Source organism: Gnatocerus cornutus, chromosome 4, assembly GCF_029298725.1.
Source record: "Gnatocerus cornutus isolate USDA-ARS CGAHR chromosome 4, icGnaCorn1.1, whole genome shotgun sequence".
Classification (NCBI taxonomy): domain Eukaryota; kingdom Metazoa; phylum Arthropoda; class Insecta; order Coleoptera; family Tenebrionidae; genus Gnatocerus; species Gnatocerus cornutus.
In genome coordinates, this window is record NC_142236.1 from 6,842,745 (window position 1) to 6,906,555 (window position 63,811).

The window sequence follows — 63,811 nt, forward strand, 5'->3', positions numbered from 1 at the left end:
GTCGGGATTGTGACAAATACTTCTGAATTTTCTAGGAATCTGTAGAGTTCTCGTCATAGCCCACAATTTTTTAATTTAATTTTTCCATCCCATAACTTTCTCAGTTCTTAGAAAACTCCCCAATTGCAATAACTTTCATTGATGTTTTAGAATCTTTGAAATGGCAGGCATTAAAATTTCTATTAATTCTTTATAATTTTTTAGAATTTACTGTAATTCCCAAAATTTTATTTGAATTAACCAACATTCTGTAAAATTCTCTAAAATTGTGATATTTTTTTGATTCTCTAGACTTGTTGGCATCAGTCAAAAAATCTTTAGATTTTCTATTATTCTGAAGAACTCTAAGATATCTCGCATTTTTTAAGACTTGATGTGATCCTGTAGGAATTTGGCTTATCCCATGAAATCCCTTATAATTCTATAGGATTATTTAACCACTTCTAGAGTCTCAGTTCCACTAAAGTTTCTCAAATTCTATAAATTTTTAAGTTTTCTAGAACCATTTGAAAACCACCCGCACTGATTCCCCAGATCACATCGTTTAGATTGTCTTTGTATTCCACCTGAAATTTTCTACCAATTTTCCAAATTAATTCGCACCCCCAAACTGCAAACTCCCCCACCTCCCACCCACCCTTCTTCGACCCGCAAAATAATATACACAATTTATCCGCCTGAATCGATTTCATCCCCGCCGAAAATCGTTTAGGATAGTTGCGCCACTCATCTGCACGTGTACCCTCGCCGCCCCCGCTGATGTAGGTCACTCGTGACGACCCGATTTTCTTTGCATTCGGCCAATGAGGGAGTTTTGCTGAGAACAAAGACACTTGACAAGAACGGACGTGTTTTGATTTTGGGTGGATGCGCCGGGTAAAAACTGATGGATTTTCGAGAATTATGATGATGTTTCGTGAGATATTAGCTAATAAAGAAGATATGATTCGTGATGTTGTTCGAAAGTCTTAAATGAGCAAGAAGTTAGATCCGAATCGGGGCAAAACGACATTTCGAGGATAATAAAGATGGGACGTTAAAGCGGAGTTACATGAAAGGTGATTTGTCGCGGTTTGCGGATATACAGGGTGGTGCAACAAAACAACAACTTATTTTATAAAACTTCTGTTTAAGTTTATTTATATCAAATTTTATAAAAAGTTTATGAATACCAATTTTTTTAATCACCGAGTTTTATTAAGAAACCCGAAAATATTTGCAGAACAGAAAGAGAAAAAAAAATCAAAATTTATAGCTAGAATATTCAAAATTTTTTAAATTCGCAATTTTAAACTTCGAAGAGAATTGTTTGAATGTTTTCGGATTTTTAGAGATCCTCCTATAGATTCTTTCAGAATTCTATAGTTTTTTAGAAAAAAGTCTTTGAAATTTTCTAAGAATTTTTTGGGATGCTTTTAGTCCCTTTTTTTAAAACTCGTTTAGACTCGTAGAAACTTGATGTAGTTAAATTCTTTAAGTTTCTTTTCTTTGGCTTCATGATGCATAAAATGCATAAAATTCTTAGGAAAATTGAACAAGCTTCTCTAAAATGTATTAAAATATAGATCAAATTCAAAAACAACATTTAGTTGAATTCGATTTGAAATAAAATAGTGTTAATAATTAATTTTTAAGTAACTGAAAATTAACTGACTACAATTCACACCCTGTATATTATTTTCCAATTAATATGACGGTTTTGAATAGATCATTGTTGATTTGATCTTGGATACAAAATTTGAGATTTTTGCTTATATGCTTATAAAAATTTTAAATTGTTTTTCTACGTTTTGAAAATTTTATTTTTATTAGAAAAATCAAGATATCTCTGAAATGGTACAATAATTTTAGTATAGCACATTATTTACAATGTGATGCTAAATTTGGATGTAAAATTAAAAAATGCAATACTTTTAAATTTCAATTGTTTGTATTTTTTGACCACTCTGTGTCGTAAAAATATGGAAACTCATTTATTAATTTTACGAGTTTGATTAAACTTTTAAATATCAAAGCCCAGTAGGTAAATAAAATTTTTAGCCGACGTTAAAACCCACGTTAAAAATTTAAGGCCGTGCTAAAGTGACATGTGACCATGTGACACCAATCAAATGCCAGTAATCGTCAAATCAGACGCAAAATTAACTTCATTTCAATAAAATTATTGTGTAAACCGGTCTTCTAATGTTATAATTGTTCATTTTTATCTAAACTAAAATGTAATCTTAAAAAATTTAAGTTCTTTTTCATATTCTTCTGAAATTATCTAGGATTTTTGTTAATTTTTCAGTTTCTCTGTGATTTTCAAAATTTTCGACGTTTACGTTTTTAGAGATTTTCCATCGATTTCTTTAGATTGTTAGTTTCTTTGTTATTTTTTTTGTTTAAATCTGTGAACCTGTTTATATTGTCCAATTAGTCTAAAGAATCTAAAGGATCGATTTAAAGTATTTACAGGATTTAAAGGATCTAAAAGAATCTAAAGGATCTAAAGGATCTAAAGGATCTAAAGGATCTGATGTGGTTAAATTCTTTAAGTTTTTTTTCTTTGGCTTCATGATGCATAAAGTCCATAAAATTCTTTGGAAAATTGAACAAGCTTTTCTAGAATGTCTTAAAATATAGATCAAATTCATTAATTTTTGGAATTTCTAGAAGTTTATAGAATTATTATTAATTGTCGCTTAGATCCTTTAAAACTCTTTAGATAATTTTAGATTTTTTTTTAATTTTTTGTGATTTTCTAAAAGTTCATTGAACTGCTTTTTCGATAACTTGAGGTTCTGTGGACAGAAGTTTTCTAAACTTTCGTATAATATTTTAGTTCTTTTAAATTATTTAAACTGTCTAGATTTCTGGAGGATCTTAAATATTTTTGAAATTTTCCAGAATTCCATTGAATTATCTGTTAGATACTTGAGGTTCTTTGAACAAGATTATCTACAGTTTCTTATAATATTGTTCAAATTATTTTAGTTCCTTCAAGCTATTTAGATTGTTTAGAATCGTTAGGATATTTTGGTGTTTTATAGAAGTCTATAGAATTGTCTTATACTCCTAGAAAGTTTCGATTTCTTTAAACAAAATTCTTAAAAATTAGTAGCATAATGTCCATATTTTTTTAGTTTCTTTAAGTTGTTCAGATTGTCTAAATTCTTTCAGCAACTTTAAGATCTTTGGGAATATGTATTCTTAAAGTTCACAAAATTACTTTTTAGAAACTTTGATATTCTTTTGATAGGATTCCCTAGAATTTTCTAAAAAATTGTTCAGATTCTTCTACTTTCTTTAATTTATTTAGATTGTGTAGATTTCTTAAGGATCTTTAAGGCAAGATTCTTTAGTAATTCGTAAAAAATCGGGCATATTTTTTTAATTCCTCTCAGTTATTTAAATTGTCTAGAACCTTTAAAATATTTTGGAAAATTTAAGTTTACAGAATTCTTTTCTAGAAACTTCGGGGTTTTTTGGATAGAATTTCCAAAAATAACTTGAAATATTGTTTAGATTCTTTTGTTCCTTTAAGCTATTTTAGTCGTCTAAATTCTTTCAGGATTTTTTAAGATCTTTTGGGACTTTCTAGAAATCCATAAAATTGTCTTTGACATACTTTAAAGTTTTTTTCCACAGGATTCATTAAAATTGAATAGAACAATGTTCTTTTAGTTTCTTTAAGAAGTTTAGATTACCAAGATTTCTTGAAGATCTATAAAATCTTTTTTGCTAGAAGTCCATAAAGTTGTCTCTTAGATAGATTTTAGATCATTCAAGTTACTTGGATTGTCTAGATTTCTTTGGAATTTTCAAGATCTTTAAGAATTGGAATCTAGAAGTCCATTCATATTCTTTTCATTCCTGTCAGTTATTTAGATTGTCTAGAACTTTTAGGATATTTTGAAACATTTTAGAATTCTATAAAGTTTTCTTTTAGAAACCTTGAGGATGTTTGAACAGAATTCTCTAAAATTTTGTGAAATATTCTTCAGGTTCTTTTAGTTTTTTAAGCTATTTGAATTGTCTAAATTCCTCGAAAATTTTTAAGATCTCTTAGAACTTTCTAGAAATGCACAGAAATGTCTTTGAGATAGTTTGAGGTTCTTTGGAGAAGGACTCTTCGTATTCATCTAGTTTCTTTAAGTTATTTAGAATCTTTAAGATATTTTAAGGCATTCCAGAAATTCATAGAATTGTCATATAGAAACGTTTTTGATTCTTTGGGCTGGATTCCCTAGAATTACATAAAATATGTTTAGATTCTTTTATTCCCTTTAAGTTATTTATTTAAATTGTCTCAAATCCTTAAAAATCTTTAAGGTCTTTGAGATTTTCTAGAAATCTATAGAAATATCTTTTAGATATTTGAGATTCCAAAGACACGATTCTGTTAGAATTTCGGATATTATTCTTCTGATTATTTTAGCACCTTTAAGTTATTTAGATTAATTAAATTCCTGAATTTTTTTAAGATTTTTTAGAATTTTCTAAAATGTCTATAGAATTGTCTTTGAGATGCTTTAAAGATAAATTCTCTACAATTTCATAAAATATTATTTCAATTCTTTAATACCATTTTACAATCTTTACGATCTTTTACATACTTTAAAGTTTATTAGACAGAATTCTTTAGAATTTCAGAAAAAAATTGAGTTACATATTTACATTGTCTAGAGTTTTTAAAATATTTTTAAGAATTCTAAAAGTCTTTAAGAAACTTCCTAAAATTCGTAGAAGATTGTTCAAATTCTTCTAGTTCCTTTAAGTTATTTATATTGTTAGATGCCTTGAAGATTTTCTAGGTTTTATGAAAATTTCTAAAAGTTTTTTTTGTCGGCTTAAGTTATTACGTTGCCTAGATTCCTTGAAGATCGTTTAGATCTTTGGGAATTTCCTAGAAATCCATAAAACTGACTTTTACAAACTCTGAGATTCTTTAGACAAGACTTTTTAAAATTTCGTCAAAAAATTTCAGATACTTTTTCAATTTATTTCAATTGTCTAAAATCTTCAAGAACTTTTAGAAATTTCTAGAAATCCATAGAATTGACTTTAAGGTTCTTTTTCTTTTTTTCTTTGCACAGAATTCTTAAAAATTTTCTAGAATATTGTTCAGATTATTTTCGTTTCTTTCACTTATTTAAATTGTCCAGAATTTTTAAGATTCTATATCTATCTATCTATCTATCTATATTTAAAATAAAATATTGTTTACTTTCATTTAGCTTCTTTAAGTTATTAAGATCGTATAGATGCCTTGAGGATTATTTAGGTCTTTTGGCATTTTCTAGAAATCAATAAAATCATTTTAAATTTTCTTTTTGATATAATTTGAGATTCATTGGACAGAATTCTTTATAATTTCGTAAAATATTGTTCAAATTCTTTAAGTTCCTTTAAATTATTTAATTTGCCTAGATTCCTTTTAGATCTATTTGAATTTTCTAGAATTGAATTCCATAGAATTGATTTTTTTAAATTGTGGGGTTTTTGGGCAAGATTCTTTAAAATTTTGTACGATATTGTTCAAATTATTTTAGTCCCCTTAAGTTGTTAAAATTATCTAAATTTCTTGAGGTTTTTAAGAATTTTCCGGAATGTCTTTTAGAAAATTTGAGGTTCTTTAGACAGGAGTCTTTCAAATTTGGTAAAAAGTTATTTAAATTATTTTACTTTGATTAAATTAGATATTTAGATTGACCAGTTTCATTGTGACTCTCTAAGATTCTGTAGAAATCTTTGATATCTCAGGAAATTATTTAATATTCTTTAGAATCATTTTAGATTTCTTCGGAATTCTGTTTGAATTCGTATCGCTGTAAAAAAACTCCATTATGTTGAAACTCTATAGAAATCAGCAGATATGTTTTAGCCAAAACATTTCAAGATCCTTTGTCTTTGATATTTAGGCTATTTTGAAAATTTAATATTAATAGAACTCTTCGTTTGAGATTCAAATCAATTTGAACAAACTTTTAACACTTCAAGATCTAAAAACAATACAGCCTCCTTCCCTCCATACGTCGGCGCGCAGTATACTCTCCGCGTGCATTTCCTAAACACATCGAGCGAGCGTCTTCGACGTCCCGACGCGTCGTCGTTGCAGTCAGACGATGTCGTAGACGTCGTCTGGTGCGCTCGACGTAGCAGCATCGGTGGCGGCGGCGGCGGCGGCGGCGGTGAGATGCTCCTTGCTCCTGCTGCTGTTCCGGTTGTGCGTACTGTGTGGCTAATACTTCAATCGATCCGAGGGCAGTGCAGTGGGGCAGAGTGGAGTAGGTCCGGACTCCCGGATCGATACACCCGTCTGCTAGCTTCCCTTCTTCCTCTTCCTATAGCTTCTTTCTTCGCAACACGGCTCAGACACACGACACTCATTCATTATTCACGAAATATAAGTTTTTGCGGCTGGGAAAAAGCGGATCCATGTTGTTTGATTAGTTGGGAGATTCTCTGTTTATTTAGCTATATCTATTTTCTTAGCTTGATTAAATTATAACTACTATTAATCGACCAAGTTAAAATGTGGAACTTGAATTGTGGTGGTTTCAGGTCAAAATTCATAGATAATATTGTTAGCATCTATAGATTCCAGGCAATCTGAATAATTCGAAGAGACTGGAGGATGCCGAGAATGCAAGGAATTTGACCGATCAAACGAACAAAGAGTCGAAAGATGCCAATAGATACAAATATTTTAACTGCAAATTGAAAACTGTTAAGAATCTGATTATTTAGATAATTTCAAAAATTCAAAAAGGTGAGAAATGAAACACATCACTGGATACAATAAATACCCAAAATTTTACGCAATACAAAACATTTAATAACTACTTACAATTTTTTTTAAATAGGTATAAAAAATCTAGAAAATATAAGTAGATAATTTTAAACCTAAAAAATCTAAGTAACTCTATAAAATATAGATAATTCAAAAAATACAAAGTTACATTCAATAAATATATGAAATATAGACAGAAATAAATTTATTCAAAACAATATGATAAACTAAAAAAAATTATAGTATATTTATATTTTTGTTTGATTTTCTCAATAATTTCAATATTTTTTTAATTATAAGTGAGTTTCCAAACATCTAATTATCTATTATAGATTTAATTAATTTGAGAAATTCTCTAAATTTTATTTATAGATACTAAAGTGTCGAAATTATCAAAATTTTGCATAATTATTTTATAAATTCACTAAACTCCAATTATTCTGTGGATTCTCTAAATAAAATTGCCAAATTTTCTAATTTTCTAGAAACTGTTAGAATTCGTAGATCCTGTACATTTGTAGATTCTATTCCTGATTCTCTTTAAATTTCTTTATAAATCAGATTAAATTGCACATTCTAGAGTCTTCAAAGTTTTTATATTCTAGTTGATTATTCAGATCTACTAAATTCATTAGAATTTGTTGAAAATATAAATAGTTTAAACAGAACCTTTAAATTCTCTAAATTCTCTATATTTTGGGCAAACGTTGTCTAGATTTCATAAACTCTTTAAATTGAAAAATTATTCTACATTATATAGTCTATACATCATAGATTGTCCATTTTCTCTACTTTATCAAAAGTCGTTACATTTTCTATACATTTTAAATTCCTTAGATTTATGTAAAATGTCTATATTTTCGGATTCTACAAAAATGAGATAATTTATGACTTTTAGAAAATCTAGAGAATTTGGCAAATTTACAGTATTTAAATAGTATAAAAATTATTGAAAATATATCAATAATTGTTCAAAATCTTAGAATTTGTATCCGTTAAAATCTTTCGATTAATTATCTACATTCTTATCTTGATACACTGCATCTCTTCTTTATTCGAAATTCGAATTGCTTAAGCTTCTTATTAATATCTAGATTATCTACAAATTACAAAAAAATTTATGTTTGCATTAAGAATTTTTGTGTCCGTTTTTATGTTGCGATCCTTTCAATCGTGTTTTTTCAAATTGCTTCAATTATTCTCTTTCACCTTTTTTAAAATTATCTATATTTTCTAGATCCTCTAGATTTTCGCCCAGTCCCTATGAAATTCTTTGTATATTTTTTGCTTATCTTAAGTCCAGTGAACTCTTTTAATTTAGTTTATCATATTTTCAAATTCATAAAATTGTCTACTTATTAATGTGTAGATCTAAAAATTTTTAATCTAAATTTAGTATGTTTCTATCGGTTCTTTCAATTCATTAAATTGCATTGAGTTTTTGCATTCTTCAATTCTAAATTATTAAAAAATATTTTCTAGGTTTTTGATTTTGATTCAGCAATTTTTAATACAGCATTTTTATCCCTATACTTGACAATTTTTTTTCTTATTCTTAAAATTTTCTTATCTTTTTGGACTTTTAAAATACATATTTTATTTAGATTCTTACGATTTTTAAACTTTTTTAGTTTCATTTAGAATCAAATTTTGTTTTTATTCTGCAATTTTTTGTTTGACTTTTCATTTTTCACTTTCATCATTTTCAAAATTATCTATATTTTCTAAACATGATTTTATTTAGACTTTAAGCCATAACTATATTTTTGATTCTTTGAATATTTTTAGATTGCCTCGATTTTTTTTTTAAATACAAATTATCTATACAGGGTGTTTTTAAAATGCATGTACAAAACAGTTCTGCGCTACTCCAGAAGGAGTTAATTTTTAAATCAAAAACCGACAAGATAAAATTAACCACACTTCACGTACTTTTTACACTACTGGCAAAAAGTACACCTAGAATGACCTGTTTCCTAAAAAAACAGAAACTCAATTTTTTGTTCACTTTTAAATCAACAAATTTATTAAAATTTTTGTGAACTTTTATTTTATTAAAAACAAATAGACTTGTACTAGCACTTTTTCTCTTAATAGGCTCTATTTGTGACAAGGAATTACCACACTCTTTTTGAACATGCCTTTTAAAAACACCCTGTATTTCAAAGAGTCACAAGATTATATTGCAAACCCTAAAACTTCTTAATCTAAATTTAGAATCTGGGTTCTTTCGTTTCTTTAAATTGCTTGGAATTTTCCGGATTGTTTAAATTATCTATATTTTCTAGATTTTCTTCATTTGATCGTTTCTGTAACTTTTAGTTTCTTATATTTTATGGTTTGTCTTATTATAGGACTTTATTGACTTTTAAGTTTCTTGAACATATTTATTTTTGCTTATTTTCAAACTCTTAAGATTATATAGATTCTAGAGTTTCTTAAGCTTAACAGTTTACATTTAGAATCTTACTGCCCATTGTTATCTTGCTAGCCATTTTTTGTTTGATTTTTAATTTTTCACATTCTTCATTTTCAAAATTATCTGTATTTTCTAGATATCTTAAATTTTATTCCTAAAACTATTTTTTTTAATAAATATTTTTGATTTGTTAGACTATTTGTTCCAACGACCTTTTAATCCAGAGAAATTTATTGGATCAATTCTTTATTCCCAAACACCAAATTTCTTCAAAAAATGCTGACTTGCGTTTCGATAGCAATACTAGATAAATTGTATTTTGATATGATTTGAAAATTAATTTTCTGTCATACTTTTAGACTGTTAATAAGATTATCTAGATTTAGAATTTTTGTGTCCGTTGTTATATTTCGATTCTTTCGATCATTTTATCTTTCAAATTGCATTGGATCTTTTGCATTTCGATTTTTAAATTTATGTATCTATATTTTCTAGATACACTCAATTTTCTCCATTTCCAGAATGTTTATGATTCTTTGAATAATTTTGGATGGTCTTAGACTGACTAGACTTTTCGGTTTTTGATATTTATTTTCATATTCACCAAATTATCAAGGTTCTGTAAATCCCAAACGTTTTAATCTAAATTTATAGAATCTTTTTTTAATTGCTTGGAATTTTTTCATTCTTCAGATGTTCCACATTACTGAAATTATCTCTATTTTCTAGTTTTTTTATGAATATTGACATTGCTTCTGTAACTTTCTGTTTATTAATTTGTTTTTTCATATTTTTTTAATATCTTAAGATTATCTAGATTCTACAGATTCTTAAAAAAATATATTTTGTGTTTAAAATTATTGTGTATTTTTTCTTATTTCCAGATTTTGTTGATTCTTTGAATATTTTTGGATTAAACTTTTCGGTTTTATAAATCCAAGTTTTTTTTCGATTGTTTGATGTTTCAGAGTCCTTCAATTTTTTTAGATTATCTATATTTTCTCGATTCTTCAGGTTCTTTAAATTGTAGGCATTCAAAAAATGATCCAAATATTTTAAACGTCTCAAATTTTCGAAATTTCGTTAATCCTATAGTGCCTAAATGCTTCAAAATTTTTAGGCTTTAGAAAATCTAGATAGTATAATAGATAAATCCAAGGATTTATTTACAAGTTAAAAACTGTCCAAATCTGGAGAATCTATAAAATTAAAAAATTGAAAGCTTAAGAAAACAGAAGAACTTAGGAATTAGAGGCGAATCTAGATAGTCTAAAGACAAGAAATCAAAGATAATCCAGAAGGTTTGAGTTAAATACAGATTGAAATGACCCCGAGAAGCACCTGCCGTGTACCCAAAGCCTCGGCCAATTTACTTAATTAAGCATCGAAATTCCCAAGTAATATTTGCAAATCATCCTGTCTTCTCTCCACCAGGAAGTTGGCGTGTGAATTCCTCAAATAAATCAATCAATAGTTAACATGGCCACGCACGACAAGTGCATAAATCAACTTAGATTCGATCATTACCGCTGCGAAAACAATTTTTCCGTCTCTCCATTCCTTCAAATTCCAATTCCAAAGCCCCAACATTAAAGACAATCGTTTTCCCGCGACTGAGACGTTTTCTATTATTCATCCCTCAACTCGGAACTGTCTAGCACTTACTTAGCCTCAAAGACTTTGAGAATTATGCATGCACCGAAATGGCTTTGAAGTAATTGGACCACGCTGTATATGACACATCGGAATTGATTAAAAAATTTCTTCATCGTTCAATGATCATGATAAGAGACAATTGCGAGTCGTGGAGAGGTCACGAAGTTGGGGGTGGCGAGAGGGGGCGTCTGACCGAATGTGGCCCGACTAACATCGATAATTGCGTCTCACGAACTAGACGGTTGCACCAGGAACATTAACGTTATCTAGAGAGCCGGGACGGAACAAAAGCTCGATTGCGAGCTTTAAGCTCCAACTAGCTGTCCTTGTCTGACGAACTAGTTTAGAGAGGAAGTGGTTTTTGCGTCGATGAAGCGGGGATGCGATGAAATGCGTAGTTAATGAAAAAACTTCAAGCTTTTGGTGTGTACATAAATAACTACGGAAGGCTGGCAGCTCTATGAGGGCGATATCTGATCGTTCACGCTTATTTTACCTGAATTATTAGCTATTTAACTAGAAATTTATTACAACTACTGTATATCGAAATAAATTCAATTAAGCTAAAGATAAATTGGAATAAGTTAAGTTTGAACTAAATGACAATGCTTTAACTATGACTAAATTTAACTAATTTTTCTATCAATGTAGTTAAAACCAAATAAAATAATTGAGTTAAATTGAACTAAATAAACTAAATTAGGCTTTACTCACTCCGATTTTGCCAAATTGTATGTTTTGAGCTGAGACTAAAGTAAATTAAATGAAACAAATTAAAATCACAATAAATACTAAAATCGAAACTTAATTAAAGTAGAGACAAAATTATAAATTAAAATAGACTATTAATAAAAACAGCTAAAACTAGAATAAATAAAATTTTGAAGAAAGCGCTTTCAATTGACAAATTTGAAATGATTATTCAATGTGAGGAAATAAAAAAAATTAAACTAAATTATCTCAGAAAAAACTGGCAAAGGATAAAATTGAAAACACAAAAAATGGAATAAATTAAATTAAAAAAAAAGACCAAATGTGAAGTTCCAAAATTTTAACCAGGTTCACTTCAAATCAAATAAATTAAAAAAAATATTAATAAATTAGACTTAACAAAAATTAAAATAAATAAAATAAATTAGAATAAATCCTGAAAATTGAAACTAAATTTAATTGAATTGACTGAATTCCAATTCAAGAAATTTGAATATTTAAACTACAACACTAAAAAACTAAATTAAATTAAGATTAATTAAACTTAATTATAGATTGAGTAAATAAAATAAAATAAATTAAATTAAAAAATTCACAAAATGCAGAACTAGTTTATCGAAATGTATACTAAATTAAAATCAGTTGAAATAGAATTGAATAAAGAAAATCAGATTGGATTCAAAGTAAAATAAACTTAATTATAAATGAATTATAAATTGAATTGACTTAAATAAGTAAATCACGTTAAACTAAATGAAAGTAAGAGACTAAATTATAATTATTAATTAATATTTGGATTAAATTAATTTAAAATAAATTTAATCAAATTTTAAAATAAGTTCGATTAAAATCGGATCTCAAATTGACCAAATTAAATTAAATTAATAAATTTGAATTCTACAAACAAAAATTAAAATAAATAAAATAAATTAGAATAAATCCTGAGAATTGAAACTAAATTTAATTGAATTGACTGAATTTCAATACATGAAATTTGAAAATTAAACTACAACACTAAAAATCTAAATTAAATTAAGATTAATTAAACTTAATTATAGATTGAGTAAATTAAATAAAATAAATTAGAATTAATACTAATTTAAATTTGAAACTATACTAAAGTTAAGACGAAATTATAAATTAAATTATCAGTAAAATAGGCTAAATTAAAATAAATACTTGAATTTCAATACATTAAATTTGAATATTTGAACTAAAAGACTACAAGACTAATTAAATTAAGCTAAATCAAACTAAATTATAGATTAAATAAGTAAATAAAATAAAATAAATCAGAATGTATTCTAAATTCGAAACAATACTAAAGTTAAAATGAAATTATAAATTAAATTAAATCATTAGTAAAAGACCCTTAATTAGAATAAATAGTTTAGAAGTAAACATGATTTTGATTGACATATTTAATCAAAATAATTGTTCAGGTAAGAGCAATCAATAAACTGACTTTACCTAATTAGACTAAATAGATAAAATTTAGCTAAATTAAGATTTCCCAAAACCGATTTGTAAATTGAACTAAATTAAAATAAATAGTTTAGAAGTAAGCGATTTTGATTGTTATATTTGAGAAATTTATTCAGGAGAACTGAGAAAATACAATAAAATTAAACTAAATAAACTAAAAAAAAACTGAAACAAAGTAAAAAGAACTAAATGGAGACCACATAGAAAAATTTGGATAAAATTAAATTAAATTAAATTAAATAAGTAATTAATTTAATTTAACTTTGCCACGTCCAATTGTACCAAAATTTTGAGCTAGTTCACTTCAAATTACACAAAAATTAAATAAATTGGACTAAGTGAAGATTAGAGTAAATATAAGAATAAATCCTGAATATCAAATTAATTATACTAAAATTGAGACTAAATTTTATTAAATTGACTAATTTCTAGTACAATAAATTTGAAAATTTAAACTAAAAGACTAAATTAAATTAAGCTAAATTAGACTAAATAAGTAAACTAGAATAAAAGTGGATAGAGAAAAATTCGCATAAATTATACAAAATTTGGCCAATTTGAGCTAATTAGAGCTAAATTAACTAATTTCATTGAATTAGAGAATTCACAAAATGCAGGACTAGTTTATCGAAATGTAGACTAAATTAGAATCAGTTGAAATAGAATTGAATAAAGAAAATCACATTGTAATTAAAAATGAATTATGAATTGAATTGACTTAAATAAGTAAATCACGTAAACTAAATGAAAGTAAGAGACTAAATTATAATTATTAATTATAATATGTATAAATATTTGGGATAAATTAAATTAGAATAAATTGAATCAAATATTTAAATAAATTCGATTAAAATCGGACCTCAAATTTACCAAATTAAATTGAATTAAATTATTAAATTTGAATTCTAATTTAATAAATTAAAAAATATTTTTTAACTAAATTAAACATAACTTGGAAATTAGTATTTTGGAAAGCTAAACTGCAAAAACTAGTCGTCGCTAGTGATTACTAAATGATACTACAAAAAGAAGAATACCCACATTTATTTGACTACTTTTAAACTCAAATACCTAAATTAGATTAAATTTAGACCACAATTTAGCTAAATTAAACGGAAAACAGAGCTAATTTGATTATTTCCAGTTTATATTTTTCACTAAATACTGAACCAGACCACAAACTAACCAAGTCCTAAAGGATAATTAGAAAGTCGACTAATTGAGAGCAAATTAGCCTAAATTAGACTAAGTTAAACTGCAAGTGAGGCCTGATTGAAGTTCCCGAAGTAAATTTAGTTATGTTGGACTAAATTGGATATATTTATTTATTTATTATTTATTTTATAAGACAAAAAAATTAAAGTATGTAAAAAGTTTGCCCAAATTAACTAAATTAGATTGAATTAGACTAATTCGAGTAAATTTTGACTAAATAAAATAGTCAGACCTAGACCGAACTAAGTTGATGTGTATAAAGTCCAAATGGGTCAAATAAAATTGAACTAAAGAAAACGAAGCATAACTAAACCTAAATTAAAATAAATTAGCCTAAATTTGATGTTATGACTGTAAACTAATTTTTAGTCATAAAATGTAATAGCTATAATTAGCTATCATCGTTGCTGTACCACATGTTTAACTATCCCCATTTACCTTCCTTCCCAAATTAACCGGAAGCAAAATTATGTCAAATCACCCCAATTTCCTCCTTTGTCACTGCGATCTCCATCCCCCACCCCCAAAATCTCTTAATTCATTCCCTCTTGGTCTGCTTAGACATGACAAAGGGGTGAACGTACTGCAGGATTTGAACTGTGAGCTGTCGAGCCGCCGTCTACCAGGTTACGAGTTTAAGGACCCGACCGACGTCGGCGTCGGGACGCTCGTTGCACTGCGGGGTGATGCGTCTTACCTCGGAGGTCACCTGAGGTCAGTCGTCAGACGCACGCCATGGCCTAAGAGCTGGGGGTGAATGTCTGGATCTATTCGGAATTCTATCCACGAAAAAAAAACTTTAGGGATATTCGCAGACCACCCGTTGGCAGCGCTCACGCAGTAATGTATGTAATGCAGTGCTGCCATTTTTCATGGCCGACTACCGTTTCACGTGATCACGAATTATTTAAACAAGTGAACAATGAAAGGATTCAGAGATAGGAATCGCGGAATTATCGGTTCCATCTCATCTAGCACGGACATTGCTATAAATAATAAAAGAGATGGATTTAACATCAAGAGGCTAGACTTGTGTCATTTACTACCAACCACGAGAAAAATCCCTAGACGCGAGGGTCGTAAATAACATATGGTAAGTTAACATGTGGTTGGAATTAATTCAGTGTAAGACAAGCAGTGCGTGCTCTCATTAAGTCAAGACGAAACCGCAACAAACCTGTAGAACGTCTTCATTTGGGTTTTTGCCGTTGGCAATGTTTTGGGGAATTCAATTTTCGCGCTTTCGGATCGGGCGGCAGTTGACCCCAGTTTAACCAGTAGCAAAAAACCGATTCAAAAAAATTGACAAGAGCTATAAATTCATAAACAAGTGTCAAATCGAAGTGACAGATCTGTCAATTTTGTTTTCAGGAAACTGTAAAGTTTTGTTCACTCTGAGTGAGGATTTTATGGAGCTCCGATTTTGTGTCGCTGCTAGTTATTAAATTCACGGTGTTTATAAATGATTCTAGCATCAAGGATGTCTATGAAATGTCAAATAAATTTGCCGCTTATTACAAATGTGAGTTTAGGATTTTCAACTGACATTTGTAGTTAACCTCAATCATAGAACAAAGTTAATTTAACAAAACATTTAAGTTGTGCTTTGAGACAAAATCGTAACTGAAAAGTCGTTGACGTAAGTGACATTTTAAATAATATTGAACATAGTTATATTCACTATTAAAACAAAGCGGCAAAATAGTGTCTAGCAGAAATTCCACACCTCCCTTGATGCTAGAAACATTTATAAACACCTTGTACTATACTGTGAAGTGACGTTTAATAAAACGCAGGGTGTCACTTTACCAGTAACGACACAAAATCGATGCTACATAAGAAAAGCATGGAGGGACTAACCGTTGAAAAGGTGCAACATTGGTGTAAGAAAATCCCTAGAATTTAGTTACTTTATTTTTTCAGGTTTCGCTCCGATTTGACATTTGTTTGGTTAGAATGGATCAAACCGGATTTTTTTGACCAAAATTTCCGTAATTTACAGAAGTATCTAGAACGGATTAAAAAAAATTAACAAAATAGAATAGATAGAATATAAATAAAATCTAAAAGTGTTTTTTTACTGATCTGATGAATAAAGAGACATTTTTAGAAAATTTGAAGAAAATATAGATTCAAAAATTAATGTATACCGACAGAGTATGAATAATTTGCAGAAATATTCAATGAGACTATGTAGAAAGATTATAGTCAGAATCTAGATGAAATGAACGTAAATATCCTTAAGATAAAATTTTTAAAAATCTAAAAAAAGATAAAATATCAAGATAAACTTAAAAAAAATCTAAGAACGTCTAGACAGACTGTAAACCGCATCTGATAAATAATAATAATAATAATAATAATAATAAACTATACCTATAGATGTAGTCTATAAAATCTACAAGGTGTTTATAAATGTTTCTAGCATCAAGCGTGGCTTTGGAATTCCTGCCGTACATTATTTTGCCGCTTTGTTTTCATAGTGAATATTACTATCATGAAAATTATTTATATTGTTACTTACTTCAATGACGTTTTAGTTACGGTTTTGTGTCCAAGTTTTCGATTTTTAGGTTTTCAGCCACAACTGAAACAGTTTATTTCTCAAAACTTACTTTGCTTCATGTTTGAGGTTAGCTGCAAATGTCAGTTGACAAATCGAAACCCACATTTGTAATGAGCGGCAAATTTCTTTGACATTTCATAGCCACTCTTGATGCTAGAAACATTTATAAACACCTTGTATATCCAACAAATTTAATTTTACCGATATGACGAATCAAAGCAAACATTGAATGAAAATCTGAACAAAATTTAGATTCAAAAAATCTAGAGACAGGGTATAGATAATTTCAGAAGTATCTAAAACGAGTATTAAAAACAATAGATAATGTACAAAGAATGAAAAGAAATACATATCTCGATAGATATTATAAAATGTTATTTTGAAAATGTAGAAAGAATCTAGAGAGAATCTAGATAAAATAAATAGAAATATTTAGGTAAATAAAATATCTAAAAAAGTATCTAAATCATAAAGTTTCGAGACAATCCAAAAAAAATCTAGAGTACCTATAGAATATTTAGAAAAAATATAAAAGCTAAAAAGCATGTAGAATAGAACATAGTTTTAATAAACTGATAAATCTAAAAAGCATCTATAAGAAATCTGAAGAAAATATAGATTAAAACAATCTATAGAGAGTATTCAGAAAGAACCGAGAGAGAATGTACCAAAAATGAAAAGAAATATGTATCTAGGTACATTCTACAAAATGTTTTTCACAAGTTTTCAAAGAATATAAAAAGCAGTGAAACAGATGTAGGTGTTTACAAAGAATATAGAAAAAATAAACATAATTCTGTGGACAAAATTTAAAACAATATTTAAAAAATCAAAAGAAAATCTAGAGTATATCTATGGCGTATCTAGAAAAAATACAGTTAGAATTAATAAACGGATGTATCTAGATAGAAGTACGTATCTAAAAAAGGATCTAGCCAAAATTTAGACAGAATAAACAAAACCTGTAATATCAAATTTTTAAAGTATCTACAGAATCTAAAGAGAGTATCTAAAAAGATGAAGAAGAAAATGTAGAAATAATATACAAAAATATCTGGTTAGAGTCTAAAAAAACGTTATTTTGAGAGTATATAGTAAACATCTAGAAAAAAGGAACATGGTGGGAATCTAGAGATAGAATGACTAGAATATCTAGATATAAACTAAATAATATATAAAGAATCTAAAGAATCACAAGAAAATCTAGAAAGAATGTAGAGCGCTTCTATGGAGTATCTAGACAAATTATAAGAGAACGAACAAAAAGTTTCTAGATACGTATTCTTAAAAAATCTTGAAAAAATCTAGAAAGAATACAGAAAGAATAAGCAGACAAAATCTAGAAAAAAATTAGAATTTAGAATTTAGAACACTACTACAACTACATATGGCGTAACGATACAGATAATATAAAGAAAATCTAGATAGAATCTGAGCAATATTATTTTAATGTTTTGAACAATATACATATAAGATAATTATACTGTTAAAATCTAAAGAAAATAAAAATTAATTCGATTAATTTACAAAAAGAAGTATCCAAAAAAGTATCTAGAAAAAATAAAAAATGAAAAATGTCTACAACCAATCTTGAAAATATTGTTTCAAAATTCTGTACAAAGTAGTAACTAAAACAGATATCTATAGAGAATCTAGATTAAATTACACAAATATATGTAATTAAAAAAATGTAAGCATCTCGAGAAAATGTAGAAAGATTGTACAACATATCTATGGTGTATCTAGAGAATGAAAAGAAGTATCTGTGTAAAATCATAAAATAGTTATTTTAATTCAGCAAAAAGTCTAAATAGAAGAAACAGAAAAATAAAAATTTGTAGAAAATCAAGAAAGAAAACGCGACTATCTACCTAGTGAGAAAATATTGGGAGAATGAATATGAACGTGTCTAGATAAAATGTTAAAGATTTTACATATTTTAATGGGTTTAAGAATCTATAAGGCAAATATACATGATTAAAAAGATCTAGATATAGAGAATAAAAAAATTACACAAAGAACTATCCAAAAAGAACATCTGGAAATCAAGAATAATAGAAAGATCTAGAACCAATCAATGTACAAAATAATATCTTAAAAACTTAAAAAAAAGTAGAAAAAAGAAACTGATGTATGTAAAAAATCTATAGAGAATATAGTAGAATAAACAGAAATATCTTGATAGAATAAAAAATATGTAAACATCTCGAAAAAATGTAGAAAGAATGTCGAATGCAACTATGCCGTATCTATAGAGGAATTATACAGTATGTCCCCGGATTGAGTTCACAAGAGGGAAAAAAAGTTTATTTTTCATTTTACAAAAAAATGACAAAGGAATAACATTTTTTGCTTATTTCAAAACAGATAAATCTGCAATTAAAATTTCAAAATTATTAGTTTGTACTCTTAAAATTAATTTTTTCATTATTTTTATTTATTAAATTTTGTAATCGTTTTCAAATAATAGCAGGCTGTGGATTCACAAAATCAAATAGTGCGTTAAAGATTAAAGAAAAATTTTCCTAATAATGTATAAGTATTAAAAAATTGGAAAAAAATGCAATTGCATCCTTAACAATAATTGAGAAAAATCGAAACAGTCGAAAAAATTACGAGTTAGAATTGAACTATGTGCTAAAACAGGTAATGGGCCAATCAAATAGTAGAAATTGGTTTGAGTTAAGAAACAAATTTCATTCCTTTGACATTTTTTGCTAAATTAAAATAAAAAAGTTCTTCGTTATTTTTTGTCTTTTTCGATTTCCAGAACACAGCTTGATAATATTAAAGTTTTAATTAAAGATTTATTTATTTTAAATTAAGCAAAAAATATTATTCCTTTGTCATTTTTCTGTAAAATGAAAAATAAAGTTTTTTTCCCTCTTGTGAACTCAATCCGGGGACATACTGTAGATACAATAAACAGAAGTATGTATATGGAATCTGAATGTTTTTATTAGGGATTAGAAGAATCTATAACGCTATTATACTTTAAAAATATAAAAAAACTATAGATTCAAAAATATTCTAGATAATAATTACAAAAAAGTATATCTAGCAAAGGATAAAAATAAAAATCTAAAAGCAATCTACTAAATGTTGTCTCAAAAATCGAGAGAGAATATAGAAAGAAGAATAAGTATCTGTCGATAATGGAAACGTCTGAAGAAAATTTTGAAAGAATAGCGTATCTGGAGAAAAAAAATAAAAAAAATAAACAGAAATGTTTAGATAAGAATATAATCTTCAAAATTTTAATCAGCTAAAGAATCTCGAAAATATTTATAAAGAATCTGAGAAGAAAATATACATCCAAAAATAGAATTTATAGTTGTTGTCATCAACAGTCAGTTGGCAGTAAAGTAGGCCATGGTCACAATGAAAGCCAACCCCCATGCTAGGCAAGTTGTCGCAACTGCTTATAATACTGTGGTCACTTGTTAAACCGACTTTCTCTTATAAAAATTCGCAAGAAACAAATCACTTTTTGAAAGGTTTCCATGCGGAACTAGCATTTAAAAAATGGCGCGAAATAAATCATGGTTTCAATTAAAACACTGCGTGTACGCTTCCCTCCCACTGGTAGTAGATGGGATGGTTTTTCTCCAATAAATCACCCAATGGGACGGAGATGATGGTTTATAGCCTTTTTGTATGGTACCTGGAACGAAGCCGGCAATTGTCTCTTGTCTCTAAAAAACCAAAAAAATGACTTCTGCAGAGTCATACCGGAAAAGCTACCACCTGTCTCCACCCTCCCCTATCCATCCCCGTCGTGTATTGCTGGTTGCCTGTCCCCCGGCGCACTTTTTTCCCTCCTTGTGACTTGTAGAAAACTTCCCAGTGGGTGGCTCATTGTCGGAACTTATCTTTTCTATCGTTCTTGTGTTAGAACGGCCGATGATGATATCGCACAAATAAATCAATTCGCATTCTCGGCTGCTTCGTTACCGTAAAGCACGCGCTGCACTAAACTACATTCGTTCGTCGAGCGACGAATGCACGTTACATAAATGCATCCTTATTGCACTGCTGCAAGAAATGACGAGGGTCTTTACGTGCGATATTTGCCAAGAGGTTCCGAGGCGTCTGATAGCTAAGACGTGTCGACATCAACGTGATATCTTAAAGAAAAGTAAATTAAAGCGGACGAGGCTGGAGCACAAAGGCGACGAGGATACGTTTTATGCTTGCAGGAAAATGGCGGCGGGATTTCGTGACGTGGGGGGTTTACAAGCGCGGGGGCAGGGGTGCAAACCGTAAAAAGCAATGTCACTAAATGAGCTAGACGCAGGACGTGTCCTGGCCAGGGTCTAATTACTAAAATGCATAATTTCCCGATGACTGCAGTCAACCCATCCATCAAATCGTTACTTTTCCAGCAAAGTAGAAACCAAAGAATCGCCGGAGCGAACCACCGGATTTGTTTCATGTAAATTGTGCACAACAGAACTCATCAAAGGCAACGGGATACCAATCTTACGCTTAAGTGATAGCACAAATTGACAAAGAGCTGCAGAATGCACACGTTTTGTAAAAAAATCTTGCGGTGCATCAACACTTGCTGCACTCAAAGACTTCGGCAGCGCGATCGGAATTTGTTTTTTGCAGCGATGATGCAGCAGGAAAAAAGTGCAAAGGACAGATACGGATGAGTTGGCTTATGTGGTGCACACTAGAAAAAAAGCGCACTTTGTTGACGCCATTTTTGCTTTTTTTTCCTGGAGTATATGCGGCTTTTTACGTCACGTGACCCCCGTTCAGTTCCTTGTTAACTGTGTGGGTTATTAACATAAGACGTGCAGCACGGTTCTTTCTGTGTAATCACAGCCCACTCTTCGACCCACGTACGTCAAGTTTATTTGTGTACACAGCACACTACGATGTGTGTACGGTAGTAAACCATTCTTCAGTTCTTCAGAGATCTGATTAGTGATTCTTCACTTCGCTTTGTTGCGAGAAATGACGGCGTCGCTGATATGTTTCCACGTTTGACAGGCGATTTATCTTGGAAGAAAACGATGAGAACTGTCAATGAGGATTAGAGGCTACAGCTTCTTCACAAATTTCTGGTTAAATAATAGAGTTACAGTTGCGAGCAATAAATTTTGTATGTACAACTCTGGCAGAAATATAATCATTTGCGTCCGACGATCGTGGGAATGTTACGCTTATGACTTTTGCACTCAGAAATAAAAAAGGGTTTTTAGCTTGCACGCTTCCGGGAAAGATTTTGAACACTACTACCAGTAATTTTGGTCCGGTTTGATCAAACTTGCGAAACAGCACCACCAGTTCTCCAGGTTGAACTTTTAAGTGATAAGATATGCAGCCAGCTATACACTGCTCTTATTTAATTCACCCCCAATTCATATCGCTTTTTCTTCTATGCCTTTACAGAGTAATTTTTATCTAGTCACCTGTATACTAGAAAGTTTTAAAATCTTCCTAAAAATTTAAATTATCTTAAAAAAATCCAAATGAATACAAGAAACCACAAGACATTTTAAACAATCCTAAAAAATAGAGAAAAAATTGATAGCTTGGAAACTCTAAAGAGTATAGAAAAAACCTTAATAATTTAAGAAAAAGTCAAATAATCCGATGAACCCCTTTTGATTACATTTTGTTGTATGATCTAGAATGCGGCTGCGAATGTTCGGGATTCTCTTTGTATGTATGCATCTTATATTTAGTTTTAATTGTACATATTACTTATACATAATTGATTTCAAATTGGCTTTAAATTTCCTTTCAATTGTCCTAAATTCTTTCTAAATTTTTTCATATTTTTTTTTCCAGGTTTTAGATTATCTCCATTTTCTTTGGATTATCAAGAATATCGATGCGGTTTCTACAGATTTTCTTTATTATCTTTAGATACTTTCTATTTACTTTCTAGATTATCTTTAGTTTCAGATATAGATTCTCTAGATCTTCTTTAAATTATGTATAATTCTTTTTAGATTTTTCCTTAATTTTAGTTCAATCAAATTATTCCTAGTTTTTTGAAGGAATTTATTTGAATTTTCCCCAGTCTAGATTCTATATTAAGTTTCCAGATTATTCAGTTTCCTCAAACTATCTAAAATTTTGTTGCAATTTTAACAGATTCTCTTAATTCTCTTTAGAACCTATCTAATTACGTTCTAGATTACCTTTTTAGACGTAGATTCTTTAAATTTTCTTTAGATTATGCTAGATTTTTTCTAAATGTTCTTTAAATCGTTCTATAATCTTTGGAATTTTTCCTTGTTTTCCTTAAATTTTGCAATACCTAAATAAAAAAATCTTTCAATTTTCCTCAAAATCTTGATTCTCTAGAGATTTTCTTTTAAAATTCTTTATAAAGTTTTTACATTATCTACATTTTTCTCAAATTATCATTGTATTTCGTTGCAATTTGTACAGATTCTCTTCATTCTCTTTAGATTTTTTTATCTACTTTCTAGATTCTCTTTAGTTTTAGATGTAAATCCTCTATTTTTTTACACTGTCCATGTCTTTAGACTTTTCTTTTTTTTAATCGACCTATATTCTTTGTAACTTCTATTCTTTAAATTTGTCACAGATAGAAAAACTTCTCTTTACATTTTCCTCAGTATCTCGATTCTCTAAGAATTTTCTCAAGTTCCTCAATTATCTAGATTTACCTCGGATTATATAAAATTTAGTTGCTATTTCTACAGATTTTTTTTATTTTCTTTAAAATCCTTCTATCTACTGTCTAGATTATCTTTAGTTTTAGATGTAGATTCTCTAGATTTTTTTTAGATTATGACTATGATTATGCATTTCTTCAAATTTCATTTAAGTGGTCCTAAATTCTTTATAAAATGTTCTCTATTCTTTCGATTTGCTATAGATTCACATTGAATGTTCTTTATCTCTCTATTTTCCAAAAACTTTCTCAAGATTTTCTATAACATTCCTAGATTATTTATATTTTCGTCGAATTATCTAATATTTCGTTGCGATTTCTGCAGAATTTTCTTTAGAAACCGTTTGGGACACGGAATTTCAAATGACAATTTTCTGACATATTTATTAAAATGCCGGCAGTCTCTTATCAACAAAGCTAAGTTTAAACCGCAATTGCTTTAATCTGAAATCATAAAAATTTGACACCTTATCACTCATGTCACTTTGATTAATATGCTAAAAATTAAAAGTTTAGTTATTATTGAGTAAAGATTCTTTTGTAGTGTACGAAATTTGAATGACAGGTCGTTTGAAATTCCGTGTCCCAAACTGTACGTTTTATCTACTATTTTCTAGATTATCTTTGGTTATTGTTACTGCAGATGGTCTAAATATTCTTTAAATTATGATGTATAATTCATTTTTGATTTCTCTCAATGAATTTTCGTTTAGTCGTTCTAAATTTTCTACAAATTTTTATTGATTTTTTTTATTTTCTTAGGAGACCCGATACTCCTAGAATTTTTTCAAAGTTCTATAAGTATATAGTTTCTGGATTACCTACATTTTCATTTGATTTCTAAACATACATAATATTTTCTTGATTTATCTTTAGCTCAAGTTGTAGATTGTTCGAATTTTCTTTAAATTATGTATAATAATTCTTTTTAAGTCTTCTCTCAATTTTCTTTCAATAGTTCTAAACTTGTTCTCAATTTTCCTCAGTCTCTAGTCACCTGGGATATTCTTTAGATTCTCGAAAATATTCATTTTCTAAAATAATTTAGAATTTCATTCTCTCCATCCTCTTTAGATTCTTTCTATGTACAGACTTTCTTTAGTTTTAGATGTAAATTCTTTTCTGATTTTCTTATATTCTTTACATTCATCATAAATATGAATTTTCTCAGTGTGGCGATTCTCTTTGAAGTTTTTAGATTATTCACATTTCTGTAAAATTTCTGAATTATCTTTTGATGGGTATTTTTTATGTATTCTTTAGATTATCTTTAGTTTTAGATGTAGATTCTCTAAAAGTGTTTTATAAATTATGTATCAGTTTTTTAGATTTTCTATAAATTTTCTTTTAATCGTCCTAAATTCTCTCTAAATTTTCCTTGGAATGTTTACAAGCCTTAGATTCTCTTTGAGTTTTCTGTCGAGTTTCAGAAACAATTCTTAGAAATTATGAAAAATTCGAAAACCCCAATTATGTAATTAAAAAATTATGAATTTTGTAAACATTTTTTTTTATATTCTTAAAATTCTTATATTTTTTATTATGATTTACTTTGCATATTCTTATTGTTTTAGATATTCTTCAGATTGGGTCTAATTCTCGTTTGTTGTTATGTAAATTCTTTTTAATCTACGAGTATAACTTTGTATTAGTTGTCCCTTGATTGACCAATTTGAAGATCTAATTTTTTAACAAAATAAAAAAACATTAATACGTAATTCGCTTGGTGAGCGGAGATAAAATAAAAAAAAACATGTTGTATAAAGAATGCTGTAAAACACACTGTACAATATTAACTCCTGGGCGCCTGAAAACTAGACAACCAAATATACAAACTAACCAAATGAGCGGTATTGTCATCAAATCTGAGACCAAATAAAATCTGTGTGAACTCACCTTAACCTCAACTCATTTCTGATTGGTTGTACATGACGTCACGATCATACATACCACGTGTGTTCACAAAACTCATTCAACTCACTCTTTGATCAAACTTATATACAACCTCCCCTCAACTAGCCCCACAATCCCACCACCCCTGAGCACTTTTCCTGTCCCACCGTCGCATCAAGTACCCAAAAACAGTAATTTTCCGATAAAAGTTGAGAAAAATTCTACGCGTCATTACGGTTCAAGCACTTCGGACACCGTCGGGTATGTTCGGAGTGAATTCAGAGCTACCAACCCCAGATTGAGTGACATTATAAAGTAAATATTTGATTTATTCTTAATTCACGTGATTATTACGTTTCGGTTTCGGTGTTTTCGTATTCTCTTTCTTCTAAATTTGATATTTCTACGCATTTATTAAATTTTTCTAATTTCGTTGAAATTTCGGAGTTGGCGAGAGTAACCGATAGTAACCGAAGTGATGAGTGGGTCTTATCAATTCCAGTTCCAGGAAATTCTTGCTTAGTGTGAATTTTAGTGGTAAATTTGTTGTTGCCCAAGTGTTTTTAGAATTTCAGACGTTCTCTTATTAATGTGGCGTGGAGAGGGAAAAATCCTGACTTTAAGGTGAGTTTGGAAAATGTGAGGTTATGTTTGATAATATTTTTGTTGTCACGGTGTTTCTTAAACTTTTCAATTGCTTTATTCCAAATAACGCAAAAGTGATAATAGATATTTATTATATAAGAGTGTAAGGAAGCAAATTATTCACGACAAAAATTTTATTCTCGAGATCGTAGATCTACGATCTCGAGAAAAAGATCTTTGGAGTGAATAATTTGCCCATACACTCGAATGTAATACTAGATTTTATCCAAAGCCTCTGTTGGTTGCAACTAAGGCATTAAAAGAATTAACAGAAGTGACAGCAGCGACAAATTTTTAGCATTTAGGAAACCATGCGTGCCTTGTTGTCATTAAAATGTAGCATAATTTTCCTTATGGCTTCTAGAGAATAATAGAGTATTTTATTATTATTTATTTATTAGTGCATTTTGGATAAAAGAAATTAAATATGACCGTTTAATAAAGTGCAAGCTGCATTCAAAAGATGGCGCCAGCAAATTTTTCCCTTTGTTTTAAATAGTTTACCCGTTTACCCATCCAAATCGACTTCTACTTTATTTATAAACAATTTGACTCTTAATTGTTAGTTCTATTGTTATTTCCGGTAAATTTAGGACTGCTACGCCACTGGTTTGACAATTGACATCTGTCACTTGTCACTTCTCCTCAACATAACCTAGCAATCTGTAGCCGGTTTCTCCTTCAAAAATGGGCAGTTGGCGACTGGAAATCGCGAAAATGGCCCTTTACATAACCTTCCCCGTGGCTCTTTTCCACTATTTCAACCAACCGGAGCTGTTCGAAGAGTGGGTGGTGAAAACCAAACGAGAGTTGTACCCCCGTGAAGACACCCCCCAACAGCGCACGTTTTTGGAATCAATAGAGAAAATCAAAGCGAAACAAGAGGCCGATCGGATCAAAGCGTTAGAAAAGAGCGCAGGTATATAATAATTTATTTATAAATAAAAGTTAGTTTGTTTTCTTTGGTGTCTTCATTGCCTGTCTTTGGGTGTATGCGAGTGCTGTCCCCACTGTTAGCGGTATGATGGAGAGTAAGAACAAGGCATTGTTACCCCATTTGTGTGAGATGAAGCCGGAGACTAAGGGGCCGACTAACCCGGCGAGAGATATCGTGGATTCGAAGGCCCCCATGACGCTCCCTTTCTCCTCCGCCCCTGCTCGCGCTAAGATAACTTCAGTGAAAGTGGTCTCAAACAGAGTCCTACTTATGGGGAACGGCAGTAAAAACACGTAGAAAACAAAGAAGTTGGGGCTCAGCCCCAGCCCCAAAAACGTGAAAGTCAGGACAAGACACCCGTGGAAAAGTCTCTTGAAACCAGCGGAGTCGTTCGAATACAAGAGCTTCTTCAGTTTGGGCATTGTGAAACTTGTAATGATCCCCATGATCCCCACTGAGGCGAAAACGTATCCGAAGCCTTTCCCAGTGATCCCAAAACGCTCCATCAACACGAGACTGAAGTTAAAATGAAACATTATAGACACAAATTCCACTATTAATTTAATGGTGAAGAGGTCCCAATAGCGAGGCCAGTCGATTTTTGTTAGGTTGGTAAAGGCCTTGGTGATTTCCCCGAGACGGTTGGTACTACCTGTGGTTTTTTTCACGCGTGGTTGGTTCTTTACCACCAGGCTGACCAACACTACAAATGAAGTTAGTAAATATCCATGCCAACTTAGACTGCACCTATATTAATTGTGAAGATGGCGCATTGCAAGTACCAGAGGTACTGAAAACCGTTTTCGAGCTCGCTCAGGATTCCCCCCACAATTCCCCCAAAAATGAAGCAAATCCCTATGAAAGCCTGCATTCGATTCATGGTGGCCATTTTGACGTCTTCCTGTGGGATGTTGTCGTCGGCCACCGATTTGATCAGCAACCCGATTTGAGTCCCGAACGCTAAAATTTATTTTTTATTTTAGGCAGGGAGTTTTCTAGGGAGTTTGGTTTTTACATGTGATCACCCGCGCGATGAAGAACAGTGTCAATGAGGAAGTAGCAGCAGTTAGCAGATTCCCAACGAGAGCAAGGAAGAGGCATTGCAAAAGCACCTTTTTGCGACCAAGAGTGTCGCTCAAACTTCCCTGAAATCACAGGGTTGCCAACATAAAAAATCTCTAGATTTTAAGGGGGACTTACCACAATCGGGTTTGAAATTAAACTAATCAGAGCACCGACAGAGCCCAGGGCGCCTGCGAAGAACTGGGTGCCCCCTATAGAGTGGATGTAGGTGTTCAAACTTGTGATCACCAGCACGAAGGCGAAGGCGTCCTAAAATGGTACTTGCATTAAAACAGAAAAGAAGGAAACTGTTTTACCAAAAAAGACAAAATGTAGAGGACTGGCACGATCATGTTGTCAGTTGGACGCACTGTAGACGACTGTTGGTAATGATAACACATAATAGTGATATGACAGTTTTAATTGTTGCGCAATGATGATACGAGCCTTTCTAATGACTAATCAAAATTAGATTGTTGATACGATCTGATTAGATAGGCTATGCATCCTTTTGCTTGTCCGAATTTTGCCCAATGTCAATCGTAAAATGTGAAATGACCTTTATATTCCCCATAAAAAGTCAATTTTGAAGGTTTAAAACATAAATCATAATGACATTAAAGTCTTGTTCACACTTGTTTTTCTTGACGTAACGTAAAAATCCTCTCTGAAATTCTATGATCAAAGTGTCAAATTGACAGGCAATGCTAACAACACATTTCAAAATGCAAAGTGTGTAAAGTTTAACAAATTAAAAAAGTAATATTTCCCTGAACCATAAAGTCATTAGTTTTAGAGATTTTTATTTTTTGAACGTAATAGTGTCTTAATCCAGCGCATCCACCATTTTTAAGTGGGCTAAAACCGCGCGTCTAAGTGCCCTTTGTAATTTGTAAATGTGTTGGTAGCTATGACTGTCACTTTGACAGTTACAATACGTGTTGATATATTGATGCTACCAACTATTAAAAAATATATACAATTTCTGTTGTCATTTCTACATTCTTAAATTCGTACTCTATAATTTTCAGAATAATAAATTACTATCGCGGAATCAAAATTTCGAACATCACTTTTTGACATGGCAATGTAAAGCAACCTTTATTGTCATTGTGACTAATAACATACAAAGTCAATTTCTAACACTTGCTGTGCCGTTTATGAATTTTAAGGTTATAAAGACAAAGGACAGTTTACAATTTTTAAACATCAATCAATTTGATGTTCGAATTTTTGATTCCGCGATAGTAAATGACCTTGAAGTAATAAGTTCTAGAGATTTTTATTTTTTAAATTTAATAGTGTTTTAATCCAGCGCATGCAGCATTTTTAAGTAGGCTAAAACCGTGCATCTGAGTGCGACTTGAAATGTTTAAATGTGTTGGTAGCCATGACTGTCACTTTGACATTTAAGAGTTGATATACAGATGCTACCAACTATCAAAAATATATAAAATGTTCATTTCTACGTCCTTAAATTTGTAGACTCTAAAATTCTCAGTTTTATAAATTAGTTTTGGAACCATCAAATGTGAAATGGCCTTTATTTTTCTCACGAAAAATCCATTTTGTAGTTTTGAAACGTCAATCGAAATGACATTAAAGTCTGGTTCACATTAGTTTTTTTTTTAACAAAAGTGTAGCTGTGACTGTTAGTTTGACAGTTTGACAGTTTGACAGTTTGCCTAAATTGACGCTACCAACTTAAAAAAATTTACATATATTTTTTTAAATTGCTAGCATCAACATATTAACTCCTAAATGTCAAAGTAACAGTCATGGCTACCAACACATGTAAACATTCGAAAACAAACTCAGGTGCACAGTTTTAGCCCACTTAAAAATGGTGGATGCGCTGGATTAATAAAAATCCCTATTACTGATTATTTTATAGACATTGAATTTATTAATCTGAGAATGTTACAGTCGACGAATTTAAGGATGTAGGAATGACATAATAAATTTTGATATATTTTTTTGAAAGTTGGTAGCATCAATTAACTCCTAAATGTCAAAATAAAGTCGTGTTTACCAACACATGTAAACATTCGAAAGCGCACTATTAAATACTCAGTATTTTTCCACTCAAAAATGGTGGACGAGCTTAACTTTAAAAAATAAAAATCCCTAGAAGTGATGACTACAAAACCTTTAATTTATGAATCTGAGAATATGGATGTAAGAATACCAATAAATTATAGTTTTTTTTTAATTTGGTATCGATTCATTAACGCCTCACTATGAAAGTGACAGTCATGGCTACCAACATATTTAAAAAATCCCAAGCACGCTTAGATGCATGATTGTAGTCCATTAAAAAAATGCTGGATGCGCTGCATTAAGACAACTAAATTTATAAAATAAAAATCCCTAAAACCTTAATTGGTGGATGCGCCGGGTTAAGGTTTAACAAATTAAAAATTGATAAATCCGCAGAACTGACAGTCAAACCATTTAATTTATGAAGCAGATAATGTTAGAGTCTACGAATTTAAGGATTTAAGAGTGACATAATAATAGTTTGTATATTTTTTTAACGTTGGTGACATTAATACATTATTAAGCCCGAACTATAAAAGTAATAATCATGGTTACCAACACATATAATTCTAATAAAGGGTATTCAGAAAAACGATTTTAGCTCATTCAAAAATGGTGGATCCGCTAGGTTAAATCACTATAATAAATAAAAAATAAAAACCACTAAAAATGAACCATTAAATTTATAAATCTGAGAATTTTAAAATACGAATTTAAGAATATAATGAATGATATAATGAAAGTTTATATCTTTTTTAAATGTTGGTAACCTCAATGTATTAATTGCCAACACATGTCAAAATTCCAAAGCCTACTCAGTTTTAGCCCGCTCAAAAAATACTGGAGGCACTAGTTAAGACACTATATTACGTATAATTAAAAATATAAAATCCCCTATTAAAACAGCTACAATATAAATTTAGTGTGAGATCCTTTGACTAGCACATCTCCACTGCCTTTGTTCTTAATTTCGACCTCAAGAAACGCCAAAGTTTTCCCTTTTCGAACGACATTAGCATCGACGAGTATCTCATCTCCGATTTTAGCCCCCTTTAAGTAACTGCAAAAAAACAAATCAAAATCTGTTTAATCTGAGACAAAATTGTACCTCATATGAATGTCAACAGAGACATTAGGCCTCTCAACTTGCGACATTAAGGCGTAAGTTGAGATACAGTCTACCAACGTGGCTGAAAGACCCCCATGTAAGCCCCCCATTGGGTTCGTATGACTTTCATCAACAGTAAGTTCAGCTGAGCATTGTCCATTACCTATTGAGAGTATTTTGACTTTATCCAGGACTTTATCGAAACCTTTACTGCTTTGTATGAACTTTGTTAGTCCTGGGATATTCAAGACTCGGGCTGCCATGCTTCTACAAATTAGTTATATAATTGCTGAGTCAACCTAACCTCACATTTTTATTACAAGTACCACTGCGGACTCACAGCGTTATTATAGCCTCGTTTGAAGTTCTCTGACAGTGTCGAGCATTACGTATTTACCGACTTTGCCCAGGATTTAAGATAACACGTAATTTGGAGATATTTCAAGGTTATGTTATAAGACTTAACACAGTGGCGTATCATTTTTATTTATTATGACTGTGCAACAAATTTAGTTTGCGAACCCTTCACCGCAACCTCCCCCGTGTCTTTATTTGTAATTTCAGCCTCAAGGAACGCCAAGTTTCGCCCCGTTTTAACCACTCTCGCATCAATCAGGATTGTATCGCCTAACTTCACGCTTCTTAAATACCTGAAACAATTCAAATGAGGAATGGCCTTGAACTGTAGTCACTTTACGTGACGTGTATGTCTGTGGAGACTCCAGGAATGCCGGTTTGCGACATCAATGCGAAAGTCGTAACCGCGTCTATTAGAGTTGCTGAGAATCCTCCGTGGACACTCTTAAGAACGTTGAGAGTGTTTTCTTCAACTGTTAGTTCCGCCGTGCATTTTCCATCGCCCAAAGTGGTGATTTTTACCTGAAAGAAATAGGAATGAAGTTAGTTGGTTTGAGAGGGGTTCGTACCTTTTCGAGGACGTGGTCGAAACCTTTGGCGGTTTTTAAGAATTGGGTTAATGTTGGGATGTCGATTTTTTGTTGTGACATGGTTTTCTATACCTATTTAAATTGTATGCAATAATTTAGACACTGAGGAGGAAAGTTTGCGTCACGTGATAGGCGGACGGCTTGTCATTGGTTGAACACCTGAGCAGTTTTATCAGTGGCGGCTCATTAAGGTCATTCATTGTTGGGTAATTAGTTTGTTTTTGTTTAATTGTTGGCGGAAAGTTAATACAATAAATGGTCTTATCAAAAGACATAAAAATGATAACTGTAGAGTACTAAAATTTTATTTTATTTTTATATTTATTTAGAGACTTTGAATTTAATAGTTAGGAACTTTGATAATTTAAATCTAATTGTAAGAATCTAACCTTTATGAAACCTTGAATGAATAATGGCTACCCTATGTGTGTACCTCTTTGACATCTACTTAACCTCAATCTGTCAAGTTGAATATCAAAGCTTACTAGGATATAAAAATTGGTGGATGCGCCGGGTTCAAACACGACTTATATTAAACAAAAAAATATAAAATCCCCTAGAAACAACTACAATATAAATTTGGTGTGAGACCCTTTGGCTAGCACATCTCCACTGTTTTTGTTTGTAATATCAACTTCAAGAAACGCTAAAGTCTTCCCTTTCCGAACGACTCTGGCATCCACGAGTATATTGTCTCCGATTTTAGCCCCCTTCAAGTACCTGCAAAATGTGTCAGATGTGTTTATGCAGAGACACCTTTTGTACCTCATGTGAATGTCAACCGAGACATGATGTCCTTCAACCTGCGACATTAAGGCGAAACTTGAGATGCAATCGACTAACGTGGTTGAGAGGCCCCCATGTAACCCTCCTATAGGGTTTGTATGGCTTTCGTCTACTGTGAGTTCGGCGGAGCATTTTCCATTACCTATTGCGAGTATTTTGATTTTGTCTAGAACTGCATCGAAGCCTTTGGTGCTTCGGATGAACTTTGTAAAGCTGGCGACGTCGATGACTCGAACTGCCATGTCCTTACAAAGAATTAAGTAATTGCTGCACTTAACTTAACCTCAAATGGTTCACTGATAAAGGAAGGCATGCGTGCTTATTTCAAGGTTTTGATAGTTCAGTGGCGTATCGTTTTTACGTTTCTATTAAAAAAAAATAATAAATTGTTTCATTGAGAGGGCGTGGTCATCGTATGTAGGAAAACAGGGGTCACGTGTGAGGTAGCTGCCTTGCCATTGGTGGGAAACTTCGAGTTTTTTCACCAGTGGCGGGTCATTAAGGTTTTGTTGTTTGTTAAAACTTAACTTTATACTCACATAAAATTACATTTTTTGTGAAATAATATTTAAAATATAAATTTGGTGTGAAACCCTTTAACTATCACATCTCCACTACTTTTATTTTTAATTTCTACTTCAAGAAACGCCAATTTTCTCCCTTTACGAATGATACTAGCGTCAACAAGTAGCTCATCTCCGATTTTTGCTGCCTTTAAGTAACTAAAAAAACGTTAAAATTTCCTGAATTTAGATCAAATTATACCTCATGTGAAGTTCAATAGATCCATTGGGTTTTTCGTCTTGCGACAGTAACGCCAAACTTGAGACAACATCCACCAAAGTTGCTGAAAATCCACCGTGTAATACATCCCATGGGTTTGTATGGCTTTCATCCACTGTCACTTCAGCTGAGCATCTTCCAGTGCCAAATGTGATGTTCTTAAGTTTGCTTACCACTCGGTCGAAGCCTTTGGTGCTTTGTAAGAATTTTGTTAGCTTGACGACATTGGTAAATCGGTCTGCCATCCTACTCAGAATTGGTAACAAAGTGTAACTTTGGTGTTGGTGCGATATAGTGGTAGTGAGTGCTATTATTAAGTACTTATTTGCCATTTAGAAAGGTTATTAGAAATAAAAGGTTGTTATCTCAAGGTTATTGTCGTGTTTGTTTCACCAAATTAAAAACGTTTAAATTAATTGAGGAATAGAATGGCTGAAGGTGTTAAAAGCGGGCGAAGCGAGCTATGAGTTTTTTTTTATTTTGAAAGCATTGGCGCATTGTTTGGATGGAAAACCTTGGAAACGTTATCTTAGCGGGCAAAATCATTGAAATTTTTAAACTTACAACTAGCTGTCTAAGAATTAACTTGAGAACCTGAAAATGACTATATGAAGCTATCAGAACGTGTGAGTTTAATATGAGGTCTTCATAAATTGCTATCAAAATTAAAGAATCGATTATGATTCTCATAGATCGCATGTTCAAAAATCAAAGCTTTGGAAACTTCGTATATCAGCGCAAAAAGAATCTGGATTGGAGAACCAGAGGAACAAGTATTTGGTTTCTGCGAGCTTGGAACTACAAGAGTTAAGACATTTTTATTGTTTTGCTACATAATTTTATTAATCAAAAATTTTATCTGCGACTTACATCCCACTTTGTAGTACAAATCGTTTGAATTGAACATAGCCACGAATGTTATCTTTATTAACACTTTATTTTATTATGTGAATGTTATTTTTATTAACCCTTTAATTTATTATGTTATTTATATTAATAATTCGACTTGTAGGTTAATTAAGTTTACTGAATTTACTTCTTTGAATTGCATTCAAAGTGATGGCAAAAGAAATGTTTCTGAAACAAATCACTACATTTAAAGTTTCTATAAAATAAATTTGCTTACATATTTGTCACTAGATGTACCAACCATGCGTACGAAAACTACAGGTCTCTCTAAAAACGTGTGCTCTTGCCAACCGGTGCAAAAAGTTTCTGTTTTATCAACGGCCATTTGCCAATTAGTTTTGTCTGTTGATGTTTCTATTCGATATTTGTAGCGATCGTCAGTATGAAGTAACAACTTGACTGAAGTAATCAGGTAAGGTTGGCCTAAAAAGAAAAACAATTACATTCATTAGATTTTAGACAAAAATAAAAATGTCAAGTTAGTTTAAACAAAGTGAGTATCACATCTACATAAACTGAAGAACGAGCCGAAAATAAAATAACGTTTAGTACAGATTCATGTATGTACATGTTGACCAAGCTGTTTCCAATATCATATAATTTTATCGTTTTACTTACTTGCGAAGTCTAGACCAACACTGGAAGCAAAATCGGTCAGCGGGCGTAAATTTATACAAATTATACACGGTGTCTCGCATAAGGTTAGCTTCCTTAAACATAGAGAAAGTTGAAGGTTTTAGGATTAAAAAACTCTAATGGCAAATTGCGTTTTAAAGACATTTATAAAAAGCACACAAAAAAGTACAACTTTTGGGAACCTCTCTGTAATAATGAAATTCATCCTTGGACATTTACTAATTTTGTTTCTATGGTTATAAGGTATTGTTGGATCTGTCAGCAAAATTTGGGTCGTTTTGTGCTTTTTCAAGCATCCACTCGCAAAATTGAACTCTTTTAGGGTAATCTTCTGGTTCCAAAGCTTGCACACGAGAGTAATGAAACGGATGGAGTTGTTGCTCTCGGATAATACGCCATGCAGTTGTTCGCAAAACGTTTGCAATTCGGCTTTCGGTTTCACAAGTGCTGATCACTGCTTCTTCTTTAACAAGTTGAAGTATTGCATCTTCTGCTTCCAAAACTTCAAGCGTTTGATGACTTTCCCGCTGGCGCGATGGTACTATCGTACCTGTAGTACGTAGACGTTTCAGTGCGTATCTCTGTGGGGAGCCACTCTTGCAGGAAAACGCTGATTGTACAGGCGGGCGGTTTTAGCAGCATTACATCTCCATTCTCCATATAACAGAAGCATATCAGAATATTTCGCAGCAGAAAACATTTTTAAATTTGTGACAAGTCAAAATTGACAATTTAGTGTTGCTATAGAAAATTAACGGTTTCATTGTAGTTGCTTAATTGTAGATCTTATATCAGTGGTCCCAAAATTTCAATTTACAAAAATGCCTTTTTTTCGCTTATTATTCAGTTTAGGCCCAGATGATATATATATTTTTTGTTCCTTATAAACTCACAAATCTCACATTTGCAGGAAGCTAACCTTATGCGAGACACCCTGTATAAAAATGTATGTAAATTTCAAGAATTCTATGATGGGTAAATGTAACTGCTGATGCCATAACTTCTTTGATGTTTTTAATTATTTTTATTTAATTTGGATGGTTTTAAAATTAAATTATACAAAATAAGTGAAAAAAAAAACAATTAAAATCACAATTAAATTTGGCTGCACTGTTTTTTTACTTTTTCTTTTGCGGGATATAAAATCCGGAATCTCGACACTGTTATTTTATGCCTATCTAAGCCTACTCTATTTATCTCTTCTGTAGATACGAGTATAGTAGCAAAAATCCAAAGACTCATTTACCTACTAGAAAAATTGCTTCGTATTGTAGAAATTAATATGTTAATATTTACTGGAATTTTCATGTTGAAGTCTATGGAATTTAGTAACTTTACATTATACTGGGTGTCCCAGAACTCATGACCCATAGAGCAAGGGTGGGTGCCGACAGCAGTACAGATGGTAAATTTAGTCATAATTTTGAAAACTAACTTGATAAAACAACGTTTTTTTCGCAGATTTTAGACACAATTTGAATTAGATTTAAAATAAAAACTCAGATATTTGTATCACAGTTATGTTGAAAAAAAATTGAATTCGCGTATATTTCCGCAAAAACTCAAAAATCGCTAAAAATTATACTTCTTAGGCGTCGCGACGCCAACCAAACCGTGATGAAAAACAAATTTTTGCGTCAGGTTCTAGAGCTTTGTCAGCTATGAGCGTATGCAAATTTTCAAAATTTAATTTTTTTTCTATAGGATGTTTTTAAAATACACAATAAAAAAATTAAACACGGTCTTTCGCAACCTTAAGGAACTCAATTGACTATTTTTTATTTTTTTTAACGATATAAAAGAAAACACCTTTAACCACTTACTTAGAACACCACTGATGAAAATATCTACCTAAAAGAACAAACCTTGAATTGTTGCTAAGCAATCAAGACTAAATTCTTTAATCCAGTGGCGAACTGGAAATTTTGATTAAATATTTGATTAATTGTATCTCGAAAACGAAAAGACTTCTACCTACAACATTTTTATCAATTGATTCTACTTTTCTTCACCAATTACCGTGTTTTGTTTGGTAGTGTATTTCAAAAACATCCTGTATATTGATGTCGGGACGTTTCCTTGCCCTCTGGGTCATCAGTTCTAGGCCACCTGGTTAACTCGAGAATTAATATTTCGATTTTTTATTGTAATCAGATCTTGTCTTTTTGACGTGCTGACAAATGGATTGCGATCGTCGATTGCATATCGTTTAGAATTTGCACGACAAGAAACAAAAAGTTTGCTTCAGGATCTAAAAACATTAAAGAGTGGAAATCTATGTAAGAAATTGTTTAAAATTTTCTAAGAAAGTCAAAAGGAAACTATTATTAAACAAAAATACTTGCCAATTTGCTGAAAAATTAGCACAAAATAGGAAGACGGATGTGATTAAAAATTAATATATTGCATGTTTTCTTTGTTCTGGACAATCTAGTGGGAGTAACCCAATGAAGATATTATCAATTTTGCGAAAATTTTATCTGGGACGAAAAGATTATTTAGATTGATACGAAAACGTATCATATAGAAAAGTCGACCACCAACTTGTTAATAGTTTCTGCATAATTTTTCTCTATGATCTTCTATTTTGACCAGTGAAATTATTTAGAAACGCGAAATTCATCGAAAAACTACAATTTTGTTAACATTCAAATTAAAATTCTTTGAAAGTTAACAAAACGTGATTTTTTATTTAATCATGCAATTGATAAAATTTAGAAGATCAAATTTAATGATTTTTTACGCACAAGCGAGGTAATGTTTGATGTTTTACTGCAATATGTGACATTTTATGAAATTACTTTCAGGGATTTAATTTTTGATATTAATAAATAACGGTAGATAGGAGCATAATTTATATTTATACCTAATTGTATTATGATGCTTCCTTGTCCAATCGTATGATAAGTGAAACCGCTCTGTGGCTTTCCGTTCAGTATATCTTGAGTATTATACCACCTACATCTTTATTAGAAAAGTAATTAACTTAGACAAACACTCACCCTTCAATGCAAACAGCGCCTTTTTCAAAAGTTGCAACGTTACCTTTCGGACGAATTATTCCATTTAGTAGGTTTGGAACACCATTTTTCAAAAATGCTTTAAAGTTTATCAACTCAAAATTCTGTCAAACCATGAAAAATAACATTTCAAAAAAATCAAATACTCACGTTTCCTTTAGAACCATATGTTCCAACAATTTTGATAAAACGAGCAATTTGCTGTCGAAAATATAAATCTTGAATTGAACGACACCTGAAATTACTGTAGTCTATAACTTTGATCCATTCATTACCATCCCGAGAAACTTCAATGAGATACGAATAGAAACTACAACAGAAAAACTAAAATCTTTAATATTATATCTAATAGAAATTTTTACCGTTCCTCTTTGTCAAAAAGTTGCATCTTGATATGATTTACATAATACGGACGATCGAGTTTGACAATAATATAAGAGTTGCCGTTTATTGCATGCCTACAACAATAATTTTCAACAGCAGTTGCAGTTAATAAGTAATCAGTATAGGCTATCGGACCCCAGAAAAATTGATGCATTTTATTATGTTTATGAGTTACGTATACACATGAATCAATTACCAAACAGATTTTTTGTTCTCCAAAGGTCGGAATTATTAGCTAAATATTCGTTTGAAATCCAGCTTCGCGCTGTTAGTTTAAATAAGTGTTCAGTGACTACGTCATAACTCCTTTCTATGCATATGAATTGAGAAAACGCATACGTCAACGGAATGTTACATTGGTGAGAGTGAGATAGAGTAATCGTTATGATTCCTAACTGGTTTCCGGTTTATAGCACACTTGCGTCAACCAATCAGAAGTTTTGTTTTCATAAGTCATCTGTACAGAACGCCATCAGTCCATTTTCACTTTTTGATTATTGGCGCACTCAAGTAAGAAAGATACAAAAACTACAGCAATTCACGTTCTGCACACACATTTGATGCATTCATAACCTCAATTCCAACTCAACTTCATCATTTTCACCAATGGCCTCGGCATTCCTGTAGCCAATATGCGTCGACTAAGAAGTTGTTACGTCACCAAGGCGCGTGTTTGAAACTATCCGTTTTTTAAACTTTTTTTTTGGTATAAATAAATTGCGTAAAAAAAAATGGACACTGATTTTTAATGTTTTCAGACTAGACAGATTTGTTTTTTGAAATAAAAAAAAAACAGTCCGGTAGCCTATTGTCTCCGGCAATAACATGTGCTCCACGAATGGAAGAGGCAATATTCTCGTCCACCACTGAAAAAAAAAACTTAATTTCGTTGTAACAATTCAATTACTTAATTAACCTGAGCGAGCTCTGTTGCTTGAAGTTTTCGGTTTTAGCCCGACAATTTCTTCAATAATCTGCAGTAGTTTTTCAGTTTTCAATAATTTGGAAGGCCAAACGATGGCCACTATTTCAATAACAGACATTGTTGAGAATCGAATGCACTCCATTAGTGCCTCATCTAACTCGTTGTTGTTGTCTTTGCACCACTTTTCCACAAATTTAAAAAGTTCTGTTTCATACACCACAAAAGAGTCACGTTTCAACAAATTTATTAAAGACTCCTAAAATCTCCTTATATTTAAGAAATAAATTTATCTTTCTTACTTTGGTTAAGTGTTGACAACAGTCATTTGAAAACACTTCTTGGAAACTGTGATCTATGAATTCGAAACAAATTTCTTCTAAATCGGCCAAAGAACACGAATTTGCTGCATTTAGCACTGAACATACATTCTCGACTTTTATAGACGATTTGAGTCTAGCAGAAACAACTGAACTTAGGTCTTTCGCCAAGTCATCTTTTGTCAATCCCAAGTTCATCAAAATGTCTGGAAATTTTAAAATCACTTTGGAAATTAAAGAGGAGGGTTGACGTCCTAAAATCATTTTTTTACACAAATGTAACATTAACAAAACTCACGTGTTTACGCAAAATGTATCTTTCCTGATCATTTCTTACGTTTCCTTTATTGATATGGGAAATTGCAACCAGTAACTTTGTCGCTTCTATGAGATTTGAAGGAAAAACAGTTTCTAGGATTTCATTTTCTGACAGACATGTTAATCTCAAGCAATCTTTAACCAAATCGTCTTTATCTGCGTTATTTTTGCACCACTGTTCCACTACGCTAAAGACGTCAATTTCAGCCAAAGGGAAAGCATCACGTTCCAACAGTTTTACCATGGACACCTACAAAGTATTTAGTCAATACTGCCCTTTCTACAGTTGTAGTAATTCACTTGAGATAAAGTTGGAAGAGTGTTGTTTTCAAGAATTTCATTAATATTCTGATCGATGAATATCAAACATTTCTCCATCAGTCCTTGCAGATCACAAAACGTTGCAGTGTTTAGAGTTTCACAAACATTTACAGTGTTAAGAGAAGAAACCAATTTTTCAGTCATAAACTTTTCCAAAGAGTTCAACGAAAACTTGTGGGCTAGATTTAGAATATCAACCAGCATTTCTTCATCAACCGAAATCGACACATTTCCTGCAAACAAAAGTCGGATTTTTTGGAAACCTTTCTGTCAATAATTATACCCAAATAGATGTATTGTAAAACGATTTCAAAAGCTCGCAGTGGGACATCAATTTCAATCTCCTGAAAACCAAAATTGTAGATTCTGAATACTTATAGTCCGAGATCCCATAACATAAAAATCTGGGTCATAAGCTAATTCGATCAAACAAACTTTTTTGAAGGTTTTATGAAGAGTAAATTCATGATCTCTTGGTTTGTCTAATCGTAACTTTACCGAAGTGCTTCTTGAGGATGGTGATTTACACTAGGATAGTAGTATCATGATGAAATTGATATCAAATGAAAGATCAGAAGCTGTATTGTCATAAATGTTTTGTATGCCTCACCATCCTGGTAGAATTACCATCCTCAAAAAGTACTTCGGTTAAGCTGTGATTAGGCACACCAAAAGATCTTGAATTTACTCATCATAAAACGATCAAAAAAGTTTGAACGAATTAGCTTATGACCCAGGTTTTTATGTTATGGGATCTCGGACTATTAAGAGAAATGAGCCGTACTTTGGAATCCGTCAGGATCGAATCGAAATAATTAGAACGAGCCGCAAGAATCACCTAAAACCAAGGAAACCAATTTAATCTTATCTTTTATGATAAAACGATAACAAATAAGACCACGTCACAAAGTTTGTTCGGATCTTTAGTCCTGTTTTACAACTATTTTTAAAGCAATTAGAAAACTCACTTTATGGGCGGCGATTTTCTGCCCCCCTATTACAAAATTGATATCCGAAAACCGCTCACTTAGCACAAACTGCGCCATATTCTGGTCAAGTTGCCCATAATCCGAAATAACACTTATGGGAACATTTTCTGCCTCCTGGGCCATTTTTGGGGACTTCTGGTATGTATCAACAAAACAACGCACTGATTTTTCCCTAACATGGAAAAAACTAAAATTATCGCTAATCTGTAACTTATTTAATCTTATCACTTACTGAGATAATGCAAATTCCACAAGGATGGGGGAGGAGTTTGAGATAAAAAAAATATATATTTTCTATGAGAACTTAAAATTTTACTGAAGAAATCGAAACGAGAACTTTTGAACTAATGATAAACTGCCAGAAAATTGAAACGAAACTTTATTCAATAAAATCGATTTTACAATTGGCGGATGCGCCGGGTCCAAAATTCTAAAATTACAAAGTTTAAGGGCTGGTTTACAGAAACTACGTTAAATATTTAATTTCAATTAAACACTTAACATTATGTCAAAGTAACATGTGATCATTTTTCCGCCAATCAAGTGTCACAAATTATCAAATTAGTTACGAGATTAATTTAATTTCAATTAAATTATTGCGCCGGCTCCTACAATATGAGAATCTTTCACTATTAAATCTACCTCTTTTTTTCTCTTTAACTAATACTTCCAAGAATGCCAACAGGCGTATCAACAAGTAACACATCGTCGGCTTAAGTCGTTAAGTTGCGAAGTCCATTTTGAATTTGGTTAACCCAAATCAAGAAATCTTAGGGTGGGTTTTTCCAACTTTTAGTTAAGTCATAGTTACGCAACTAACAGTTAAAAATAGCTATAAGTTAACTTCTAAGTAAAAATTTAAGTGTTTTTCCACAATATTTCAGCTTAAAGTTAGTAAACTGATAGTTAACCAAAAAAATTGTTATGTTGTCAAAATTTAAATGACAGTTTCTAGTTTTATTCTTGGCTAATTTTTGACGTTTTTCTAAACTCCATAAGATCTCTTTACAACATTTTTTGTTTTGATCTGTGATTCGTTGTATAAATTTTCTGCCATATTTCAAGTTTAGCGTAAACAAGTAGGACTTCACAAGATAACACCGCCATTTCCCAAAAGAACACAATTTTTATAATTACCAGCTGCAAACCTACGTATCAGTAAAAAGTAACAAAAAATATGCGCATCATAAGATCATGGCCAGCGAGCAACAATATCTAACATATTTGTGATAGTTTGCACATTGAATGAAAAATATTGTTTTTGGTTTCTGCATATGAATAAATTAAGGTCTAAGAGAAGCCAAGGCTTTAGTACCTTTTTTTATTGTCTTTGACGCAGTGAATTTATGAAATCCATTTGAATTCGCAAGTATTTTTGCAAAAACTCAAAAATCGTAAAAAGTTATAGAGGAGTACATTTTAGGCGTCGCGACGCCACAACTATCGGAGATAAAAAACAAGTTTTTGCGTCAGTTTCTAGAACTTTGTCAACTATAAGCGTTATGCAGATTTTTAAAATTTGATCTTTAAAATTAAAGACAATTTTGAGGCCGGATCTTCTATGTAGCCGACAAGCGAAAGCATTGGGAAAATTTGTTTGCCCCCATTTTTCAAAATGGTTAACTCGTTGTTCTAACAGACGACGTCTTCTCATAGGCAAATAATCCTCACCATTACTGTACACATTTATATAATATCAATTATCTATTGTGACACTTGTAGTAAAATTTGTAAATTCTTAATTCTGTAAATTAAAGTTAAACTACAAGTTAACTCGAACTTCATGTACTAGTCAAATTAAATTGTGAGTTAACTCAGAACTATTTGTTTAAAGGACAATGGAAAAACTCTTATATGGTAGTTAATTATTAGCTAATGAAAACTGTAAGTTAACTAAAAATGGAAAACCCAGCTTTAATGTTTTACATATTTGTCGTCAATTTTGGGATTTGAAAATTTGGGGAATGAAAATAGAAGGTTTCTTAACTATGAAATAATAACACATAAAAGGATCCAACGCTCTACCATTTTGTTATCCTTTTTATAAAATTGAAAACTCATTTTGTTTAAAAATGGACTTAGCAACTTAACAACTTAAGCCGACATCTTCAATTTTATCATCTTCAAATAACTACAAAAAAATTGAAATCTGTGCAAATATTAACATAAATACCTGAAATGTGTTTCTACAGAATTAATTACATTGTTTCTACGACTATAACTTAAAATGACATTTATGACTATCTTTACTAACGTCAAAGTTTTGGCTTGTTCGACGAGCATTATAATAGTTATTGTAAAATTAATTTTTTCTTCTACAAACAGATAAAGAGCAGTGTATTTTGGGTTGCCTATATTATTAAACAAGCTAAATGTGGGAATGGAAACAAACGTCTTGGAAACGTCAAAAATAAAGGTGTTTTATTAGTTAAAGTTAGAAGTTTTTATTCAACAACTGCAAATTCTCACTCAAGCGCTAGAAGAACGGATATCGATATTTTGCCTGTGGTTTTCTGTTGGTACCACTGTTTAAACCCATCATACTTTTTTCGTAAAAAATACGTAACTTTCTTGGTAATAAATTGTTTTTACTCATCGTGTTTTGTATTGCGAATTTAGGTTGACATTTTTTATCAAAGACATTGCTTTGCGTCTAGAAAATATTTTGGATTTAGGATTCTTTAATTTTATTTAATTAAATTGGTTTAGGTTACATTCAAAGAAAATTTATTGGATCAATTCTGGGTGTTGACAAAAATTATCAAAATTACAATTTATTCCCAAACACCAAATTTTGTCAAAAAATGCTGACGCGCGTTTCGATAGCAATGCTACAATCATCAGAGCGATGATTAAACTGAGTTTATGATGATGGTAGCATTGCTATCGAAACGCGCGTCAGCATTTTTTGACAAAATTTGGTGTTTGGAAATAAATTGTAATTTTGATAATTTAGGTCCCATTGTTAATTGATACTTAAATAATAGTTATTTGTGTACCAAGCCAAAAAGTTTTGTTTTTGGCCGAGGCGAGGGCAAAATGGCACTTTTTGGTCGTGATACACACAAGATTTTTAAGGCGACATCATTAAATTTACAAGTTAATTAATTTTTATTTTTGATTAATTAATTAATCTAATTTAATTTAATCATTTATAACAACTGAATAAGTGTAAATATTTAAGAATCCTTCAGAAAAGTTCATACTTTCTTGTGTAGCTTCTTAAATTGTATGAATAAGATTTGATGTGCTTTTTGATATTGTTGCAGCACTGCTAGATATCTTCATTTTCAATAATTCAACAAGTCTTTGTTGCACTTTACAGCAGTTTGACAATCTGATTTTACCCAAATAATTGTAAAATTGGGGGTAATATTGGTATCTTGATGTAATATGCAAAACTATAGATAGATGGCGCCACCATAAATAGGCCAAAAATGTTTGCGGCCAAAAAAGACTTAATTTTAGGCCGCTTTTGAGGCCTAAAAATTCCATTTTTTGTTTAAGTCGCCTAAAAAATAATAAGATTCCTTAAGAAATGTTATGTTAAACTATGGTCGAATAAAAAATATTGTACACAGAATCTCCCAGAACGCTCGCACTTCCTTTTAATTGGAAATTCTTCAACAAAATCTTAGTCAGATTCATATCTGGAGGCAATTTTACTTTGGTAACTTAAGAAACGAAAAACCAAAAACTTGAAAATCTTCTGTAAGTTAAATTTAAAATGTTTACACAAGAATTTTTTTATTGACAACATTTTTGGATACAAATATATGGTTACCAAAATTACATAGTCTAAACTTCTTGTTAAATATACAGTAGGTCCCCGGATTGAGTTCAAAAGAGACAAATGACAAAGAAATAATATTTTTTGCTTTTTTTAAAACAGATAAATCTGCAATTAAACTTTCAAAATTATTAATTTGTACCCTTAAAATTAATTTTTTCATTATTTTTATTTATGAAATTTTGTAATCGTATTTAAATAATAGCAGGTTGTGGATTCACAATATCAAATAGTGCGTTAAAAATTAAAGGAAAATTTACCCAATAATGTGTATTAAGTATTAAAAAATTGGAAAAGAAATGCAATTGCATCCTTAACAATAATTGAGAAAATTCAAAACAGTCTTAAAGAATTACGAGTTAGGATTGAACTATGTGCTAAAACAGGTAATGGGTCAATCAAATAGTGGAAATTGGTTTGAGTTAAGGAACAAATTTCATTCCTTTGACATTTTTTGCAAAATTTAAAATAAAAAAGTTCTTCGTTATTTTTTGTTTTTTTTTTCGATTTTAAGAACACAGCTTGCTAATATTAATAGTTTTAATTAAAAAATTTTTTTATTTTAAATTAAGCAAAAAATATTATCCCTTTGTCATTTTTTTGTAAAATGAAAAATAACGTTTTTTTTCTCTTGTGAACTCAATCCGAGGACATACTGTATATATGACTGATTCGAAAACGCAACCCAACATACACTTTTCATTATCATTGTAAAAATTGTAACAATTTTCTTCTTACAAATCCAAAGAAAACGGATAATTTTCAAACCTCCCAGCCATCTCGATATCATTCCTCACCCCTTCAGTGCTCACGACAATCAACAAAGACGTACATCTCGACGCCATTATATACGCCTTCTTCCTATCTTCAGCGTCCTTGTAATCAAAATCGTCTTCATCAATCGCCATAATGACCACCTTAAACTCCAACCCCTTCACTCTTAAAGCCCACGCGATCAAAAAACTGTTGATCTCTCGGTGCTTCAAGAAGTGTTCAACGTCTCTGACGGCATTCGGTCTGAAACTATTCTCGACAAACGCCTCATCGATGTATTTGTTGATACTCTCTGGTACCAACTTCTCGTTTACAAGAAACGGAATAACGCACAAGTCGTGCGGTTTGAACCCCTTACTCGAGCACAAGTCGATGATGACCTTAGCAATGACCTTGTCGATGTTATTCTTAGAGTCGACCCAGTAGATCGGAGGCCCGAAGACATGGTGCCCTATTGTAATATCCGGGATATTCACATTATCTAGGATCTTCTTCGGGAGCAGCGGCATGGGGACGCTGTAAAACTGCTTGAACACTTTGAAGATGTAGCCGGTGGTACGCATGACTTTCGTCAACAGCACCGATGGAGTTTTCAACAGTTGGGGGGAGTGCTTGGGGAGGAAAAGTGACGCTTGGTTAATATCCACCATGAACCACAGCTCCCCCCAGTTGGTACCACCATGACACTCCGTCTGCACACAAGAAGAGGAGCAGTTACCGTCGTGGTACGCTCGATGAATCGCGGCCATGGTACTCCTCATGATCGTACCATCCAGCGCGAGACACAGCGCCTCCGCTTCGTCCATAAACACGTGCTTGTACTTCTTCGTGTTGTTCTTCATGAAGTCGTGGATGGAGATGAAGAAGCGCGTGGTGTCCACGTACTGGCGGATGCCCAAAGCTTCCATTTTCAACTCCATGTCGTACCTAAAACCACAATTATTAGTGGTACTCGTGGTGGTACCCACAGTACCTAATAAACTACCTAGTAAAGAAGAGCTCAAAATCTACAAAACCATCAATTTTTATCAAGATTTAACGGTTGAATTGCAAGAAAACAGCAGACATCTGCACGAAATCATCAAATTTCTTAGAGAAATCCGCTTACTTCGATGCAAAACGACGATTTCTCGCAGATTTTCGCCGTTTTCTGGGTTGAATTAGCAAAGAAGAGCTCGCAATCTACAAAACCATCAATTTTTATCAAGATTCAACGGCTGAATTGCAAGACAACAGCAAAAATTTGCCGAAATCATCAAATTTCTTAGAGAAATCCGTTTATTTTGATGCAAAATGATGATTTCTCGCTGAATTTTGCCATTTTCTGGCTTGAATTCGCAAAGACGAGCTTGAAATCTACAAAACCAGCAATTTTTATCAAGATTCAACGGCTGAATTGCAAGAAAACAGCAGAATCTGCACGAAATCATTAAATTTCTGAAAGAAATCCGCTTATTTCGATGCAAAACGACGATTTCTCGCTGATTTTCGCCGTTTTCTGGCTTGAATTCGCAAAGGAAAGCTCGATATCTACAAAACCATCAATTTTTATCAAGATTCAACGGCTAAATTGCAAGAAAACAGCAGAAATCTGCACGAAGTCATCAAATTGCTTAGAGAAATCCGCTTATTTTGATGCAAAACGACGATTTCTCGCTAATTTTCGCCGTTTCTGGCTTGAATTCGCAAAGAAGAGCTCGAAATCTACTAAACCATCAATTTTTATTAAGATTCAACGGCTGAATTGCAAGAAAACAGCAGAAATATGCACGAAATCATCAAATTTCTTAGAGAAATCCGTTTATTTCGATGCAAAACGACGATTTCTCCCTGATTTTTGCCGTTTCTGGCTTGAATTCGCAAAGAAGAGCTCGAAATCTACAAAACCATCAACTTTTATCAAGATTCAACGGCTGAATTGCAAGAAAACAACAGAAATCTGCACGAAATCATCAAATTTCTTAAAGAAATCCGCTTATTTTGATGCAAAACGACAATTTCTCGCCGACTTTTGTCATTTTCTGGCTTGAATTCACAAAGAAGAGCTCGAAATCTACAAAACCATGAATTTTTATCAAGATTCAACGGCTGAATTGCAAGAAAACAGCAGAAATCTGCACAAAATCATCAAATTTCTTAGAGAAATCCGCTTATTTCGATGCAAAACGACGATTTCTCGCTGATTTTCGCCGTTTTCTGGCTTTAATTCGCAAAGAAGAGCTCGAAATCTACAAAACCATCAATTTTTATCAAGATTCAACGGTTAAATTGCAAGAAAACAGCAGAAATCTGCACGACATCATCAAATTTCTTAGTGAAATCTGCTTATTTCGATGCAAAACGACGATTTCTCGCTGATTTTTGCCGTTTTCTGGCTTGAATTCGCAAAGAAGAGCTCGAAATCTACAAAACCATTAATTTTTATCAAGATTCAACGGCTGAATTACAAGAAAACAGTAGAAATTTGCCGAAATCATCAAATTTCTTAGAGAAATCCGCTTATTTCGATGCAAAGCGACGATTTCTCGCTGATTTTCGCCGTTTTCTGGCTTGAATTCGCAAAGAAGAGCTCGAAATCTACAAAACCATCAATTTTTATTAAGATTTAACGGCTGAATAGCAAGAAAACAGCAGAAATCTGCACAACATCATCAAATTTCTTAGAGAAATCCGCTTATTTCGATGCAAACGACGATTTCTCGCCGATTTTCGCCGTTTTCTGGTTTTAATTCGCAAAGAAGAGCTCGAAATCTACAAAACCATCAATTTTTATCAAGATTCAACGGTTAATTTGCAAGAAAACAGCAGAAATCTGCACGACATCATCAAATTTCTTAGTGAAATCTGCTTATTTCTATGCAAAACGACTATTTCTCGCTGATTTTTGCCGTTTTCTGGCTTGAATTCGCAAAGACGAGCTCGAAATCTACAAAACCATTAATTTTTATCAAGATTAAATGGCTGAATTGCAAGAAAACAGCAGAAATCTGCACGAAATCATCAAATTTCCTAAAGAAACTCGCTTCTTTCGATGCAAAACGACAATTTCTCGTCGATTTTCGTCGTTTTCTGGCTTGAATTCGCAAAGAAGAGCTCGAAATCTACAAAACTATTAATTTTTATCAAGATTCAACGGCTGAATTACAAAAAAACAGCAGAAATTTGCCGAAATCATCAAATTTCTTAGAGAAATCCGCTTATTTCGATGCAAAACGACGATTTCTCGCTGATTTTCGCCGTTTTCTGGCTTGAATTCGCAAAGAAGAGCTCGAAATCTAGGTATCCCACAGTACCTAATTCCAGGCCAGTAGCAGATGTAGAGGGCGCGGTTCTCCTCGTTGAGCCTCCCAGACTGGTGCAGCAACTGAAGTTTCCGTAAAACCAGAAGCGTTTTACCAGTACCGGCAGCTCCGTGGACCACCAGAGGTTGATTTTGTTGACAGAAGTCGGAGTTTAACAGTTCGAGTTGTTCTTGCGTGAGGAGCGCCATGAGACCGCGGTTGATCTCGTCGACGAAGACGCCACAGCTCAGGATGACAAACCTAGAAAAAGACTAGAGTTGGTGGTATAGGTGTTGGTACTACCTGTTCAGAAGCGTAGTGAAGGTACTCTCCGTCGCGGCGGTACCAGAAAGGATGTTCATTAAGAACCACTCGTCGAACTCCTTCTGGGACCGAAACGTGTCTTCAAAAACGTGTAAATTATTGTCTTCCTTCCACCTCTTGACTAGTTGTTGCTTGGGGTCTTTGGTGAAGGACCCCAAAAACGGCCACATTATGTAAGTTTGGACTCCGGGGTCGTCGCCGGTGACTCCTTGCAAGACCTCCAGGTGGTCTCTAAGCTGGTGCTGCGCCGATCTCTTGTTATTTTTGATGATCTTCGCATCGCTGACTTTCTCTAAGTTGGAGGTCTTCTGGTCGTTGGTCGACTTGACTTCGATCAACACCACGAAGCTCTTTTCTTGGTACTTGATGAAGAGGACAAAGTCGTGCTCTCTTATCATAAGCTTCCCGACGCGTTGGTTCCGGAAGGAGTGCCCTCCATAACAAGCGCTGTGGAAGAAGGTCATCCAGAACCCATGGAGGTTGCCTCCTGTGTTCTTCAACTTGAGGAAGACTTCTTGTTCGGCGAGACTCGCCTGTTTTTCCCCCGTTTTCTTGAAGAACTTCGGGACGCCGTAGACAGAGGGCGCTGTTCTGGCGGGAAACTCGCGCTCGACATAGCTGCAAGAACTTCTTTTTCTAAATGTAATCCCAAAACTAGTTCTAATAATGGCGCTACCTGATTCCACTAATTAGAATTTATTGGACCAGCCTGTTCATTGTCGATAGATCAAGTAAACCGATTTTACTTCTTTCGATATAACGACCCGTTTCATGGTCAACTTCCTTCTATTCATTGTCAAATTAAGCAAACCCAGAAATGCCAAAACAATTATGACGCTCTCAAATCCCCAAAGTAATAAGCACATCGGCGACATTTCATTTTCTCCCAGCCGCGGATTTGCATAAATATGTTCTCTTGCAAGCTCGTTGAAAGTAAAAATACAAAAATCCAAGACCGGCTACCACTTTTTGATTAGTGCAAAGCGGCCAAACAGGATCTTGGATAATTACGTCGCCTGTAATTACGTTCCAGAGCTCATTCTCCACATCTTCCACGAAATTAAACACTTGGGACTGGATAAAGACGGTTTTTGTCGTAAAGTGCTGTTTATATTTGGCGCCGGATGGTCAAATTGGCGGGAAAGGGTGGGACTGTGGGGATTTTTAGCGTGGCTGGTGGAAAGCGACATTAATTTATTGCAAATTTGCATAATCTGCAGGCTATAAATTGTCCGGTACAGGTTCTATTAGTCTCAGTTTTTTCAAAAATTGGCGTGGATTAATAGTGTGGAAGAATGCCGAGCGAAAGAGTAAGATATTTCTGAGGTACTGAGTCAAAATAGACTCTGAATAAAATAAAATAGAATTAGACCATCTCTTGCTAAATTTAGTCTCAAATTGGACAAAACTATTTAGTAAATGTGACGAAACTGTCCTAAAATTAGACTAAGTTCGTATTATTTTACTCTAATTTTTAGCAGTCTAGAATGAACCGAAGATAACGTTTTAGTTAAATCTCAATTCTAGTCTAATTTGGTCTAATTTTAGATAATTTACTTTATTTTCAGTCCAACATGATAACATTTTCAATCTAATCTGACTCTTTTATAAAATAGAGAAGATCATGTACTTATTCCCCCGACTGTCTTAATTTACAAATAGACGGATCATGCGATTATTAAACCGACTGTCTTTTTTATTTAAGAAATAGACAAACCATGCGCAAAAAAAGGAAAAAAAATAATAAAAAAAACAAAGAAAAAAAAAGGATATATTAAAGAAAATAAAAAAAAACAGAAAAAAAAAAGAAAAACAAAAAGAGAATAGAAAGAAAAGGAAAAACAAAAAGAGAATAGAAAAAAAAGAAAAAAAAAAAGAAACAACTGTCTTAATTTACAAAATAGACGGATAATGCGCTTATTCTCCCGACTGTCTTAATTAACAAATAGACGGATCATGAGCTTATTCCCCCGACTGTCTTAATTACCAATTAGACGGATCATGCGCTTATTACACCGACTGTCTTAATTAACAAATAGACGGATCATGCGCTTATTCCCCCCCGTCTTACTTTACAAATAGACGGATCATGCGCTTATTCCCCCCCTGTCTTAATTTAGAAATAAAATAATTTACAAATAGACGGATCATGCGATTATTAAACCGACTGTCTTTTTTATTTACAAACAGACAATCCATGCGTAAAAAAAGAAAAGACATAAAAAAGACAAAGAAAAAAAAAAGAAAAAAAACACAGAAAAAAAGGAAAAACAAAAAGAAAAAAGAGAAAAAAAAGAAAGAAACAACTGTCTTAATTTACACAATAGACGGATAATGCGCTTATTCTCCCGACTGTCTTAATTTACAAATAGACGGATCATGCGTTTAATCCCCCCCCTGTCTTAATTTACGAATAGACGGATCATGCGATTATTAAACCGACTGTCTTTTTTATTTACAAATAGACAAACCATGCGCTAATACAGAAATAAATAATAAAAAAAACAAAGAAAAAAAAGGAAGAAATTAAAGAAAATTAAAAAAAAAACAAAAAAAAAACAAAAATGAAAAAAGGAAAAAAGAAAGAAACAACTGTCTTAATTTACAAAATAGACGGATAATGCGCTTATTCTCCCGACAGTCTTAATTAACAAATAGACGGATCATGCGGTTAATCCCCCCCCCATGTCTTAATTTACGAATAGACGGATCATGCGTTTAATCCTCCCTGTCTTAATTTAGAAATAGACGGATTATGCGATTATTAAACCGATTGTCTTTTTTATTCACAAATAGACAAACCATGCGTTAAAAAAGAAAATAATAATAAAAAAACAAAGAAAAAAAGGAACAAATTAAACAAAATAAAAAAAAACAGAAAAAAAAGAAAAACAAAAATAAAAAAAAAAAAGAAAGAAACAACTGTCTTAATTTACAAAATAGACGGATAATGCTCTTATTCCCCCGACTGTCTTAGGGCCCGATTTGAAGTCACTGGCGCAAAGTTGCGTTGACGCAGTTGCTAAGGTAGCATCACTTTGATTGGGATTGCTAAGACGCAACTTTGATTTACAATGCCGCAAGTCAACATGAAATTGGGCCCTTAATTAACAAATAGACAGATTACCTCTAATCTACAAGGTGTTTATAAATGTTTCTAGCATCAAGGGTAGCTCTGGAATTCCTGCCGTGCACTATTTTGCCGCTTTGTTTTCATAGTGAATATAACTATCTTGAAAATTATTTATAATAGAGTTAATGTTACTTACGTCCATGACGTTTCAGTTACAGTTTTGTGTCCAAGTTTTTGATTTTCAGGTTTCAAACCACAACTAAAACAGTTTATTTCTCAAAGCTCACTTTGCTCCATGTTTGAGGTTAACTGAAAATGTCAGTTGAAAAATCGAAACCCACATTTGTAATGAGCGGCAAATTTATTTGACATTTCATAGCCACCCTTGATGCTAGAAACACTTATAAACACCTTGTATAATTCGTGTGGTTTTGTTTAGTCTAATATTTTGCACCTTAATTTAATTAATTACACTTTTTAAATAAAGTCGCAACTTTACGTCCTTGACAAACAAACGCTCGTAACTCATATCCGCACTTAATTTTTTTAAGATAAAAATCCAATTATCCAATTATATCGAAATTAAATTCTTCAACGTGATTACGATAAGCCACTCACCGATTCAAGTATTCCTTGGTATCGACGCCACTGTCCAACGACGGCAGATAGATTCTCTCTGCTTCCAGTTCATCGAGATGCACTTCTTCACTTCCTTCCAATACCATTTCCCTTTTCCTAATGCAAACTCTGCGAAAGCTTTTACCTTATCTCTACACAAACAATTCACACAATTAATTAGAGCATTATCTATATCCCATATAACGCTGTCAATGGAGCAGATAGTCCAATTAAAAACAAAAACGTTGCGACAAGTGTTTATTTTTATTTATCCGTTATCTAGGAGACGATAATCCGGCGGAAGTTAGCAACAGGAGGTGTGGCAAGGATTCTGGGAACACTCGGTATCGATGGATCCAAGTTTCCTTGTACTTTTGAAGAATTACAGCGAGGTTAAGGAACTCCTCAACCGCTGGCAGTACAACACACGCCAACGGTGGTGGAGTTACCACTCCTCACAATATGCCCAAAAATACAGGAGACTCTGAAGGTTGGTAACTCTGACTGTCAGATGGTTACCAACACCCTTCAAAATTCCAGAGCCTACTAGTGCGTCACGTCTCCATTGTCTCTGGTACTACAAAAGAGGTTGAGAAACAAACAAAAAAAGAAAATTAAACACTAAAACCTTGATTCTTGTGAGCGTTCACCACAACACTTGTTGCTTTATTGCAATCGGGAATGCTGAATGAGTCATTTTTAAGCACAAAAGGGTGATTAGACTTTCTTTGTTGAGTTGAGTTTTACTATCAAGAAGGCATGACGCAAGTTTTTATCGTGGAATTCAAAAACATGCGGGAATCTACAGGGTCAGTCCGCAAAAAATTGAACAGGACTTTTTAGTGAAATTCGTTACACTGAACGTCAAATTCACATTACTGACGTTTGAGGTTATGCGTTTTTTTTTAATTGTTTTTCTTCTTTTCTAAGTTTTGTCTTAGTTGTTATTCCGTTAGTTAAATTTGTTTTCTGTGTGTATTATTATTTTTACTCTCACAGAGGAGTTGACAAAACTGTCTGTAGATGGCGCCCGCATTTAATTGTGTCTATATTCATCGATAGGTGGCTAACTTCTCAATACAGAAACCTGTAATTAATTTTTGTCATAATAACCAAAATTGTCGTTACCAACTTTATATTAACAAATATCTGTCAAAATACTCAGCCTATATAATAAGAAAAGCTCATCTGAGAGAACTCAGTCTAATTGCATCTAAAATACCAACGAAAGCTCAGCCTTTAGCTGAGCTTTCCATTAAAAGACTTAGTCTAGACACGTACACAATTACGAAAGCACAGCCATCGGCTGAGCTTGCGATAAGACTACTCAGCCTTATAGCTAATATAATAAAGAAAGCTCACTCAAAGGCCTGATTTGTATTTAATATATCTACAAAAGCTCAGCCGAAGGCTGAGCTTTTCATTCAGCGGTTCGGTCTAGAAAAATATACAACTACAAAAGCACAACCTTCATGTGAGCTTGCGTTTAAAGTACTCAGCTTTGTATCTTATTTAACAAAGGAAAGCTCAGCCGAAGGCTGAGCTTTCCTTTTAAAGACTTGGCCTAGACGCATAATACAACTACCAAACCACAGCTGTTCGGTCTAGAAAAATATACAACTACAAAAGCACAACCTTCATGTGAGCTTGCGTTTAAAGTACTCAGCTTTGTATCTTATTTAACAAAGGAAAGCTCAGCCGAAGGCTGAGCTTTCCTTTTAAAGACTTGGCCTAGACGCATAATACAACTACCAAACCACAGCGGTTCGGTCTAGAAAAATATACAACTACAAAAGCACAGCCTTCAGGTGAGCTTGCGTTTAAACTACTCAGTCTTGTATATAATTTAACAAAGGAAAGCTCAGCCGAAGGCTGAGCTTTCCTTTTGATGACTTGGCCTAGACGCATAATACAATTACCAAAGCACAGCCTTCGGCTGAGCTGTCCATTACAAGGTTTCGCCTTGAATCTTGGGGGAACAATATGTAATACCAACCTTAACATCTTAAAAACACCAAGGCCAAGATTCCAACCTTAAACAAATAAACAACGTTCAAATTCGACATGATATGCAATCTGAATCAACCAAAAACGTTCGCAGTTTATTCTTTTCGAACAAAATTTAATATGTATTCAAATTTCGCGCCTTGGTGTTAAAACTAAAGTAACTACAGTAATTGCTTTCAAAATTTGCATTTCTAGAATAACTGCAGTACTGCGTCAGGTGGCAAATGTTTTATTGCAGGAAACTGTACAACTAAAACACATTTTTGGCAACAAGTTTAAATTTTGAACGGCCACTAAGATGCCAAATAAACTGAGTAAATCTAACCTAAAATACAGAAAAAAATATTCAAAATTTGCACCTCGAAATTAATTGTAGGCCGATAAAACTAAATCATTCAGATGTCTAAAAAAGCACGAAAATATAAAATCTTCAAAACTTTATCTAGAGACTTCATTAATTTTCGTCTCAAATTCATGTTGGCAAAACTGAAATGTAGATAACGCGTTTATAACTACAAGTATTTTTTAGTTTCGTTGTCAGGTCAGATTTAATTACAGGAATCTGTAATTATTTGAAGTCGGAAATTTAAATAAAAAAAAAATAAATTCAAATTTCGCGCTGTTTAATTCTAAAGTGATTATTCGATAATCTCAACAAAAATTACAGTTGGACGCTACAAATTTTGTACTTGGTAGCCATAACTTCTAAAGCAGTCTTTAATTATCTTGAAAGATTAAAAATTCAACAAAATGACAGTAAAGCTGTGTTTACATTAAATTTTGAGAGCTCCAAGATTGTATGCATTTACAGATTTCCGGAGAACAAAGCAAAAATGTCCACGTTTCAGTTAGGAACATTACGCTAAAATAACAAAGAGTCGTCAAAGTTACAACCACATAAATCAAAAGTCACTAACTGTACCTGCCGGTGATAACGCAACAATGTACTAAATGTCCCGCTAGTTCGGTTAAGTTGGTAGCAGCGAGACTTGTTGTCAAGTATAAACATCTTATTTGTTGTTTTCCGTATTGCCAACATAAAATTCACAAGATTGGTAACACTTTGAACGAACAACGTACGAATTGGGTAAGCATTGCCAACCGTCGGCAACAAACTAAAACTGTAAATGTCACAGTTATTGTTCGCGAACTCGTTTTATTATTGTTCTATTTTTAATTCCGTTAGATTTGATTTAATAGCCGTGTGGACACGTGCAATGACATTACGATATGTCAAAAGCGACATTTATCATAATCAAAGCTGACATTTAAGAATGTTTCGTTGACTTTTCCCCGTACATAATTAGCGTGGAAAAAGAAGAGGTGTCAAAAATGCCACTTGTATTTTACCATACCGGCGGATACACGCAGTGCGACCAACTTGAAAAAAGTTTCTTTTCCCTCTTTTTCATAAAAACGCTCCTAGGCAATGAACCGACAGTGTCCGCCAACGCTGGTTGAACATGAACTTGATGCCATTTACCTCGGCCATGAAATGAAATCTGAAGGCCGTTTCCCTCTACTCCTTTCTAATGGAAACATACATGGAAATAAGGGATTGGGATGGATTTAGGGACAAGATGGCGGTGGCGAACATAACCTCGTTTCACGTCCGCCATCTTATCACCCTCATGTGCAGTCGGCCATTTCGTGCGCCCGCATCAAAAATCGAGAATGTTTGTAGCCAATCTCTTTCTCGCATTGTAATGACATCCTCCAAAAAAATATAACGAGGGACCTTGAATAGTACGATCAGAGAATGACGAGTGGCGTCGCTATTTATAGCCGGATTTTGTTCGGACAGTGTCGCCACACTCGAAAAACGAAAAACTCGCGCCAAGTTTGTCGACCTTCCCCTACTCGTGCGATTCGTGACAGATTATTTACATTAACACTATCAAACAATTACAACAATCGCAACCTTCCGTTTAACTGTATAGATTTACATTCTGTGTACATAAACACACCTGTATTGTTAAAATCTTTAATAAATTAAGTGCGCTCTTCGCTCTTCGTCCACGTCCTTGAGCACGAATTTAGATTCAGATAGGTCAACGTATTTGGATTTTGACATTCCAACAACATTCTACAAAAAAAGAATAATAATCTCGGGAGATAACGAATTGTGGAATTTTTTTTGATATTCATTTCATGGACTGTGATTGGATTGCATTCGAAGGAACGAGTGGGTGGAGCTAAAGGTGCGATTACCAATGTAAAAGGAGTAAAAATGTGGTTATTGTACTATAAATATTGATTTATTTGTAATGAATACCTAATGGTGATTGGTATCTGGTTTCACTCCGAAGAGAAAAAAATTCAAAGGTCGTTCTTTCTGAGATAGCATCATTCACGAAATGGCAAGATTTTTCCTTTTTCTGGGTATTTTTACTTTCTAGAAACAGTAGATTTATGTCCAAATTTGGCCGTGGCTTCGTAATTATATTATTTTATAATTTAAAATTTTCGATTTTAAATTCCAGAAAAATTGGTACTTATAGGTACAATAGCATCTAGAGCCAAAACCAAAGTTTTTTTTAGAATTCGTCTGGAGTCTAAACGCCTGTCGAGGTCCTCAAGTTTTAAAGAAAATACCAGACTTTTTCCAAATATTAAAATTTTATGGAGTCGGTTCAAAATCCTCTTTTCTTCACTTTTGGCTTTCATTTTCTCAAAAAATAGTGTTCGTAGAGAAAAACTAACGACAGTGTTGCATTCTTTGAACAACTCTCTATAAAATGAAGTAATTTCATCGCAATAAGTTTTATTTTGACTGCTCTGTATCGATCTAGAGCCAAAAGCAAATTTCTTCGAGTCTTCTTCAAAGATTTTTTTCAATTTTGAGTTTACATTTCGCGAAAAGTAGTGACAGCATTATTTTTCTTAACGAATTTTCTAGAAAATCTGCCAACTTCATCGGAATAAGATTTACTTTAATCGCTCTGTGTGGATCTAGAGCAAACGTTCCTTTTTTTACAGAGGCTACTTTAATAACATTTTCTCGGCGACGTTTTGAGAGAAATTTAGATTCTTTATGGAAATTGGAAGAGTTCTTAATAATCGTAAAGTCTGTAGAGTATTACTAATTTTTTTTTTCAGTTTTTATCGGGAAAATAGATTTTTTACAAACACAAAATTTTTGAAAATTTTGATTTTAAATTTCGAAAAAAGTATTAGTTTTTCGAAAAAAATAACGTCACCACGGAACTCTTCGAACAATTCTCTATAAAAAAAGGTTAGTTTCATAAAGCTGAGTTTAATTTTAACGAGTGTGTTCGACCTAAGGCAACGTAGAGCAATTTTGTGGTTCAAGTTTGAAGATTTTTTTCTCGGTGCCTTTTAAAAAAAATTGCTTTTTTCTTTATGAATATCGAAAGAAGACATCAGAGTGTCTATGTCTGCAAAATTACGTTTATATGTCATCAGTATTTTACAAAATATAAGAAATTTTTTGGATCGAAAGCGTCAATCGACAAACTAAATTTTCTTTCACTTTGACTTTAAATTTCGTTAAAACCGGTTCTGATAGATAAAATGTAACGCCACCACTGCATTCTTTGAAGAATTCTCTATAAAAAATAATTAGTTTGATCACGCTAAAGTTTATTTTAACGAGTTATGACGATCTAGAGCCAAACGTTGCGCAATTTTGAGATTCTAGTTTAATTTTTTTTCTCAATGCCTTTTAAAAAAAAATTGTTTGTGGAAATCGATAGAGCACCTCCGTGTGTCTATGGCTGCAAAATTTGGTTCAATTTTCTTCAGTATTTTACAAAATATAAGACTTTTTTTGAAACTAGATTTTTTTTTGGATAAAAAATTCTGCAAAGAGTTAATTTTATTTCATTTTGACTTTTGACAGCCGCAAAAAAAGTAACGCCACCACTGCATTCTTTAAAGAATTCTCTATAAAAAATAGTTAGGTTGATCATGCTAAGATTTATTTTAGCGAGTTTGTCCGACCTAGAGCCAAACGTTGCGAAATTTTGAGGTTCTAGTTTTATTTTTTTTTCTTGATGCCTTTTTGGAAAAAATGTTTTTTTTCTTCGTGGAAATCGAAAGAGCACATCCGAGTGTAAATGGGTGTCAAATTTGGTTCAATTATCATCAGTATTTTACAAAATATAAGACCTCTTTTGAAATTTGATTTTTTTTTGGATCTAAACTACTTTCTACTTTGTCTTTTAAATTCCCGGGAAATTGGTACCGCTACCAAAAAGTAACGCCACCACTGCATTCTCTGAAGAATTCTCCATAGGATAAGTTAATTTGATCACGCTAAGTTTCATTTTAACGAGTTTATACGGCCTAGAGCCAAAGGTTGCGCAATTTTGAATGTATACATAATAGACGAATTTTTTATTAATGCCTTTTTGAAAAAAAAACGGATTTTTTTGTAGAAATTGAAAGAACACACCTTAATGTCCGCGTTTGCAGATTTTTGTTCACATGTCTTCACTATTTTACAAAATATAAGACATTTCAAAAAAATAAAAAAAATATGCATTTGGCAAATTCCATGAATTTCACTTAAACTTTGAATTTCGCAGAAAGTAGTACTTTTATGCAAGAAATAAAGCCACCTCTACATTCTTTGACCGCGTCTCTATAAAACAAAGTCATTTTCATCCCGATAAGTTTCATTTTGACGAATTTATCCGACCTAGAGCCAAACACGCCACTATTTTCTTTTTTTTCTTGGTAACTTAATAAAAAATTGGGGTTTTTCATGGTGGAAATCAATAGAACTCTTCAGAGTTTCTATTTCTGTAAAGTTTCCTTCAGATTCTTCAAGTTTCCAACCAATCAAAAGACTTTAACAAACATGGAAATCTTGACGATCCTTGCTGGTAACTCAACGGAAGCTCGAATTTTCTTTCGTTTGAACATTAAATTTTCCAGAAAAGTGCTAATCGTAGGCAAAAATAGCAATATCAGTCTATTCCGTGAGGAATTCTTGACAAGATAAAGTTAATTTCAAAGCCTCCAGATTTAGTTTAACGAATTTGTGGTAATTTAGAGCCAAAGGTGCGATATTTTATTTTAAGGTGCAACTTTAAAGAGCTTTTCCCAGTGGCGTCCTAAGAAAATTAGAATATTTCTCGTGGTGTCGCAAGAGTGGAAAATGGAATCTATCTAGAGCTTGCATTTTCAGCTCTTAATGAATGATTTTGAAAAAAAAAAATGAACTGAAGGTCCGTAATGAAGTCAAAAGAATTTGTGTCTTGAAGAAGATAACAATATCAATGTCTTCGGGGCAACGGATGGGTAAAGTGCATCTACCTGGAAAGTTGAGGTTCAGGTTCAAGTTAAACACAAGAGCCACAGGTAGATGTGGAGGACTAAGAACAAACCGAAAAAGAACGAAGAAACTGTTAAAAAATGGAAACATTTCTTTTGTTTGAGCAGGGGCGTTTCCTCGCCCTCTCAACCGTTAAACCCGGCGAGTTCCGTTGCCCAAAAAATCTCCACACGTAACCTTCAAATCCTCCCCGTCCTTGGAAACAGCGCTAGGTCAACGAATTTTCATCGCCTCCACCACGTTAGCCGAAGTTTTCCCGGCGAAAATCGCGCGTTACCGGAAACTCGCTGGTACTTACCCCGTCGCCGTCGGTTCCTGTGGACGTCACTTTCACTGGTACCACATCTCACTAACGCGAGTACCTTTCTGGTACCAACACTGGCGTCCGACTGATGGCGGTGGCGGGGAGGGGCCGCCAAGAATGAAATAAAAGAAGCTCGTGGTAAAAAGTCAGGCGGGCTCAACAGACCGGTTTGAGGCCGCTTTGTCGACTGGCCTCGAGTCGACGGCACTGCCGATCATAGTTTATTGTAATTACCGTACCTAGTCGTACATCCACATGCACTTGATTTTTATTGTGAGAGGCGCGTCTCGACTTGACTCGACCGGTTGCTATGGGAGAAGACGGAAAAAAACGCATCGGGACGCGGAGGAAACAGGAGATTTCGATGCCGGGAGAAGCGCGAAAAAGACAGCCTTGAACAAGTGCGGTGGGGTGCGGAATGAGAGGGCAGGAGGGTGGCAGGTGCCACCATATTTGCATAATCATAACGTACTATTCAAACAGACCTAAACTATAGTTAGATACCACCGGTACCACCTTGGATTGTTTAGAGAAAAAATTACTTTTTCCAAGAAAAATTTCACGGAAGGCATTAAATAACGACACCACTGCATTCTCTGAACTATTCGCTATAAAAGTAATTGAATTTCATAGCAATTACTGCCATTTTAACGACGGGATAACGACCCAAAGCCAAACATAGCTGAATACGTCGAGTTTTGCTTTGAACAACTTTTTCTCTTGTTCTTCTTGAGAGAATTTTGATTTTACCAGTGGAAATCGAAAGGGCATGCCGGAATCCACAAGAGTTTCAAGTTTTCATCCTAATTGACTTTCAATTCAACTCCAATCAGGCTTAACATTTTACAAAATAGGGCGAGTAAGGCCCAATTTTGGAATTTGGAAATATATTTTGACATTAAATTGCCCAAAAAGTGGTACCACTGCATTCTTCAAACTTTTTTAAATAATATAAATTTATTTCACCATGATAAGACTCCCAAAAACAAAATGAGTCTTTTTTCTTAACGTAAAAATTTTGACGTTTTGAGAAACGTGAGTTTTTCTTATTGGACATTTAAAAACTTCTTCTAAGCCTGGACGCCCGTCGAGTTTTATTAAACTTCTTCGAGTTTTTATCGAGAAAATACGATTTTTTACATTCACAAATAGTTTGTCAATTTTTTGTTAATTTTGACTTTTAATTACGCAAAAATTTGTACTTTTGAGAGAAAATTGAAGACACCACTTGAACTCTTTGAACAATCCTCTATAAATAGAGGTTATATATTTTCATAAAACTAAGCTTGATTTTAACGCGCTTTTACGCCCTAGAGCCAAACGCCGCGCAGTTTTGCCTTTCTAGTTTAAATATTTTTTTCTCGATATCTTTTTGTGGAAATTGAGTTTATGTTTGAGGAAATTGTGTCCATGTCTGCAAACTTTCGTTCAAAAGTCTTCGATATTTTATAACATAAAACACCTTTTTTAAAATTTGAACATTTTGTGAATTAAAACCGCCAGTCGTCAAATGAGCCAATTTTCTTTGACTTTAATTTTCGTGGAAAACGATTCTGCAAAAAAATTGTGTATTAAAACACCGAGTTTCATAAGGCAATTTTTTAGGCACGAATTCAAGTTTATAAATTTATAATGGATGAGTGCCTAAATGGCCTTATGAACGAGGTTTTTATATTATTTTTCCTAATTTGTTGTTGTAACTGAGCTATTTTCAAGATACAAATTAGGAAAAAGTAAATTCACCACTGCTTTTTTGAAGAATTTTCTATAAGAGTAGTTAATTTGGTTACCCTAACCTTCATTTCAATAAGTTTATACGATGTAGAGCCAAACGTTGTGCAATTTTGAGGTTCTCTTTTAAAGATTTTTTTCTCGGAGTTTTTTTTAGAATTTTTTTGCGGAAAGTGAAAGGGCCCATCAAAGTGTCCATGTCTGCAAAATTTTGTTCAAATGCTCTTTGTATTTTACAAATTATCAGACCATTTTTAAAATTTTTTCTATCAAAACCGTCAATTCTACAATGAGTTAATTTTCTTTCACTTTGAATTTAAACTCAAGAAAAATCGGGATTGCAACTAAAAAGTAATGCCACCACTGCATTCCTTGAAGAATTATCTATAAAAAATAGTTAGTTTGATCACGCTAAGGTTTATTTTAGCGAGTTTGTACGACCTAGAAAAAGTTGCAAAATTTTGAGGTTCTAGTTTAAATTTTTTTTCTTGGTGCTTTTTTGGAAAAATCGTTTTTTTGTTCGTGGATCAAGTCTGTTCAAAATTCTGTTCAAATGTCTTCAGTATTTTACAAAATATAAGACCTTATTAAAATTTAAAATTTTTTCAGAAACCGTCAGTCGACAAAAAAGTAAATTTTCTTCCACTTTGGTCTAAACATTTTTTCTCAGTGTCTTTTTAGATAAATCGGTGTAGAAATCGAAAAGACACATCCACAGTATCTTTTTTTAGATTTGAATTTTTTTTTGATGGAAATCGTCAATTTTCTACCATTTTGACTTTAACTTTCGGAAAAATCGGAACTGCTGCTAAAAAAGTAACGCCACCACTGTATTCTTTGAAGAATTCTCTATAAAACTAGTTAATTTTAATAACGAGTTTATATGACCTACAGCCAAACGTTGCGCAATTTTAAGGTTCTAGTTTGAACAATTTTTTTCTCGGCGCCTTTTTGAGAAATAAGTTGTTTTTTTGTAGAAATCGAATGAAGACATTTAAAGGTTTATGTCTGCAAAAAGTTGTTCAAATGTCTTCAGTGTTTAACAAAATATTCGAGACCGTCAATCGACAAAAAGACCAATTTTCTTCCACTTTGA

General features: G+C 32.4%; 8 protein-coding genes across 10 annotated transcripts; 1 reads left to right on the top strand and 7 right to left on the bottom strand.

Moving 5' to 3' along the window:
• Positions 1–25,855: 25,855 nt before the first annotated feature.
• Positions 25,856–26,990, top strand: LOC148176285 (protein PET100 homolog, mitochondrial). The gene is made up of 2 exons (XM_088034607.1): positions 25,856–26,008; positions 26,623–26,990. Exon 2 carries the CDS (start codon positions 26,717–26,719, stop codon positions 26,954–26,956), a length of 240 nt encoding a protein of 79 aa, XP_087890733.1. The 5' UTR covers positions 25,856–26,008; positions 26,623–26,716; the 3' UTR covers positions 26,957–26,990.
• LOC148176286 (solute carrier family 67 member A2-like) lies at positions 26,945–30,822 on the bottom strand. The gene is made up of 5 exons (XM_088034590.1): positions 28,346–30,822; positions 28,167–28,298; positions 27,982–28,111; positions 27,714–27,926; positions 26,945–27,669 (listed from the first exon to the last, which is right to left on the bottom strand). Exons 1-5 carry the CDS (start codon positions 28,427–28,429, stop codon positions 26,978–26,980), a joined length of 1,251 nt encoding a protein of 416 aa, XP_087890716.1. The 5' UTR covers positions 28,430–30,822; the 3' UTR covers positions 26,945–26,977.
• A 94-nt stretch (positions 30,823–30,916) lies between these two features.
• On the bottom strand, positions 30,917–31,606 carry LOC148176287 (acyl-coenzyme A thioesterase 13-like). 2 transcript variants are annotated; one of them, XM_088034604.1, is made up of 3 exons: positions 31,517–31,606; positions 31,177–31,443; positions 30,917–31,128 (listed from the first exon to the last, which is right to left on the bottom strand). In XM_088034604.1, the coding sequence occupies exons 2-3, from the start codon at positions 31,437–31,439 to the stop codon at positions 30,975–30,977; spliced, it is 417 nt and encodes a 138-aa protein (XP_087890730.1). In that variant the 5' UTR covers positions 31,440–31,443; positions 31,517–31,606; the 3' UTR covers positions 30,917–30,974. The 2 variants fall into 2 exon arrangements, with proteins under 2 accessions (XP_087890730.1, XP_087890729.1); XM_088034603.1 differs by having other exon boundaries at positions 31,497–31,603.
• Positions 31,607–31,641: 35 nt separating this feature from the next.
• Positions 31,642–32,279, bottom strand: LOC148176288 (acyl-coenzyme A thioesterase 13-like). Its single transcript, XM_088034602.1, has 3 exons — positions 32,103–32,279; positions 31,874–32,055; positions 31,642–31,826 (listed from the first exon to the last, which is right to left on the bottom strand). The coding sequence occupies exons 1-3, from the start codon at positions 32,181–32,183 to the stop codon at positions 31,667–31,669; spliced, it is 423 nt and encodes a 140-aa protein (XP_087890728.1). The 5' UTR covers positions 32,184–32,279; the 3' UTR covers positions 31,642–31,666.
• Positions 32,280–32,633: 354 nt separating this feature from the next.
• Positions 32,634–33,252, bottom strand: LOC148176289 (acyl-coenzyme A thioesterase 13-like). The gene is made up of 2 exons (XM_088034605.1): positions 32,889–33,252; positions 32,634–32,843 (listed from the first exon to the last, which is right to left on the bottom strand). Exons 1-2 carry the CDS (start codon positions 33,149–33,151, stop codon positions 32,690–32,692), a joined length of 417 nt encoding a protein of 138 aa, XP_087890731.1. The 5' UTR covers positions 33,152–33,252; the 3' UTR covers positions 32,634–32,689.
• Positions 33,253–33,356: 104 nt separating this feature from the next.
• Positions 33,357–34,126, bottom strand: LOC148176290 (acyl-coenzyme A thioesterase 13-like). Its single transcript, XM_088034601.1, has 2 exons — positions 33,675–34,126; positions 33,357–33,631 (listed from the first exon to the last, which is right to left on the bottom strand). The coding sequence occupies exons 1-2, from the start codon at positions 34,022–34,024 to the stop codon at positions 33,478–33,480; spliced, it is 504 nt and encodes a 167-aa protein (XP_087890727.1). The 5' UTR covers positions 34,025–34,126; the 3' UTR covers positions 33,357–33,477.
• A 391-nt stretch (positions 34,127–34,517) lies between these two features.
• LOC148176291 (BTB/POZ domain-containing protein 9-like) lies at positions 34,518–41,704 on the bottom strand. The gene is made up of 14 exons (XM_088035033.1): positions 41,491–41,704; positions 41,307–41,360; positions 40,806–40,866; positions 40,502–40,755; positions 40,190–40,451; positions 39,866–40,137; positions 39,558–39,822; positions 39,416–39,507; positions 38,620–38,870; positions 38,408–38,567; positions 38,240–38,361; positions 38,104–38,195; positions 34,819–35,024; positions 34,518–34,769 (listed from the first exon to the last, which is right to left on the bottom strand). The coding sequence occupies exons 1-14, from the start codon at positions 41,632–41,634 to the stop codon at positions 34,725–34,727; spliced, it is 2,280 nt and encodes a 759-aa protein (XP_087891159.1). The 5' UTR covers positions 41,635–41,704; the 3' UTR covers positions 34,518–34,724.
• Positions 41,705–45,859: 4,155 nt separating this feature from the next.
• Positions 45,860–53,714, bottom strand: LOC148176292 (uncharacterized). 2 transcript variants are annotated; one of them, XM_088034579.1, is made up of 4 exons: positions 53,372–53,714; positions 49,660–50,298; positions 49,369–49,617; positions 45,860–47,002 (listed from the first exon to the last, which is right to left on the bottom strand). In XM_088034579.1, exons 1-4 carry the CDS (start codon positions 53,476–53,478, stop codon positions 46,036–46,038), a joined length of 1,962 nt encoding a protein of 653 aa, XP_087890705.1. In that variant the 5' UTR covers positions 53,479–53,714; the 3' UTR covers positions 45,860–46,035. The 2 variants fall into 2 exon arrangements, with proteins under 2 accessions (XP_087890705.1, XP_087890704.1); XM_088034578.1 differs by having other exon boundaries at positions 49,660–50,307.
• Positions 53,715–63,811: the final 10,097 nt, after the last annotated feature.

Bases quoted from the DNA above. Each gene is read 5' to 3' on its own strand.
- LOC148176285 (XM_088034607.1), top strand. From the start codon at position 26,717: ATGGGCAGTTGGCGACTGGAAATCGCGAAAATGGCCCTTTACATAACC.
- LOC148176286 (XM_088034590.1), bottom strand. From the start codon at position 28,429: ATGTGTTATCATTACCAACAGTCGTCTACAGTGCGTCCAACTGACAAC. The intron at 28,299-28,345 runs GTAAAACAGTTT...GTACCATTTTAG, and splicing joins TCTACATTTTGTCTTTTTTG to GACGCCTTCGCCTTCGTGCT. The intron at 28,112-28,166 runs GTAAGTCCCCCT...CTGTGATTTCAG, and splicing joins TAATTTCAAACCCGATTGTG to GGAAGTTTGAGCGACACTCT.
- LOC148176287 (XM_088034604.1), bottom strand. From the start codon at position 31,439: ATGGCAGCCCGAGTCTTGAATATCCCAGGACTAACAAAGTTCATACAA. The intron at 31,129-31,176 runs GTACAATTTTGT...GTTTTTTTGCAG, and splicing joins TCTGTTGACATTCATATGAG to TTACTTAAAGGGGGCTAAAA.
- LOC148176288 (XM_088034602.1), bottom strand. From the start codon at position 32,183: ATGTCACAACAAAAAATCGACATCCCAACATTAACCCAATTCTTAAAA. The intron at 32,056-32,102 runs GTACGAACCCCT...TATTTCTTTCAG, and splicing joins TCGACCACGTCCTCGAAAAG to GTAAAAATCACCACTTTGGG. The intron at 31,827-31,873 runs GTAAAGTGACTA...GAATTGTTTCAG, and splicing joins TCCACAGACATACACGTCAC to GTATTTAAGAAGCGTGAAGT.
- LOC148176289 (XM_088034605.1), bottom strand. From the start codon at position 33,151: ATGGCAGTTCGAGTCATCGACGTCGCCAGCTTTACAAAGTTCATCCGA. The intron at 32,844-32,888 runs GTACAAAAGGTG...CACATTTTGCAG, and splicing joins TCGGTTGACATTCACATGAG to GTACTTGAAGGGGGCTAAAA.
- LOC148176290 (XM_088034601.1), bottom strand. From the start codon at position 34,024: ATGGCAAATAAGTACTTAATAATAGCACTCACTACCACTATATCGCAC. The intron at 33,632-33,674 runs GTATAATTTGAT...ACGTTTTTTTAG, and splicing joins TCTATTGAACTTCACATGAG to TTACTTAAAGGCAGCAAAAA.
- LOC148176291 (XM_088035033.1), bottom strand. From the start codon at position 41,634: ATGGCCCAGGAGGCAGAAAATGTTCCCATAAGTGTTATTTCGGATTAT. The intron at 38,568-38,619 runs GTAAAAATTTCT...TTTCTGTTGTAG, and splicing joins CTTTTTGACAAAGAGGAACG to TTTCTATTCGTATCTCATTG. The intron at 34,770-34,818 runs GTAAGCAAATTT...GATTTGTTTCAG, and splicing joins GTACATCTAGTGACAAATAT to AAACATTTCTTTTGCCATCA.
- LOC148176292 (XM_088034578.1), bottom strand. From the start codon at position 53,478: ATGGTATTGGAAGGAAGTGAAGAAGTGCATCTCGATGAACTGGAAGCA. The intron at 49,618-49,659 runs GTAGTACCAACA...GTCTTTTTCTAG, and splicing joins TTCACTACGCTTCTGAACAG to GTTTGTCATCCTGAGCTGTG. The intron at 47,003-49,368 runs GTACTGTGGGAT...TTGTGGTTTTAG, and splicing joins TGCTACTGGCCTGGAATTAG to GTACGACATGGAGTTGAAAA.